The 60,948-nt window shown below is 37.0% G+C and overlaps 1 protein-coding gene across 1 annotated transcript; it reads right to left on the bottom strand.

Moving 5' to 3' along the window:
* Nucleotides 1-2,550: 2,550 nt before the first annotated feature.
* On the bottom strand, nt 2,551-49,578 carry AGTR1 (angiotensin II receptor type 1). Its single transcript, XM_025913297.2, has 3 exons — nt 49,326-49,578; nt 39,340-39,424; nt 2,551-4,560 (listed from the first exon to the last, which is right to left on the bottom strand). Exon 3 carries the CDS (start codon nt 4,512-4,514, stop codon nt 3,426-3,428), a length of 1,089 nt encoding a protein of 362 aa, XP_025769082.1. The 5' UTR covers nt 4,515-4,560; nt 39,340-39,424; nt 49,326-49,578; the 3' UTR covers nt 2,551-3,425.
* Between the last annotated feature and the right edge of the window lie 11,370 nt (nt 49,579-60,948).

Below are 60,948 nucleotides of genomic sequence, written 5' to 3'. Positions count from 1 at the left end.
CAGCGACTGGGACACCCAGGTACCCCATAATGTTTTTTTTAAACATCATTCCATTAGGTTGTAAGAAGGTGAAATTTGTGATGAAAATTATTTTAGGAATTTCCTTACCCCTCCCATTTAGGAAATGCTATCTAAAATCTTGGATACAGAGAGGACCAGAGAGCACTGAACGAATTACTGTGACGGTTAGCAGTCATAGCCTGCTTATTTGCTAGACCCAGGATAAGCTCATCCAAAATCAAATTACAATAAATGTAAAATCCAGTGTTATATTGTATAAGGTCAATTAGTACTTTCCATTAATGAGCCCAACTTTCAAGGACAAAGACTATTGAAATTCTAGCCTGAAACCCAGTAAGTATGGGTTTAAGACAAAGTAAAATATTACTTACATTGATTTTGAATAAGTAGATGTGGGCAATATTTTGGAAGGTACCTATATGATTTGTGTTTATGATGCCCCCCCCCTTTTTTTTGGAGGGATGCCACATAGTTTAGTAAATATGAGCATAGATGGTGAAGTCAAAATGACTGTCTTCAAATTTCAGCTCTAACAGTTAACAGTCATGTTATCTTGCACTGACCGATTATACAAAATCTCTAAGCCTCTTTTTGTCTCATTGGATAATGATAGAACTGATAAGATTGGTTGTTGTGAGGATTAAATAATATAATACATATAAGCAGAGATCTCTGACGGTCCTATGTAAGCATTTGATAAATGGTGGCTGTCATTTCGATTTTGGCCAAAAAATCACAATATAATTAGATGAAATTGAAGTGAATATGAGGCTTGGAACATGTTATTCATGCCAGTTAATAAATACGTGAGATAGAGGGTATCTAAATATAGTTATCTGCCAGAAATCTTATCAACTGTAATTTATCAAATGGTTCCGCAAGTTTGAAGTACTTGTAATCACTTAGTTTGGGATGACTATTGAATAAAAAAAATGAACAGTCATATGTTTGATTTGGAGGGAATTCAAATAGGATAAGTTTACACTATAATTTGGGATGAGCTAGAATTTATTTTTTAGAGGTAATACTTTGTGAAAATAGTAACAGAACTTTGGAGAGTTAGCGGCTGGTATTATATTAATGAAATTAAAAACAATGTAAAGGGAAAATAATATGAGACATATGTAACCACATTTATTCTCAAAATAAATTCTCTGTCCTTTGGAATGTGAATGTAATAGGCTGCTTTGTGGAGATTCTGGCCGGCCCACTAAGGGCTCTCTGAATGCCCCCCCCTTGCCTGTAGCTTCCATCAACTATTTCATACATCACCCAGTCTTTTGATCACTGTTCATTGAGTCAGATAATCACATCAGCCTGTTCCAGGTGGACTCTAAAGCCAATGATGCCTCCAGTGAGAAAAAGTAGGCAACTTCCCAAGGGGAGCAGAAATGTTACTGTAGTTTCTTTAGGGCAGGTGCATCCCTGTTTGTGTGTGTAGAATGTGGATCCTTACAGTAAATTTTACTTTTCTGTTTAAATCTAGTAAATATTTCATGCTGCTGGGACTGTGGTGAGATATGTTCACACATATAACAATTGTAAATTGTTATTAGGTTTCTGGAAAATATTTGATAAAACGTATTAAGAGTATTAAAAATGTTCATAAAGTTGTACCACATCTAGAACAATATGAGGAATGTATCACCTTCATTACTTGAACATTTACCACAGTGCAATTTATAATACCGAAAAATCAGAAAAAGCTAAATGTCCCAATTTGAGGACTAGCTAACTGTATCAGAATGTGTCTTTCTCTATTTTGTAATGTTATGCAATTATTAAAATATCTTAGGAAAATATTTACGGTGTAGCAAGCTACTATGCTATGACATTATGAGAAAAATCTGTATACAAAGTACATATTCTGACTCCAATATCACAATTTATGTATGGATGTGTGTATAATGAATACAAAAATGTAGAAGAAAATGCACCCAAATGTTAAAAATGGTAATTTTTAATAAGGAGAACTAAATATAACTTATTTTTTAATACTTTCCTTATAAATTCTACATTTTCTACAATGATCATTCATGTATGTAATCAGAAAAGTCCTACTATTAAAAATATTATGTGGGGGTGCCTGGGTGGCTCAGTGGTTAAGCGTCTGCCTTTGGCTCAGATCATGATCTGACAGTTCATGGGTTCGAGCCCTGTGTCAGGCTCTGTGCTGACAGCTTGAAGCCTGGAGCCTGCTTTGGATTGTTTCTCCCCTTCTCTCTGCCCCTCCCGCATTTGTGTTCTGTCTGTCCGTCTCTCTCAAAAATAAACATTAAAAAATTTAAAAATAATTATGTGTAAAATAATGTTTTATTTTAGTGTTATAAAAATTAATTTTTTCTTTGTTGTATGAAAAGCTTTGGAAAACTCAAAAGGGTGTATTTATTCCATGCTGTGGATATAAAACCTATAAGCAATAGTATTAAACTATCTGTTGTATTAAAAATTTGAATGGAATTGGGTTCATAATTACACTTGTTTGAAAAATAAATCAGCATATATTTTAAGCGTTGAAGATTAAACACATTACAATAACAGTATTTTAATGTAAATATAACTTTGCCAGATTTTAATCAAGTGCAACAGTTTAGAGATATAGAATACATATACAAGTAGAACATACACTTTCTAAAACATAAGGCATACTTTATGGTATACAATCTTTTTTTTACCACAAAATATATATACTTCTCAGATATGAAAAAAAACTGATATGACTGGGAAGACACTACTTCCTGGGACCAGAGTAACACTTTTACAAGTAGTTTAATATATGACTTTAGTAATATCCGTATACAAATAGGCCAATTAGCTGGCATGTTTCGGCTGTGTGAATCTATAAGACACTAGCTGGATTTTGCAAAAGTGTCTGAAAGTTGACAAGTACTGCTTAGCAAGTCTCTGCACAAAAAGTGCAGTGGCAGGTCCAGGTGGGCCACAGCTGCTAGTAACTCCATAGGCACAAAAAAGCTTTACTGCCCCTTGGAAACTGGGCAGAGCAATCTTAAGTTCTGACCTCCTGTCGCTCCTCTCAAGGTTGAACACATTCCAAATACCTTCATGTGGAAGAGTCAAAAATAACAGAACAGGAGCCGGCTGCGGAGACGGCATTTCTGCCAGTAAAATTTTCCCAGTGAACACATTCATCTAGCTTCTGACATCGTTCTTGGAGTGGCCGTCGTCTGTCTGATGCAAAATGTGGCAAAATGTGGCTTCACTTTATGTTTTGTTGGACAGGGAAAGAAAAGGTTTTGTTCAGAGCTTTAGAAAGGTTTGTTGAGACCACATAACCTTTTTCTTATTAAATTCTGGAAAGTAGCTAATGTTCCTTTGGTAGTGAGGTGCTGTAGAGGAATGTGTTTCTTGCTTCTCCTTTCACAGGATTACTTCACAGATAGGCTTCAAGTGTGTGACTCAACCTCAATACATGAGGCAGGCTTCTTGGCGGATGTGTTTCCATTATCTGAGGGGCGGTAGGAAAGTGTGCTCATTTTTGTTGATAGGTTTGAGTGGGATTTGGCCTTTGGAGGGATGTATTTCAGAAGCTGGAGAAAATATTTTTTAAATTTTTTCCCCAGAAAGCCATAAAAGAGAGGATTCAGGCAATTGTTAAAATAAGCTATGCAAATAGTGATGGGCATGGCGGTGTCCACAATATCTGCAATTTTACAGTCATGTATGATGCCCAGCTGAATCAGTACATCCAGAAAAGTGAATATTTGGTGGGGAACCCAGGAAAAGAAAAAGAAAAGCACAATTGCCATAATTATCTTGAAAATATCATCATTTCTTGGCTTGTTCTTTTGAATCTCATAAGCCCTCTTCAGAGTCTTCCAAATAAGAGTGTAACTTGTAAGAATGATCAGAAAAGGAAACAAGAAACCCAGTATATTCTTAGTTAAGCCCAGCCCAATGGGGAGGGTTGAATTTTGGGATTCATAATGGAAAGCACAAACCGTGATATTGGTGTTCTCAATGAAAAACACGTTTCGGTGGATTATAGTTGGCAAACTGGCCAAGCCAGCCAATAGCCAAATAATGATGCAGGTGACTTTGGCCATAAGCATTGTACGCCGAAGGCGGGCTTTCATTGGATGAACAATAGCCAGGTAACGGTCGATGCTTAGACATGTGAGTAGAAACACACTGGCATAGAGGTTGAAACTGACACTGGCTGAAGCGATCTTACACAGGTAATTGCCAAAGGGCCAGCGATATTCCATGGCAGTGTAGACAGCCCACAGTGGTAAGGTCAGTAAAAAGCATAAGTCAGCCAGTGCTAAATTCAAAAGAAAAACACTGGCCACAGTCTTCAGTTTCATGTAAAAGTAAATGACAATCACTACCAAGCTGTTTCCAAATATTCCCACCACAAAAATGATACTGTATAAAGTAGGGATCATGACAAATATGTAATTGTGCCTTCCAGCTTTGGGACAGTCATCTTGGATTCTTTTAATACCATCTTCAGTGGAAGAGTTGAGGATCATTTTGATCTCCTGGGTTAATTAGTCTTAGACACTATGCCAGATGCACCTGGAGAAAATAAAAATGAAAAGGTAAAAAAAAAAAAAAGAACGTTCAGTTATAAACAGTTTTATTTTTCAGTCATAAATACAGTAACTCCACTTTAGTCTTAGGAAAAAAAAATAGATCATATTTTCTGGAGAAAAACTGAACCGAGAAAGGGTAGGATTACACATTTAAATTAATTTTTAGAACATATTGCTTTTCTAGAAAGTAATAAATATCCTTCAGGTAAACAGAAATGGGGGTGCTATGTGAATAAACTTATCTAGGTTCTTTGCATTTTTTCTAGAAGTAAATCCTAGCTTCCACATTGATTAAAAAAGCATAGTCTAAATCTCAGAAAATGCTACTGAATTAAATTAGTTATTCAGGAAGACTTGAGTTTTTCCAGAAGCTTCTGCAAATATTTGCTTCAATATTTTACATAGTCAGTAAACAAGCTATTCACTTACATGAGTTAGAAAATCAACATACTCTTCCCTAGCAGAGTCCATCAGAAAACCCTTGGGAGGGAGGCTGAGGATGCTGTGGGGGTAACATCACAGGATGAGGTACAGGCATACTCTGAGGTAAAAAGCTCAGCGTATGGCATAGGCAAGTCTGTCTGGGCAGGGCACGGGTGCTGGGTAAAGATCCTCTTGCTACCCCAGGAGCAGGTCCCTAGATGAGCATGGCTGTGCATTCTTTTTTTTTTTTATTTATTTATTTTTTTTCAACGTTTATTTATTTTTGGGACAGAGAGAGACAGAGCATGAACAGGGGAGGGGCAGAGAGAGGGAGACACAGAATCGGAAACAGGCTCCAGGCTCTGAGCCATCAGCCCAGAGCCTGACGCGGGGCTCGAACTCCCGGACCGCGAGATCGTGACCTGGCTGAAGTCGGACGCTCAACCGACTGCGCCACCCAGGCGCCCCCTGTGCATTCTTTTTGTAGCAAAGTGTCCTGGGCAAGATGAGGAACAGGAATAAGACTTCCCAGGATAGCTATGCTTGGCATCCAGGAGAGCTGTATGAACACATACACCTAAGGTAGTGTCCATCTTGGTGTAAAGTGGTGCCGTGAGAGGGATGAGAGTCAGGTAGCCAGGTTTTAAGAGAGAACACTAGAAAGAAAAAGTTTCTTAAGTGGCCTCTTTGCCTTCCCCAAGGAGGTAGTTATTCTCCTCATCCAAGATTTTTTTTAATATAATTTATTGTCAAATTGGCTTCCATACAACACCCAGTGCTCCTCCCAACAAGTGCCCTCCTCAGTGCCCATCACCCACTTTCCCTTCTCCCCCACCCCTCATAAACCCTCAGTTTGTTCTCTGTATTTAAGAGTCTTATGGTTTGCCTCCCTCTGTCTCTGTTTGTAACTTTCCACCACCACCCCGCCCCCCATGTTCTTCTGTTAAGTTTCTCAAGATCCACATATGAGTGAAAACATATGGTATCTGTCTTTCTCTGACTGACTTATTTCAAGGTTCTGGCTTCAAGTCCCCATTATCTTCTCCTTTTGTACTCAGCCTTATATAATTTAATTTTTCCCCTCTCTTTTTGTTCATGGGGACATTAGCATCCACAAACAAGCAAATGTCACATTCTCTGTGGAGCCTTCCTGACTTATCTGGGCCATTGACTGTTCCATTTGGCAAGCCACTTCAGCACTTTGGATGTAGCTTTTGACACTATATCATAGTGGTGTTGACCTGTCTTCTCTATTGGTATGTTAGCTACTTGAAGGTAGGGCCTGTTTCGAATAATCTCGTTTACTAATGTAGGCCCCAGCCAATTCCAGGGGACAGATGATACATGTCTGATGAATAAGACAGCCAATGGATGAATGAATGAGTAAATAGCATATAACTTAAAAGCTAGGAGTATAGCATAATGAGACTAGTTTCTGTGGGGCTAATAACACAATTTACATTTTGCTCCTGAGAGGATCAAGATAGAAAATAGTCATTGTTAACCTAGGCTTCACCTTGGATTAAAAAATCGAAACCAAAACTAAACAAAACAGACAGAAAAATCTTTGGTACTTTTAGAAATATGTGGTTTCTAAAACAGAAGATGAAAAGAGGGAATAATATAATGGAAACTAGGGCTAGGCTCTCAGGGAGATATGACCTATTTCTTTCTCACCCAGAAGGATTTCCCTACGTTTTGCTGATTTTTCAGTTTATTTTATTATAGTTATTGAAATTATGCCAGTTTAGAAGTATAAATTCCTTTAGGTAAACAAATATTCTCTATTAAAAATTAAATACTTCATGAAAGGTTTATGTGCTAGCAGTCATTTACACCTTAATGTGTATTAATTTACTTATTCTTCTAACATCTGGTTGATTTCAGTTGGATTTTGCCTAGGAAAAAAGTGGAAATGTCAAGGTTAAAGAATCTCAAAGATTAAAAAGCAGCCTGGGTGAACTCCATAACTGAAAACCAGGGCAGAGGTAAATATTTGTTTCAGCTTGGGCACAAGGACACTACTAACAGATAGGAAGGGATAAACTTAATGCATTGGAATCCCTTTGGTGCCCTGAGCTTGAGTGCTTGAAAGCAGGGACGAAATTCTCCTCTTTTTCTTCTTTTCTCTATTGAGCCTAACTCTAAGACTATATATCTCAGGCTGGTTCCACTAATACTGTATCTGGAATGAGTAGAATTTTATTGACAAGGCGAGAATTGTAACCATCATTTATTAAAAAAAAAAAAATCTATGGGAAAAAGTTTGCATTTGAAAGGACCAAGTTTTAAACATAGTTTTGGACTCCAATTCCATCACAATCTGAAGTCAGTTTCTTCTTCAGTTCCCATTGATCCATATCGACTAATATGTAATACATAAAAGGTTGCTCTGAACATCCTGGAAATTTTAGTAAGGAATTTATTATTTAAATGACAATATCACTGGAGAAACTCTGGACGTCACATTAAATATACTAATAATACTTTACATAAATGTTTATATAAGTAATGACTAAGACTTCCTGCCAGGAAAGGAAACAAATTCTCACATACTGGAGGGTAGAAGAAAGGGGAGAGGAATTTTAGGTTATAGGACCAGTGGGAACAAGCACAGGGAAGCATATAAATGAAAATAGTGCATCCAGGGCTGTCATCCATTTATCCCATATTCATTGAACATCTACTAGGTGCTGGAGTTAGGGATGCAAAGTGAAAAAGTTCACAGTCCTTCTCCTCCTTTGAGGCATTTGAGTCTAGTTGTGGGGGGACAAGAGCTTTAAAGACAGAATTACCTCCAGTGTTGAATACTATACCATAACAGGGTCATGTGGAATGTTCTGTATTTATCATTGACCCAGTTTGTTGGTGGGGGACTTGGGTAATGATCAGGGGCACTTCCCAAAGAAGATGGCATTTGGACTTTGGAGGATACATGGAAAACAAAGTGGTTAGAACTTAAAGGCAACAGCTGGCCAGCCGAGGTAGAGTAGAAATTGTCATCACTTGAACTTCTCTCTCCTTACAGATGTCTGCATCATCAGCTATGGGAGGCTGCTCTTACAAATTTACAGATATCGCACAACCCTCTTGGCAGTGGTGTGGGGAAAATGGAACCCTTGTGACTGGTTAGGCACCTGTGATTGATGCTAAGTGAGTGGGAAAGAGTAGGGCTCTTTTCCCTTTGAAGCTGAAAGGATGCTGTTTTGATGAGGAGCTGAAGGAAAGAGATGTGATCTATTAGGAACAGCAAGCTTATGAGTCCCAGAAAGCAGCTACATTTCATTCTTCTCCCAGTAGAGTTTTAGGCAGGGAGGATATACTGATCAAAAACACAGGAGGATCCACCACTCCCTATTTTTGGGTCTCACCATAGCTTTTACATAAACTCTGTGGCTTATATGAATTCCATAGCACCATTTCTTCTTGGGGGAAAGAAGATGGGATTTGGACTCAAAATACTTATAACAGACTCTTTGCCAATTACAAATATGTATGGCTCTGGGTAAATCACCCCATTTCTCTGAACATGAGCCTCAGTTTCCTTATCTGTAAGAAATGGGAACAGTGATTTTTGTTGCACAAGATTGTTGTAGGAATTAAATGAGATAGTATGAAAGTATTGGGCATATCTTTCAAAAAGTAAGTGTTTAATTAGATGTGTTTTTAAAAAATCTCTACTATTATTTTTTGAATGCAAGTTAAACATTGACTTAGCCATGGCTTAAAAAAACATGAAAGATTTTTTTTTTTAAGGTTTATCATTGGTAAGCTCCTTCTTGTGCCATTAAAAGGCTAAAAATACCAGGATGTTGTTCTTTCAAACTGTGAGTAAAAAAATCATCTTAAGCAGCTGAATACATTGGCCATGAGTCAGGTGGGAACTTTCAGTCTGCTGTAAACACAAGGTTGGCTCCTGGTGGCTGCACTATTTATCCACAGATTGCTTTCATACCAGATACCTTGTATTTCTTGACAGCTTCCCTCATTCTTAAAAACAAGCCTAAGAAAGAAGATTCCTCCCTCCCTCCCTCCCTTCCTCCCTTCTTTCTTTCTTTCCTTCCTTCCTTCCTTCCTTCCTTCCTTCCTTCCATCCTTCCAAGAATATTTTGCCAAGACTTTTGATTAGAATATTAATACCTTCTTAAGCTTTTAGGCAAGCCAAAACCAATCTAATTAAATTGTTCATTACATGCTCCTTTTTTAATGAGTTTGCAATCTAAGGAAAAAAATACCACATAGTTTCCTATGATAATAAAGAGAGAACTAAAAGACAAAGTAATTATATTTTAGAATAATCTTCTATAAAAGTATCTTTCTCAAATATCTAAAAGAGTAGACTAGTGTTTGTAGGTCATTTGCTTGTAGTGCTGGGCAGCGCAATAAACCATCCTGTTCAAAAGTCATTGTCTTTATTGCTTTTATTTTATAATTCAGACTTTAGAAAGCAAGTGTTTCTGTTCCTGTGTGTTTTTCCCCCTCAGTAATGAATGAAGCATTCTACAGGGAGCAACTGTTAGTATCCATTTGTGAATTCATTGAATCATAGAAGTTGGCAGTAAAATTTTTATGGTTTCTACTTGTTTCTTTTTCAAATTCACTTGTTCTTATTTCTTAACCTTCTGTTCTTATTTTATGGGGTCTATTTGTACCCTTTTCTCTTTAAACATGTTGAACATCTGTATGTTAAGAGCCCCTATCAATTGCTTTACTATTTGTAGGTTGTAGTTCTTGTATGAATTCTATTTGTTTCATCTGTGGACACTCCTTCTTGGCATTTGCTTTCATCTTGGGTTTTATAATCTTTGACTACAAGTTAATCTGTAGTGGGAATTAACTTCTTTAGGAGGCCTGGCATCTGGATGGTGGTGGCCTGTGAAATTTCTGCTTGGGCATACAACACTCACTTGATCTGGAAGTCTTTAATGCTAGTTCTCAGCCTAGTTTCCAATGCTGTATTTTTTCTTCAGATACTGCAAATGAGGCCCCCACCCATTCTCAAATTTTTGTTGGTCTGCAGAAATTATCTAGTCTTTGGTCACAATAGGCAGTGATTTTCCAGTTTCTGGCTTTAACCAAGAAAGCCAGTTTCATTTGTCTTCAGTATGTGCGTCTAATGATCTTGACTTCCATCCTGGTAGACTTGTTGAAACTTTATCTTGGCTGTGTAACTGGTATTGGTCCTTTTCTGGCCCATGTGGTCTCAATTCTTATTCAGAGCTGTGATTTTCTATTTTATGTGTTTTGAGAAAGAAGGGTAGTGTTCATTATGCTTACGTTCATTGTCTTCATCTTGACTGGAATTTGTCCTACACATTATTTGGAGATAATGGTTAAATTGCTTGGACCCCCAAATCTTTAGATTATAATCTTGCCCCTATTCATGCCCACCCCAACCCCCATCATGCCTTTCAATGAATAATCCAAGGCCTTCTGGTGGTACTCTCCTCCATGGTGGTAATCCTGGCAGCCATGAAGAAGAGAGCATGGCAGAGAGCTTGGCACCATGGGGTAAATGACCAGAACTGCTTTTAAATCAGATGCATGAGAAAATGGCTGGCAATCCTAACCTAACTTCTCTATGTTGTTTTATTTTTAATTATTTTTTCATGTTTACTTATTTTGAGAGAGACAGGCAGAGAGTCAGAGAGAGGGAGAGGGAGAGGGAGGGAGGGAGGGAGGGAGGGAGGAAGGGAGGGGCAGAACGAGAGGGAGAGAGAGAATCCCAAGCAAGCTCCACACTGTCAGCACAGAGCCCAATGAGGGGCTGGATCCCATGAACCTGAGCCGAAATCAAGAGTTGGACGCTTAACCAATTGAGCCACCCAGGCGCCCCTAATCTCTCTATGTTGAATACTTTTCTTGGAGCTGATTTTGCTCACCTGTGCAATTCCTAGGTGAATGTTTCTCTTAGCACACACAATATGTTTGATTACAATTACTAATGCTATACTAAATAAGTACTCAAGATTCAGTGTCCTTAATGAATGGCTACATGATATGTGTAAGTGGTAAACGGTGGTTTCTGGCCCTCTTCCCAAGTCGACAGCATCCACTATGGCCTGCTCTCACAGGAAATGAAAACAGCACAAGCTGCCATCTTATTTCTACACACACCAATTGTAACCACCTGTGGTGATGGTGGTTAAATGTCCTGTCATCCTCCCCTTTGCTTTCCAAAATATCCCCCAAGAATAGGAAGAACTTAGCTTTATGAAAGGAAATTCAGTAGTTCCTTCCAAGTTAGGGTATACATTTCAAGGAAAGTAAATTGTGATCCTAAATTTTTGCTTGTTAGAAATTATTCAATACTTTAATATCTAGTAATGTAACACTAAATTGCAATTAAATTTCTCTCTGCTTCAGAAGCTTCTACTTATCATAAGTTATAGTTTAAGCAACCTACTTGTCATGAATATCCCAAGCCCCCAAAGAGCTCCTTTCATTCCTATGATATTTCTTCCCATTCTTTTCTGTTCTAAACTCTTGGCTGTTTTTGTTGCATGCTTTTTTTTTTTTTTTTTTTTTTTTTCCCAAAAAGAAAAGAGAAGCAGGCAGGGATGAGATATATGTCATTAACTCTAATCATATGCTAGAAATCTTCCTCTGACATATTGGTGTTAGTAGAAAATATTGTTATGTTCAATATAGAGGCCCATTGAAGGCTTTAGTGAGCCTCAAAAGAGCTGTGCTCTGCAGACTAGGAGAAAAATAAAATAAATATAACTTGGAAAAAAGCTTGTATATAAATAAACTCTTGTCCTCTTATACTCCCAAATTCCTCAAACTTAGGGACTTGGAGAATTTCCTCAAGGGAATTATAACCACATTTTAAAGAATCAGCATCTCAGCCATTCATCAAAGGGGAGGAAACATAATTTTTAATAATATGGCTCTTGGAGACTGTTCACAAGCTTTTCTTTTTCAACAGATGAAAAAGGCAGCTCCTATGTGGGCATCTCAGTCAACAGCTGTTTTATCTGACTTGTGAGCATAACCCACAATTTCATATGTTAAGCCACTGCATATTTGCTTCTGTGAGACTCTAGATCAGCAGCATAAACTGCTTATCTCATTTCAGATTCCACTTTAAGGGGTATGAGGGAAGTTACTGGGAAGGAGAGGAAGCACCAATTAATTTATATTTTTAAGAAATTATGAAATTTTTATAGAATTTCTATGTGCTATCAGCTTTATGTTAGAAATTACTGGCCACATGACAATTCATTTCAGATTAAAGTTTTTAACATTTTGGAGCCCCTGGGTGGCTCAGTCAGGTACGTGTCCGACTGTAGCTCAGGTCATGATCTCGTGGTTCATGAGTTCGAGCCTTGCATCAGGCTCTGCTGACAGCTCAGAGCCTGGAGCCTGCTTCAGATTCTGTGTGTCTCTCTCTCTGCCCCTCCCCTGCTCATGCTCTCTCTCTCTCTCTCTGTCTCTCTCTCTCTCTCAAAAATAAACATTGAAAGAGTTTTAAAAAATAAAGTTTTTAACATAGAAATCACATAATCATAAATTTTAAGTGAAGCTAGGAGGATCAAATATTCCCTGTATTATACATGTTTCCCCCAATTGCCCAACGTTCAAATTGGTCCTACGCAATGTATAAGGAGACTAGGGTTCTAATTTTGGTTTTCTTATTCACTAGCAAGGTGACCTTGAACCAGTCACTTAGCTTTTCTACACCTCTGCATTCTCAGGGAGCTGACACATGGCTAAAGAAATCTCCTGAAACACTGAAATTTTATAATCTTTTTTTTTTGGAATAGGTATTTATCTTTTGAAGATAAAGGCAATGATGGCTTGACAAGTAGAAATGACCTGATAAATCATTAAATCAGCCAAAATCTATCAATTGATATAGATATTATTAATGCCACAATGATTTAATAACAGTCTCTAGTTAGATACAAGAAGTCTTTTTCTTAAAAACAAAATGAATTTTACCTTTTACTGGGGATAAATAAACTCCACATAAGAGTATTATATTACAGTGATATTCCCACCCCCCCCCATTTTTTAGAGTATCTACTTAAAGAAATGTTTTCCCAGCACAGCATTTGGATAGCTGGTTGTGACCCTAGGTTATCGAGGTCAAGGTTATAGAGGTCAACTATCTAGACTAGCTAGATTAGTTTCTAGACAGTGAGTCTCTCAGGCATCCCCTGTGTTATTCATTGGCAATTCCACATGAAAAGGTAGAGACAGATTGTTTCATGGCTGCAAATAAAATTAGAAGCAGGCCCTGCAGTTAGGGAGTCAGGATTATGTTATTTTATGAAGAAGGTGGCAGAATGTGTTATCGTTAAAATAACTCCTACAAAACAAACCTACTTTCAGGTAATTTTTTTTTTTTTTTTTTTTTTGGTGGGGAAAATACAACTTTTTAAAGTTTAGTAAATAGTTAATGTGATTCATTTGCCCAAATAAAAACACACAGATGAGGACAGAGAATTATAAAAGAACCCACAGTAATATATTATTTAGAATAACATTTTCAAGTATTTTATTAGTTAATATTTTGAAGTGCTAGGTGGACTTTTGTCCTAAGAAAATGAATTCTGTAAGGTAATGTTTGATTTTATCATAGAGTTACTTTTTGTTTTTTGAAACACAGTTTCATATGCTTCATTTTTTTTTAAACATTAAAATGCTATAAAAACTGAGAGCAGAATAGTCTGGCAGAGAAAGCACTGGACTAGAGTCCAGTCAAAGAGCCTGCTCTGTCACTAACCAGTGACACAATCAGACACAGGTAATTTAATCTCTTACTTTGTTATCTCTTAAATATTACAAAATACTTAGAATGGAAATACTAACACTTGTTCTCACCTCTATTTCATAGGTTGTTAAAGGTAAACAGTGAGGTCTTAGGAAAAGATGAAAGCACTTTGAAAATATAAATTTTATAATATCATTTATGTAATGCAAGGGTAAGTAAAATTTAATGAAAGAGAGCTCAGAACTTCAAAAATAAATAGAATTATTTTCATTCAAAAATTCAGCAGAAGTATTTTTCATTATTTTCATCTAATGCATTTATTTCAAGCATTATAATGAGGCACTTGATGAATGTGGAAAGAAAGGTAAAATGGTAGATCTTGCATGGCTTCCACAGTTAATACTTGTGGCAACAAATGTTTAGGTACAAAGTGGAGCCCTAAGGTTAAATCTGACCAACACATATACTTTCCTTGGCCCCCAAAAACTCTATAATGTATCTTCTGGAATTTGAATTTTCTGTAGTTTACTAACCGCTGCCACTCTCTATTTTCTGATTCTGTTGGTCAGTGCTTCTAAAAGAAACTTAATGTGAACCACATACGTAATTAAAAATTTCCTAGTAGCCACACTAAAAAAGTCAAATTAAACTCCTAAATAGTAGACTCCTGAAATACAGCTTGGGAATTATTCATTAGACTGTGTATTTCTTTCAAACATTCAGGACTGGTATAGTTAAAGGGTGCCCAACAGGATGTTATCTAGTAAAATACTGCTTGCGCTCATTCATAAATGTCTAGAATTTCTTTAACTGGGATTGGGTTGGCAATACCCACTTCCATGCCTCCAAGATCTACCTGAGGAAGGAGATACACTGACTCAGATGAAAGCCAGACTAGCAGTAGAAGGGCATGGTGATGGTAACCAAAAAATCTGAGGCAGTATGTGATTTACCTCTTCTGACCTATGGGGTCTTTTGCTTTTCTCTTAACCTGTGACTCATTTTCTTCATCTGGAAAATTATAATAATAATAATGAAGTTAATGATAATGATGAAGTAAAAAAATATGTCTTGTCAGGCTCACAACGTTGTTGGGAACATCATGAGGTGATACATGTGGAGATATCATAAGATCCTGTAGATTTGAGACTTTTGTTAGTGTTCTTAACTTCATACTATGGTATAAATGACTAACTTCCCCTGTACCAGCAAATCTGGATAAGGAGAATTGGGAAATTGCACTCAGTGCTGGAAGTGGAAGAAGAGGCTAATGTACCAGAAAGAGGTAGAGAGGCTCAGAGAGGGAGGCTGATGCACTGACAAGCTACTTGGATTGGACACCTCTGCTAGCTCTAATCGTTCTCTTCAATACCTATATGATTTTTAAGTATAAATTACAATGATACTACACCACTGATTATAATGAAAAGTTTAGACCATTCTGTCTGCTGTTATATTACCACTCCATTCATTTCTATGTGGGACTACTTGTGTTTTCTAACGAAACAGCCTGTGATGAGCGGCACAAATGCTGGGCCAATAAAAGGTAACAACGTTTTGCCAATGGAAAACTACGATGAGATACTGGTGACTGCTGTTTCCTGTGAAAACTTCATTAGCAATAAATGGGTTACCAGATGTCACATGTCAGATTTGAAATTAAAATATATTCCCAGTATTTGTGTGCAGTCTGAGCGGCGGGAAAAAAACGAACTCTTTCCAAGAGAGCTGCATAAGATACTGTACCACTTTTGCCTTTGATTGTTTGTTTCTCCTCTAAATGTAAAACGAAAACATCCCTTGGTTTGTAAAGTGGAAAGATAGCATTTCTGCATAGAGGGGCTATGTACTGAAGTGGCACATTACCCGTGCAGCAATAACTCTTTAAGGACAAGGAGAGTATTTTTGAATATTCTCTGCCACACCAAGACCACCATCTCCTCTTGTTTTGCCATAGCAATTTCTCCTTTTCCTGGCTTCCCTTTCATCAAGCCATTTCTGCTTTTAGTACTGACAACAAAACTGTTTAAGTCAGCAGTTGTCAACGTTGACTCCACTCTTCCTGAACCTGCTGTAACAACAATGCTTCCCCGCTTGCTGTAACAACAATGCTTCCCCGCTTCGTGATAGTAAAACTCTCTTCTTGTTCTTTGAGCTAGCTAAGTCACTCTGTTCTGGTCCTCAAAGTTGCAAGCCTCCAATCAGAAATCAACTGTGGTTAGGGAGGGAACCCCACAATTGGAAATAGGACAGCACAATTGCGCTTGAACCAGCAGAAATTTCAAATGCTAAGCCGGTGTGACAGAAGTATCTAACACCCTCTAGTTTTTATAAAAACAAGTATTTTTGGCTAAAGAGGGTCCATGTTCCTTTGCAATTTCAAAATCTCCAGTTATTCAGTTCCAGCTGAAGACCATGGATGTTTGAAACTATTTATTGTTTTTTTTCCCCAATTTATTTTTGTTCTGTCTTCTGTAAGATAGATGAAGCTTATAAATCAAATTAAGAGGGTAAAAGTGAATTATCACTCTTAAGCATCTTCTTGGAGAAATATTTACAGTACTCCTCCCTTATTTTTTGGGATACATTCCAAGACCCCCAGTAGATTCCTGAAACCACAGATGTATCAAACCCTATATATAGTGTGTTTTTTCCTCTACAAAATTACTTATGTTTCCTCTAAAAAATTATATATATATATATTTATATATAAATATATATAAATAAAATAAAATATATATTTTATATATATTTTAATTATAATTATATATAAATAATTATATATATATAAATATATATATATATAAATTATATATAAATAAATAAAATATATATTATATGCCTATAAATTAGGCATAGTGAGAGATTTACAATAACTAAAAATAAAATAGAACAATGATAACAATATACTGTAATAAAAGTTATGTGAATGTGGTCTCTCTCTAAAATATCTTGTACTCTATTGACTTTTCTTCTAATGATGGGAGATGATAAAGTACCCATGTGGTAAGATGAAATGACGTGAATGACATAGGCATTGTGACCTAGCATCAGGCCACTCTTGACCTTCTGATGGTATGTCAGGAGGAAGATCACTTGCTTCTGAACCACGGCTGACTGCAGGTAACTGAACTGCAGAAAGCGAATCCACATGTAAAGGGGGAACTACTGTACCTAGAATTTCTTTACACACAGAAATTCCCCAAAGTACTTACAAGTTTGTTTCTGGAACATTAATTACTCATCAGATGCTGGGGATGCAAGAGCTACTGCCCTTTGACCTTCGCATAAAGGAAGACAGAGCACCCATTAAGTGATTAGCTATGTCGGTGGGGAAAATGTCAGTTTCAACTTTTCAGTTACATAACTTCAGCACAAAGTGACACACAAGAATTCAAATAAGCTTATTTAACGTACAGTTGTTTTATGCTCCTCTAGGATTTTACGGGTATCTGTTTCACAAAGAGGACTTATAAAAGTGGCTTAGTATTAACATTAGTAATATTTATGAGTTGTGATTAATTGAATGTTTATTATGTGCCAAGCATTGTGATAATTGCTTTCATATCTGCAAGAACCCTGTTATGAACTGGATTGTGTCCTTTCAAAAGCCATAGTACCCAATGCGACTGTAATAGATATAGATGTAATTATGGGTAAATGAGGTCATGAGGTTGGGGCCCTAATCCAATGTGACAGGTGTCTTCATAAGAGGAAGAACACATCAGGAATGTGCTTGTACAGAGCAGAAGCTATGTGAGGTTAATGAGAAGGTGGCTATCTGCAAGGGAGGGAGAGAGGTCTCACCAGAAACCAACCCTGCCAGCACCTTGATCTCGAACTTTTAGCTTCCAGAACCATGAGAAAGTAAATTTCTGTAGTTGAAGCCACCCAATCTGTGGTATTTTATTAAGGTAAATATAACAAACTACCACAAGGCCTATGAGGATAAGCACAATTATTCCCATTCTTCAGATGAGGAAACTGAGGCTTAGAGAACAGGTCTTTTTTATCAAAAATAGAATCTGTATTTTTGAGATTTTAAAGTTTCAAGGTTCAGTTATTTTTTTGAGGGGTAAGGTCATCATTTCATATTCTGGTTCAATGCTTCTCAATGGGGGATAATTTTTCCCTCCAGGGACATTTGGCAATGTCTGGAGACACTTTTGGTTCTTTCAACAGGGGGGAGTTGGGAGAGGACAACGTTACTTGCATTTAGTAACTGCTTAGATGAGATACTGCTACTCATCTTACAAGGCACAACGCATGACCCCACAACAAAAAATTATCTGGTCTAAGATGTTAATTGTGCTGCTTGAGAAACCTTATTCTAGTCCCTACTTTTTTTTTTTTTTTTTTAATTCTTGATAATCTGTAGTTCTTGTCTTTTATGGCATAAGTTAACTGTATACTATATTGGTAGTGCTTTTTTCGTGTAGTATATTCATATCATCCCAGGGAAACTACAGATCAAAAGATAAAATCCTGTTGAGTAACCTTCAGATATCCAAAACCATGTTGAGTACTTAGTAGGAGCTCTGAAACTGCGAGTTGACTAAATATTTGTTGTGTCAGATCATTCTAGAAATTACCCTCTCTAAGCATTTTCCAGAACTCTAGGATTCTGCACCAGAAAAGAGAATTTGAGCTGGGATTCGTTATAAGGTCTTTAACGGGTTTGATGGCTATTGTAGCGGCCCCAAAGTTGCTTCTAGAAATAGGAAGCCACCATGTCCGGAAGTCAAACCCTGCCCTCTGGTGGCATCACTGCCATAGACACTGCTGGGAATCTGACAGGGCCAGAGTCAATCTGCAGTGTTAGGTTCTAAACTGACTGCAATATTTAAGTGGAAATTTAACTTTATATTCACATGAGGGCTTTTCTCCCCCCTGCAGAATAACATATTAAGTGTAGTCTGTCATCGAGGCTCTCATTAGAATAAAACAAGTACGCTCATTTTTGTGAGAGAGGATGAACATACCATTAGTTACAAGCCATAGTGTGCAAGTTTGGCAACCTGAGAGTTTCAGTTACTTAGTTTGTCTCTCTTACTTGCCTCCTCTACCCAACTGCTTTTCTGATCCATAAAGGCACTAAGTAATTGTTTTTGTAGCCAAAGAAGAACATTTCTGGAAAAAGGATTTCTAAAGGAGTAATATCGATAGAGTCCCATGACCAGAATTTTAAGTATTGGGTCATGTGGTATTGTCTCTACAAACTCCTTATAGGCTAGTTCTAGAAGACAAGTACCATTGTGTTTGAAATACCAGCTAAATCTGAGGAAATTATATTGCCCCCTTTTCCCATGAAGAACTCTATTCTCTCACTAGGAAAACACCACTGTACTTCTTATCACAGAGTGCAGCCTTTTCTGTATACTGATGCCAAACGGGTAACATTTTAGTGAGGCATTTGAAGTTGTGATATGCAACTCCATGGGAGACAAACAAGGTCATTTAGAAGGTCTTTTCATTGAGAACATCAGAGCTTTAAAAAGATGTAGGCAGCCTTTCCTGGATAATTGGGGTAAAGTAAATAAAAAAACCCAACAAAGTACAAAAATAAACAATCAGATGGAAACATTCAGAATTAAGAGTGAAATGATAGCAAATGCTAATGTCAGATCTTAATAATACATATAACCAAAAGCCATAAGTGAAAAAGCAACATAATTTAAGAAGTTGAAGAGTAGAAATCAGATGATTGCAGGATTTAGCAAGGGTAAAAAAAGACTTAGTACAAACACTAATCTAGAACTGGGGGTAGGGGATTTGGAGGCTTTTTCTTTGTCTCTCTAGAAATTGAGACCTCAGGCAAATTATTAAACCTTCATTCAACGTTGATCTGACAAATGGGAATGAGACCATAAAGCCTCTACCTTGCCCTCGGAAGAATGTTGTTAAGATGATATGTTTAACATAATTTCCTCAAAACACAGTATATCATACCCATTCATTATGAATAGACCAGATACAGTAAAAACAAGTTTAACACATGACTGAAGTGGAAAGCTAATGGTTATATCAAGAGGCATATATTCAACATTTAGAATTTTAAAAGGAAGCATTAACTTTAGCAGAGTCTGTTGGCTATCAAGCACCATAGAAAATAACCCAGAAGCTTTGCAGTCACAAAGTCAGTTAAGATCCTGGCTTCACCTCTGACTAATCATGTAAATGGTTAAAATACTTACCCTCTTTGAGCCTTAGTCTTCTCATCTTTAAAATGGGATAAAAACTTAGTATATACTGTTATTGGGAGGATTAAATAAAACATGGTGGGGTGGGGTGGGGTGGAAGATTCCCATATAGTAAACAGTAAATGTTATCTGTTGTTACCATTATTTATATTCTCAATATATATTCATATGTCCCCACACTAAGGAAATTACCCCATAAAATTCTACTTTACATATGTGTAATTTGTCACATAACCTATGGTTATTACACATAGCCAAGAAGCAGATTGGAATGATGTGAGGAGCCCTGTCCATACAATACAATATGGTGATACAATCTGTTATTAATACCATAAAGCAATATAAAGGACCCAGGAAGGACCCAGTTTTTAAAAGAAGTGAAAGTATGAACATCTGAAGGGCAGATGATTTTAACATTACTTTAAGTTGGAGGAGGAAAAAATATCACACTATAGACCTTTGGTTGGTGAATCAAACCTCAACTAATTAAATGGGAAAATTTTTCCTCAAAATGAAGAATTCAGAGAAAAAAATTTCTTTGCCAGCAACTCCCCTAGTATTCATATAAGTCTCTTCCTTGAATTATCTGACTTAACATGTGGTAATTGTTGTTCTTTAATATGATTTCATGAGATTCACTTTCTAATAATTATACAACACTATTGTTTCTGGTAATAACATTTTTGGTATTACTTTATTACTATATAAAATAATGGAAAAACAAATTAGGCTAAATATTTTGTACTCAGAATAGAGCAGGCAGATTTGTGAAGTTCATTAGAACTTTGTGAGAATAACGTAATGTGCTAATAATTTTGGTTATATTGATATGAAGACATCTAATTCAAAGGAAGTGTTTAGAAATCAGTCTGTTTCAGTAGGCATAGTTGTACACAGGTCAGTGATCAGTTTAAAGCCATTGTCTAGATAAACTACACGATTTATGTTATACCAACAAATTAAAATGTTCTCTTTACATAAAAAGTCATTCTGCTGTGGTCTTTCAGCAGCTTTATCTCAATGTGGATCAGAAAGTCACAGAAATTTCTGCTATAGAAGGAAATTGATAAGTCATATTTATTCCTTTTCTTCTTCAGAAAAATACAGAAAATACAGAAAAATATATATGTATGCCCTTTGTCCCTGTAAAAATGCACAATTACTATACTCTAAATGGTGTTTTTGTTGCCAGGTTCTTCAAGCCAAGTCTATTTTCACCTATAATGTAGTTGAACTGTTATTATCTACCGTCTTGCTTTTATTGAAACAACTTAAGTCAGAGATTCATAACATTTTATTGCTGGAATAGTCTCTAGAAATTACATGCTCCAAGGTTCACATATGCAAATACTTACAGGGGCTGGGAATAACAGAGTTGAGTGAAGCAGTCATGTTGGTGAATGGAGGATCCTTCCTTTTTCTCAGAGGAGGTGGGGGTTGGGGAGCCTCACTTCTCAGGTGTAGCCACTTATGCTAATTATGATATGGGGAGACGCAAGCCGATTTTTTAAAAAGATGAAGCTGGAAATTTCAAATTTTATTTGAAATCTCCTATTTTGAAATGTTTTCAGTTAATGCAAATAATGATAATTAGTAGTAGTAGTAGTAATAATAATAATAATAATAATAGCAGCACTGTAGAACTAAATAGAACTCTTTTGCAGATCAAGTTGGGTCCAAGGCCTGTCAATTTATAACCTAGGATCCAGGCCAACTACTTAATTTTACAACTGAGTAAACAGACTCCAACCACCAGCAAGATTCTGCAGACCCCCATATTTCAGTGTTTTTATATTACACTAAGTATTTGAAGCATACCTCTTTTAGAAATCTCCCTTTCCATTTCCACATTCAACAACAATCTGTGATGGAGGAATGAGAGATAGTGGGAAAACAGAGATGCGATGGGCTGAGGTTATTGTTCATCCTTGCTCTCTTGCAGCCAGGCTGCCCCACCTGGGTGTGCAGAAGGGTAGTCCAGCTCAGAGTATGAGAGCTGTCTTGGAATGTCTAGATGTCACTACCTGCTACACTGTTCCAGACAGAAACTTATTTTTCCCTTTTAATCGTTCCATATTGTTTAAGGTACCATTAGCCTTTTAGAGCTGTTGGTGCATTTCGCCAAAGTGATGTCTCCAGATGGGTGAATACAACATTGAATCTGTGCTATTTGGGTATTCTTGCATATTACTTTAACATTTATTCAAAAAAATATCATCTAGTACCAAAAGGATGATCAATAATGAAAGGGACTGATGTTATTTCATAGAGCCATATTGACCTAATGACCCTGGTTACATAACTAGTAATGAGGTTAGATTTTAAAATATTTGTAATAAGTGCTGAAAAATATTTATCTTCATTGTCAAGTAAAGTGTTTCTAAAGTGAACTGTGATGCTCCAAGCATGGAATTATCTACACACTGGGTGTATGTGTGGTTTTAATGTTTATTTATTTTTTGAGAGAGAGAGCATGAACAGAGGAGGGGGAGAGAGAGAGGGAGACAGAATCCGAAGCAGGCTCCGGGCTCTGAGGTGTCAGCACAGAGCCCTAGCAGGGCTTGAACTCACGAACTGTGAGATCATGACCTGAGCTGAAGTCAGACGCTTAACCAACCGAGCCACCCAGGCGCCCCTACACATTTATGTTTTTGATACTAATATATTTTCTAAATTAATTCAATACAGGTTTAAAAATACATACAAAAAGTACATAAAAAGAATATATCCGGCATTGACTGAGGGAGTTATACAGGATTAATAATGAACATGGAGTATTTCTGGTGAATGGTAACACTTGGCTAGCAGATACATTTCTTTGGCTTCTAGCCCTAATATAACTTCCTGGACAAGCTGATTTTTCACTTTTGTTGGAAAAGTAGTTTAGTTCTCGTGAGCATGTTTTGCATTCTGTAATAAAAGGACAGCATGTGCATTTTGGGTAATTGCTTGGTTAGCTGGAAGAACACAGTTTGTGATTTTATACATAAGACCTTAGATGGGTAGAGTGAGAAGTTGGAAAAATACTAACCTGTGTTTTCATTTTATTTTGTGTGAAAAGATCAAACTTCATGCTTTTTCAAACTATATAGTTTTCAAGGTAAGACAGAAAACAAATATAGAAAATGTTGGTCTGATAATGTAAACTTCCTTATAACTCAGGAGATGTCATGCTAAGGACTGTTAGCAGTTATTTTTTTGATAAATCTCTTTGCTAGAATGAAGGAGTAGCAGTCCCTGGAAGGTAGTGGAATTTGCTCCACAGGCAGAGACAGGCAGGGAGGTAGGGGGATCAAAGTGAGGCGGGAAAGGGCCACATGGCCCATGAAGGCTCTATGCCTTCAGGAATGCTGCTGTCTTTAGCTGGTAATCACTTCTTAAAGGAAACATTCACCTAAGAATTTTAGTAAATAAGCAAGCATTCAGTATTAGGCTGTTGGGATCAAACTCAGGGTCCAGGAAAGAGTATTGTGGGTACAGTGGAAGGAACATCTTAGTATCTTGAGTCTTGATGTGTGTTTTCGTCTGAGATACTGTACTTTTCATCTCCAGAAATGCAATTGCTGTCTTTTTTATATCTTCCATGTCTCTACCTTTGGTGTTCAAACTTTCCTCTAGCTTCTTGAACATATGAAGTTACAGTTATAATAACCACTTACTATCCTTGTGCACTAATTCTATCATCTGTATCATTACTGAGTCTGTTTCCATGGATTGATTTTTTTCTCTTTATGGATTGTACTTTCCTGCTTCTTTGCTTGCCTGGTAATTTTTGAATGGGATGCTAAACACTGTGAATTTTGCCTTGTTGGTTATTGGACATTTTGTATCTTATTAAAATTTTCCATCTTTGTTCTGGGAAGTAGTTAAATTACTCGCAAACAGCCTGATCCCCTCAGATCTGGCTTTTATGCTTTGTCAGGTGGCACCAGAGCAGCATCTAGTCTAGGGCCATTTTTTTTTTTCTTATTCTGGAGGCAAAAAACCCTTCTGAGTATGCTACCCGATGCCCCATGAATTATACATATGCGCTGGAATGCAAGGGGGATACTTTGCAGATTATCGGGCTCTTCCTTTGCAAAGCTCTCTACTCTCTGGTGCTCTGCCCTGTGAACTCTAGCTCCTTACCTCTCTGGACTCCTAGTTCCATCTCCTCAACTCAGGGAGACCTGGGAGCTCCTTCTTAATTCTTTGTGCCATGGCTGGAAACTACCTCCAGGTAGTGAGCTCGGACAATCATAGGTTTTATTTCATTTGTTTCTCATCCCGCAGAGATTACTGCCCTTTGTTGCCTGATGTATACTGTCTTGGAAACCATTGTTTCTCATATATTGTTTCATATATATATATATATATATATATATATATATGTATATATATATATATACAAACACATATATATGTATACATATATACACACATATATACATATATATATACACACACACATATATGTAATATGCAATGTATATACATATATAATATATGTATACATATATTACATATAATATATATACCCATATATTACATATATGTATGCATATATTACATATAATATATATACACACACACATATACACACACATACCATTGTTTCATATATATGTGTGTCTGTTAGACTCTATCATCTATCTATCTATCTATCTATCTATCTATCTATCTATCTATCTAGTTGTAGTTTTAGGTAAGAAGATAAGTCTCTGTTACTCTACTTGATTGGAAGCAGAAGTTTCTGGGTTTGAGTTTTGACCCTACATCTTGTATGCTATTTGATTTTGGAAGAATGCTCAACCTCTTCCTCTTCTTTGTCTATTTATGACATGACGATAATAATATAATGATTAACCAATGGAATTCTATAGGGGAGAATATGTCATAGTCTATGAGATTAGGCAAAGGAGTATCTATCCATACACTGAAAGTGAACTTAAAAAACAAAACAAAGCAAAAAAAACCTCAGTGGGATGAACTTTCTCTCTAGCACAAATCACCTGAACCTTTTTCTCTTGCCCAAACACTTGCCTTATTTTTTGCCCTCACTCCAACTTAATGACCCTGCCCTTTATCTTGCAGACCTACTGGTAAGGGGTCTAAAGGCCAAAAGGCAACATGTCTCCTCTGAGAACCCATGGGTCAAAAAACAGGTTTATCTGAAACATTTTGCCAAAAATACACCACCATATAATTATAGTACCATTAAGACAGTCTGTGTAATTTGTGGTTAAAAAATTGATTTTTTTTCTTATTTCACATTAAAGTAATCACCAAATTCCTGTGAAGTAAAATGCATAACTTTAAATTGAGAACATCTGCCCACAATTATAAATATGTAGAACTCATTCAGCTTATGATCAGTACGTTGACATTTGAAAAGAAAGTGATTTTTTTAAAAGAAAAGATATCTTTTTCTGACATATTAAAATTCCAACTCAGTAAAGTAATGTGAGGAAATAATAAAATTGTATGGTTTTCTTTATTGCATGTTTATTTAGGCCAAACCAGTATGAGGCAGCTAGATTAATTACTTTTTTTACCGTTAAGTACTGTACATAGTTAATTATTTCATCTAAGTCATGTCTGAGCCAAACCTGTGAATTACTGTTCATGCAGGGCAATGATGATAATTTATGTACTCCCTCCATGCTATGGCTTGTTAGTATGTTATTTTTGATTTGAAACTAGATGTTAAAAGTTTGCAAGAGGCTTTTAAAGATTGCTCTGTGACATAAGTTCTAAAATTATGGATTTCAAAATTAAGGTTGACAACATGCTATAATAGGAAGTTATTTAGATGATGGAATTATAATACATTCTGTCTGAAAAATATATTTTCCTGTTTTCTGCTCTGATCTGTTGACTCTTATGGTTTCAGCTTGTGCTTTTTTTTCTGCCTGATTTTATGATCTAGATATTACGTTGGGCCCTTAGTAGTTTTTCAACATGCACAAAACCTGATCTCACCCACTGTCCCAATATAGCTAATCAGATATTTAACTGTGGCTACATGTGCCCAGTGACTACCAGTGCTTAGAAAGGTGCCCATAACCACCACGAACCGACTGAGCTAAACAGATGACACGGAATCCATTTTTAAAATGTATGATCATCTTTATGAAACCTGAGTAACAAGTTCCCAGTGATAATTGTACATAGTCAAGTGAAAGAGAATTTTAAAAAGTTTTATAAATTCAAAAATTAATTTTTAACAGATGCCATTAAAGTAAAAAAAGAGATAAAGCATCAGTAAAAATAAAAAGTAATTAAAAAAAAATAAAGAGAGATGTTATAAAGTCTCCTTGCTACTCCCAGAATAGTTCTGGATGAGCCACATTAGCACCACTGGAAGTTCACTAGGAAAGCAATCTCAGGTTCCATCCACCCCTACTGAGCCAGAATCTGCATTTCAACAAGATTCTGCAGGTGATTTGTGCATTTATTCAAGTTTGAGAAACCTAGTCTAGAGGGACATTTAATAATCCTTTAAGCTTGTGCATGGGTCCAGTACTTTGCCCTTCACGTAGACTGGAGAGCACCCCAGTCAGTGAGCCCATTCCAGTGGAGTGTGGCTGCCCTTGAAGAGACCTGGGAACATCAAGGTAAGTTTCAGCTGTATGAAGGTTTCTTGCATTTTCATGGGAACTTTAGAGGAAGAAGAGTCCCAGTGAGCAAAACTGTGTACCAAGGAAAAGAAATCTTTTTCACATGACACAAATATCTGTCAGGGCCATTCATATAAGAAATGAATTGTATGTTAATCTTTTAGAGGAAAATCAATACCAATCCAGACTTCTTGCTGGGACTTTGGTGGGAAGGTCCTTGCTTATTTTAGGAAAACCAAGGAGCACCGATAAGGATGGAAGGTGCCTCACGTTTCCTTGGAGCTATGCTTACCTTTTTATTGTTTGTGTGAAATATATGAATTTCATGAGTAATTTTACCTACCAGCTGTTTGTTTTCTCCTCAAAATGCCTGCACTTGCCGTGCAATTTCCTTTCCTTGCAGAGGCTTTCAAACTATTCAACCACTAGAGGTCTGTATTACCTATTTAAAAAATCATACCCAACTGGCTGAACAGTTCAGTTCTCAATTTCAGTATATGTTTCTATTTTTTAAACTTTAAAATCTTTTTAAGACATAACACCTGGGAATTAAAAAATCACAACATTTTAGGAAATGAAGGGGAAAACCTAATAGGAACCCTTCCATTTGGAAGGGTATTGAGTCTCCCCCGCTATTTCTAATAGACAGCTGAGCACACCTTCATACTCTGAAACTCAGAACTCCATGGCCAGTCACAAATCAGAGGAACACCATTTATTTTCTGCAAAATAGTTTCCCTGATTTATTTGAAGATGTCTGTGTTTTGTAACTTTAAATTTTAAAGCATTTATTTTTCTCTTTCAACAAAAGTTATTCTCAGATTTAAGACACTGATTTTGCATCTTTTATGAAGGTTTTGAAAATAAGATTTTCTTTTATTGGTCACCCGAGATTAGATGAAGAATTAATGTTCTTTCAGACTTACTTGATAAAGTTCTGCTGCAATCTTCTAAACTAACACATCAGCCTGGGTTTGCATGGTTCAAACTGTAATAGAGGTGATGACTGTTAGTGGTACCTAGTGCAGATTGGGTCCCCCAGGTTTTCACTGTGTTCCATGTTTACCCAGGGATTTTCACTAGAATAGCCCATTTGGGTCTGCCCTCTGCCAGTAGCAGTACAGGCTCTGAACCTTCCAGAAATCTAAAAATGAGGTGTCCTGTTTACAAGACACCTGATTAATAATAGTAAAACCTTTCCATAGCCTCATAGAACAGGCCTCCTGAAACAGAGCGCATTCATATATTCACATATTTAAATGGAGTGGTTGAAAATATTACAGACATAAAAGCTGTAATTTACAGTGTATTGCACCAGGGGTTTGGGATTCTGATGCTAGATTTTCATAGCTTCTAATTATGTCTACATTTGGAGTAAGTGGCTACATTTGTTGCCAGGCAAGGTGTAATGCTAAGAGGCTCCCTTCTTTTAAAAGGCATTATTGCATAATGTTCCTGGCCTGCACTGCTTCCAGAAGTATAAGCAGGTCTAGTGTGTCTTCTCTCTCAGTCTGTCACTTTATTAAAACACAACAATTTGCAAGTGTTATTTAGCAGATCAGCTGGGTTCATTTCAAAGGCTAATATTTAACAGAGAGGGAAATAACCCATCCCAATCCTTTTAAAAAGTATTTTCTGTGTATTCTTAGGCAAATTGCCTAGTGTCTTACATAGATCTCAAAGCTAGGATTCAAGGATAATTTTAGTAATGTCTTACCCTGCTTGCCAACATAATTCAAATGATCGATTCTATAGCAGAAGGAATCTAATTCACAGAGCACTCATTTGTACTACAGACCACATTATTTAAAGTAGTTAAATTTTTCTTCATTTCCTGTTGCATTTCTGTGTATGGCTGGTGGCATGTGAATTCACAATTAATTTCCTCACTGAAATGTGACAGAAAAATATCTGCTTTACCTTGTCTTAAGCATTCCTGTCAGAGCTTTGGACTCTCCTATTCAATATGATGCTAGCTTAAACAGGCACCTGGTATCACTATAAACAAATATTGACACGGTGTTCACTTATATACATATATGTAAAAAAAGTGCTGATGGTGTAGCAGTTAATTAAAAGCAACAGCAGGAAGAACTCAGCCTCTGGAGAATTTGATGAGTTACATCTGGAAAAAAAATGGTCAGAACCAGGGTGTTGGAGTCAGTCCCAAATTCCAGTTCTGTTCCTGACATTGGTTAGCAAAGCGGGCCCCTTAGGCTCAGTGTCTGTGAAGAAATGAAGCCAATAAGACCACCTGGCCTATGGGGTTTGTTTGTTGGCGGATTAAGTAACAAAATGCGGATGAAGTGCGTGACCCAGTGCCTGATCCAGTAAGTGTCCAGTTAATGGATGTTAACTATTATTTTCTCTGCTTCTTTGGGTCCACATTTATAAAATAGCAATATAATACTATGGCAACAATCATAGTTATCTCTTAAGTGTTGCTCTGAGAAGTAAGATTATGTACATGAAATAGTACCTGGCATGGTTGCTTCCCCAAACTGGTCTCCCAAAGTTTTCACCCATAAAACTAAATTGCAAGTTGGGAGAATTTCAAGGATGATTCATTCCTGAATTTGAGACTTTTTATTTATTTATTTATTTATTTTTTTAATTTTTACTTTTTTGAGTGAGAAGATTTGTCATTTAGATTCTTTAAGTTTTACTTACTTTTTCTGATCTGGATGATGACTTAAATTTGTGAGCCTACCAGCTTAGAAGATAAAATATTGCATTGGAACAATAGTTAACTAGAGGCAGAAATTATTTTCAGGGAAGTTAAAAAACTGAAATTAAGAATCTGTTCAACCTCAGGGAATGGAAAGCAAAAACATGATGGTGCTTAAAATACTGTTTTCAAACCTTTCATTATTCTGGCCCTAGCAAATGAGGAAACTTTGTTTTCCCCTAAATGCTGTATAGTAAGTATCTCCTTTCAGGAGAGAAATCTGTGGGAGAGGGATTTGATGGAAGCTGTGACTAACTAGCTTTTTATTAGGGACCGAATACTGATTAAATTATAGGCATTATTTTAACTCAACTTGTCTTCCCAATACTATTGGGATTTAGAATTAGAATTGCTGTATTTTGCAATGAGTGCTGAAGAGAACAAAGACCAGCTACTGACATATAACTGAAAAGGTTTTTCTCAGCAAAGGACTAGACTTGGCAGTGGCAGTTTGGCCTTTATGCAGCGATTTCCAAGGACACACTGGAGTTACAAAAGAGGTACATGCTTTCTGAAATCAGAGGCACTCACCTGGGCAGAAGTCCACATCAGTTCAAACTGACTTTCATGTTTTTGTGTGAGAAAAGGAAAACCTCTCATTTAAAGTTATGTATTGGATATTCTTAAAATGTTCTAGTTCCTTGCCAGGCTGATTTTATGGGATGTCATTGACACGAGGGGTACTGGGAAATAAATTCCTGTACTGTTATAAATAAATAACTATTTGTACTATTAACTAGCCTTAGGACCTGAAATTATACCAGAAGTTCTTTTTGGATCATATTTCAGTTTAGAGAGCCAGCCACACATCAGCAGTTAAGGGCTGAACCCCCATATCTTTCTGTCAACTCAGCACCACCCCATTTCCAGGAATCTCCTGAAATTACCGCCACTTTGGAAATCAAATCATCATTTCCACTTCTGAGTACATTAAAACTCTCCACATGTGCAGGAGAATATACAAAAACATTCACTGTAGCGTTGTTAACCAGCCATTGAGTACTGCTTTTCTAGAATAAAGGAAGTTGCATTTTTTTTTTTTTTTCTCATTCTGGTCATGATCACTTTAATTTATTACTCTTGGGGAAGTCTCTAATGGAGACCTATAGAGCAGCTGGCCCATTTGGGAGAAGCGTGACATCAGAGATGCTTGTCTCTTCCTTGGCTTCATCTGCTAGAAATAGTAACTAAGTCCTTTGCCTATGCTGGTAGGAGAGGAGCTGTAGAAAATCAAATTAGCAGGAAAGAAACTATTAGTCTTCATTTTCTTGTTTCCAACCTGCAAATACAGATTGTTAAATACACTTGTTCCCTAATGCTCATTAGGAAATCTTGAAGAATAGCCGGACAGGAAAAAAGCATGGGGATTATGAGCAAACAATACCACTAAAATATAATGCAAAGTCAGGATCGTTGCTTCTCATTCAGACGATCTTACAAGTTTAAGGTTGGTTGAATTAGAAATTTTTCCATTAAATAATTTCATACCTAGTTATATGTAGACTAATGTCACATTTACAATCCCAAATGTATCTTTTTATTTAGAGTTTTCTTTTTGTTGGACTTGAAGATAAAATAGCTGAAACGGGATAATCAATATATGAAATCATTTTACATTTAGTAGTATCCCTAGGACTTGTTAAGTTCACTGGTGTTAAGTTCACTGGAATATTTGTTTGTCTAAGAATGCAGAGCTTTTACTAAAAATAATCTAATGGCAATGTTGTGTAGCCCCAACTCTTTATTGCTTGAGGAGTTTTACTTTCAGAGACAATGGATTACAGGTTAGTGATAGGCAAAGCATTTTTGGAGTATACCAAAGGCCCCAAACATATCATTTGGATGTCCAGGAGGAAGTGACATTAAATACAGGATTTTAATATTTAGAGTTTTATAGCCATAGAACCATCCACTGGGGATTGAATCATAGACCTGACTTCTTTTAAGATTAAAATCTTCAATTTTGGAAACATTTTACTACATTTCAAAGTATGTTAAGTCTTTAAACCATTTAGGTTTAATCATTTGTTTCTTCTCTTGTAGCATCCATTCTTAATGTCTCCAGTTTTTATCTATTAGTCCTACTAGCCTTTGATAACTTGATCTCCCTTTTGTTATCCATTCTTCTTTTGTGGTTTCTAAGAATATTGGCGTATTTGCTGTGCCTTGAATTTGCTGGTGTCGTACTGCCAAGGGCCTTTGCTTTTGCTTTATGCTTTGCTTCTGCGTAGAAGAGCCCTTCCCCAGATGTCCATAGAGTTCCTTCCTTCTTACTAAGGAGGCTTTCTCTAAATACCCTTTTAAAACTGCACTTTCCCCTCTCATTTCTAGTTCTAGTCTCCATTTTATGCAACATATTGCATATTTTACTTGATTGTTTTTCTGTGTACATGCACTAGAATGTAAGTTCTGTGAGGCCAGGGGTTTTTGTCTGCTGTTCACACTTTGTCCTCAGGGCTGAGAACAGGGACTGGCACGTGGGTATCCAACAAAACTACTTATTAAATGAATCACAGCAGATTATGTTGCAAACTGCAACCCTAAATAGGAATAACTTATATTTAATTAATTCTCATTCAGAAGGATTCTTATGGTCATGACATTTGATATTTCTATGTTATTTAAATTTTTTTTTTAATTTTTTTTTTTTTTTTTTTTTAGAGAGAGAGAGACAGAGACGGAGCACTAGCAGGGGAGGGGCAGAGAGAGGGAGACACAGAATCCAAGGCAGGCTCCAGGCTCTGAGCTGTCAGCACAGAGCCCAACACAGGGCTCAAACCCACAAACTGTAAGATCATGACCTGAGCCAAAATAGGATGCTTAACCGACTGAGCCCCTGATATTTTTATTTTAGAGTCAGAGGAAAGAAACTTTACGATTAACCAATACCCATTCAATAACATGTAAGATCACAATAGTTGTAAACTGAAATGTCATCAGGATTTGGGCAGTTAAATAAATGTGTGAAGCACCCTATCGGGGAATGATGGGGTCTGTGATAAACAAGAGAGTTTATATACTGTCCTACTTAAAGGCATTTGGATTTGAAAGAGAAATTTAAAACACAGCACTGCCTGAAGGAAACGTATCTACCTGTGGTTTCAAAGGCCCACTTCAGCTGTCAGTATGTGGCTGACAGGACCATGAAGACATTTTCTAAGTCACACTGTTTTTGAACTGCGTTTTAACTATATATTCAGGTTTGGGTATGTGCCTGACTCCACATCAGGACAGAAATACTCAACTGATCAAATCTAATTACATTTGCTTCCCAACTAAATTGTGTATCACCTTCCCCTCTTGTGAGAGATATGGCCCCTCTTGGGTCCTCAGCATCTGATTATTGCAAACCTAATTGATTTGCGACATTTCATTAATAAAGTTAACTAAAACTAATTATACATATTGAATAAAAGTTTCCTGTGAAATGAATTATTCTATTTAGCTTAAGGGTTCTTAATTGGCAGAATGAATTGCTGAGGAGGACTGCAGAATTAGTTTCTCTTGGGATCTTTATATCTATCTATCTATATCTAAAAATATATATATATATATATGTATATGTATATTTATATAAACTTAACCAATATGGGTTGATGGATAGTGACACCATAGAAAATAAAAACAGAAAAAAAAAATTGATAAAATGTGAAAATTAAAGATGTCAGACATATTCCTAAGAAGATAAAAATCATCAAATAGGTTACATAGATCTCTTCCTTTTAAGATGTTAAATTAGGTCTGTTAAACTTGTCATATATCTTAAAGAAGCTAAAATAAATTTTTAAAAAATATTTATTTATTTTTGAGAGTGTGAGAGACAGAGAGTGTATGAGTGGGGGAGGAGCAGAGAGAGGGAGACCCAGAATCTGAAGCAGGCTCCAGGCTCTGAGCTGTCAGTACAGATCCCAATGTGGGGTTCAAACTCGGGAAGAGCGAGATCATGACCTGAGCCAAAGTAGGACGCTTAACTGACTGAGCCACCCAGGCGCCCCTAAAATAAAAATTTTTAAGTTATTGACATTTATTGTTTTATTCATAATTATGAATCTTCCTTCACTTATTTGGTACATATTCTATTTCTTACTCTTTAATTCAGATGGCATGTTCTGTCTAACTCACCCATCTAATTAAGTCTACATTCTAGCAGAAATCCAGGGGTTGCTTACTACTACTTCAGTTATCCCAAATCAAGCTGATGTGCTGTGGGCAGTACTTCTCACAAATAGGGCCGTTTCCAAAGCTCCTTAATTGTTCAGCTGTATACAGATAAACATGTTCTATGTAAAATGAAGACTAGCATTCATTGGTTTAGAGATGAATAAAGTACGTCTGGTCCATTAGTGTTATATGTATCACATAAGAAGCTGTTGTCATTACTGACTTGAATTTGCATTGCTTTCACATTGCCAAAACGGGTTGGACTTCTGGCTTTACATCGCTGAGACAATTGTTTTATCCTCCTGCTCTGGACACTGACCATACTAGAGGGACCAGAAGCAGTGAAATGCCTATCTTGTTCTTCCTCTTTGACTTGGGAGCATCGCTGAGGAGCCAAGGTTCAGGGTCTATGTCAAGAGACAGCCTTTATCCACTGCATGGTTTTATCTACAGCAGCTCTGTTTGCTTTCTGTAGTGACCCATACTGTGTATAGAAGTATTTTGGCCTTGCCTGGATGAGAGGAGGAGGAAGGCTGCTCCTGATTGGATTTTGGGCTTGAAATATGACATTGTTCCTGTTGTCCCAGGGCCCCCAGCATATGTTTGAATTCTGGAAAGGTGCCAAAGACATAGTCCCAGATAACTGGTTACATTCTACCAGGTCTGTGCTGTATTATTACATTTCTAAGATATCCCACACCTTCTGAAATTAAAAAAAAAAAAAAAAAAAAATTCCTATATGTATAAATCTTGTTAAAAGCCTTTTTTAAAAAAATGTTTATTTATTTTGAGAGAGAGAGAGAGAATGAGTGAGGGAGGCAGGAGCACAGAGGGAGGGAGAGAGAGAATCCCAAACAGGCTCCATGCTCACAGCACAGAGCCTGACATGGGGCTAAATCTCACAAACCCATGAGATCATGACCTGAGCCGAAATCAAGAGTTGGACAGTGACTGAACCATCCAGGTGCCTCTAAATCTTAAAAGTCTTAAAAGGAATGACTAGTTGAAGGGGAAGGATGACAATTTTTTTGGTACTAATCCAAAGTTCTCCCTGCCAGCAAAACAGCCTCTACATTTACATGCTAATTCTCTGAGTTCTTTTAATTATTATTATCTACAAAAAAACCTTTTTTAATGTTTGTTTATTTTTCAAGGAGAGAGAGACAGAGCGTGAGTGGGGGAGGGGCAGAAAGAGAGCGAGACACAGAATCTGAAGCAGGCTCCAGGCTCTGGGCTGTCAGACAAAGCCCAATGTGGGGCTCGAACTCACGGGCTGTGAGATCATGACCTGAGCTGAAGTTGGACGCTTAACCGACTGAGCCACCCAGGCACCCCTGAGCTCTTTTAATTATTAAAAATAGTAACAGTAATCCAAATGTGAGTCTCCTACCTTGTCAGTTAGGTGCTAAGCATATCTAGTTCTATTTTTTTTTCAAGCCTAGGAACAGTGTTTCTATACATATATTGTGAATAATAGGTTATTTGGAGTAAACCTGTTACTCTATAAAGAAAGCTTTTTTTGTTTGTTTATTGAAAGAACCACCCCTCAAATGGCTACCCTTTACTTTGCCTTTTTTCATTGCTAAGACTCTAGGATTCATACTTGATAATTCCAAACTGGGTGCAAATTTCTATTATATATGCTTTTATTGAAAAATAATATTAAATGTGTAAAGGGAATATAGTGTGGACATTTAAATGCTTTTCTCACAGTTAGTTATATAGCTGTTTCAAATCCTTGATGCTTCGATGACTCAAAGACAAAGTTGTTTTTAATTTTTTGCCTTGTGTAACACACAATCATTAGTCCAGGAGCCAAATGTAATTGAGCTACTAGGTATAAGTTTCTTTTTTTTTTTTTTTTTTTTTTTTTTTTTTTTTTTTTTTTTTTTTTCAACATTTATTTATTTTTGGGACAGAGAGAGACAGAGCATGAACGGGGGAGGGGCAGAGAGAGAGGGAGACACAGAATCGGAAACAGGCTCCAGGCTCCGAGCCATCAGCCCGGAGCCTGACGCGGGGCTCGAACTCACAGAGCGCGAGATCGTGACCTGGCTGAAGTCGGACGCTTAACCGACTGCGCCACCCAGGCGCCCCGAGTTTCTAGAAAGTAATTGAGATTGATATTTTAATAATGGGATCATATTAGTGGAAATGGTGACTAAGAACTTTAAGAATATACTATAATGGGATGGTTACATTAATTAAAATGAAAACAAACTACTCTTCTCTGTGGTACATATAATTTGGAAAGAGAAATAGGGACTTCTAGTATCTTGTACATTTCTATAAAAAGAGAAGAAAAGAAATGTGGTCTAATACTTATTTTTCTTGTCTCTCCAATTTTTTTTTTTTAATTTTTTTTCAACGTTTTTTATTTATTTTTGGGACAGAGAGAGACAGAGCATGAATGGGGGAGGGGCAGAGAGAGAGGGAGACACAGAATCAGAAACAGGCTCCAGGCCCTGAGCCATCAGCCCAGAGCCCGATGTGGGGCTCGAACTCACGGACCGCAAGATCGTGACCTGGCTGAAGTCGGACGCTTAACCGACTGCGCCACCCAGGCGCCCCTCTCCAATTTCTTAAAATATGTGAAGTCAGCTGTAGTTAGGTCAGTACAATTGAGACATATCTATTGCTGCAGGAAAAACAAACCTCACAGAATATACAGAATAAAAAAAATATGGGTCATTAAGATGACCCTACGTCTTTTCTAGTTTTGTTTTACTTGGAGTTGTCAATGATGCGGGTAAAGAACCCAACAGCTGTATATTATTAGTTCAGTATAATTACATGTACCTCTTCTCACGATTTTTAAGAAAACCAAGAACTTCTAACTTTAGAACAGTACATAAGATACTTAATCCCATGTATCTTAATACGCAAATAAATAAGAAAAAGAGAAAGTTACTGCGAGAACTATAGATACCCTGCAACTGAGAAAATTAGAATTTAAAAAATACTTTAAAATTTCCAAATAAGTTTAAAAGAGCATAACAATTGCTTACCAAGTAGCAGTGGAAGAGTCCACTCTGTTGTTAGTACTATCAAAGGAATACTATCCAATAGAAGTTTCTATGATGATAGAAATGTTGTAAATCTGTGCTGTCCACTAGAGGAGCCACTGGCTACATGTATCTACTGGAATTCTTGAAATATGCCTAGGACAACTGAGGAACTGAATTTTTAGTTTCATTGTATTATAGTTAATTTACATTTACACTTGAGTAGCCACACATGACACATGAATGCCACACTGGATAGTGCCGGCCTACAGATTTTAAGTCACGGAATATGGTCTTTATTGATTCTTTTAAATGTCCTGGTTTTCCCCATCTGTCCTAAGTAGATTTCAACTTAAATTCTTTTGGTCCTATAAAACAAGCCCTGAAATGCTGTTTACACATTACTGGTTTAAATCAATAAGAGATCAGAGTTCTCTGGTCGTAAGTTGGTAAAAGAGACATTGCAATGTTCAGAAGGTCCTTCTGAACACACCTTTTGTATTTCAGTATAGTGCCCATGGATGGCATGGGGCCTTGGAGATTGTTTTATAGGAAACCCAAGGCAAAGTTTTGGCAGTTAGTGGCCAAATTGGTATAGCATCAGTTCTTTAGCAAACAAAAAATAACTTAGAATTAAGCATGTTTTGCTTATTCATCTGAAACTGAAAGTTTGAAAAAGTTAATTTTATGGAGGGTTTTTTTCCCCCACTGTTTTGTTATTTGTAAGCAAAAAAATCATATTTATTTTGCTATAAATGTGTGAATGTTAGAAAGCGGGGGCTTCCAAAACACAGGAGAAGGGAGGCTGTTATATAGAAATTTCTATCAGGAACTCCCCTGGATTACTGTCTTGCTTCTTCCGTTACAAGGTTGATGGCATATTATGGACAAAGAGTTTCTTCTGTTCAGTACTCTTAGGATGTAAAATAAAGCTTCCTATCTTAGTGCCTTTCTAATTAGGACAAACATTTCAGTGTGCTTTTCCCAGAGCTGGATTTTTATTGAAAACATGTACAGCCCAGCTTTCTAAGCTTATCTGTACCTCAAAAACAAAAACAGAACAAAACAAAACAAAAAATCCCCAAAACCTAAAGATTTCTAGTGGCAGAACTCTGTAGAATGTACCCATTTTTGTCGCCAAGATTTTTTTTTCAATATATGAAATTTATTGCCAAAATGGTTTCCATACAACACCCAGTGCTCATCCCAAAAGGTACCCTCCTCAATGCCCATCACCCACCCTCCCCTCCCTCCCACCCCCCCTCCCTCCCACCCCCCATCAACCCTCAGTTTGTTCTCAGTTTTTAAGAGTCTCTTATGCTTTGGCTCTCTCCCACTCTAACCTCTTTTTTTTTTTTTTCCTTCCCCTCCCCCATGGGTTTCTGTTAAGTTTCTCAGGATCCACATAAGAGTGAAACCATATGGTATCTGTCTTTCTCTGTGTGGCTTATTTCACTTAGCATCACACTCTCCAGTTCCATCCACGTTGATACAAAGGGCCATATTTCGTTCTTTCTCATTGCCCTGTAGTACTCCATTGTGTATATAAACCACAATTTCTTTATCCATTCATCAGTTGATGGACATTTAGGCTCTTTCCATAATTTGGCTATTGTTGAGAGTGCTGCTATAAACATTGGGGTACAAGTGCCCCTATGCATCAGTACTCCTGTACCCCTTGGGTAAATTCCTAGCAGTGCTATTGCTGGGTCATAGGGTAGGTCTATTTTTAATTTTCTGAGGAACCTCCACACTGTTTTCCAGAGCGGCTGCACCAATTTGCATTCCCACCAACAGTGCAAGAGTGTTCCCGTTTCTCCACATCCTCGCCAGCATCTATAGTCTCCTGATTTGTTCATTTTGGTTGTGGCCAAGATTAAAGCAGTCCTCAATAGTTTCCTAACTCTACCATGGAGTGCCTTCTGGCAACTGTTTCCTCCTTGCCAATGAAACAGAGAAGAATAAAATCAACATTTGTCTACCCACCCACCACTTATCCTATCTATCTTCTGCTTTGATAAAATATAATCCCAAGATATTCAGAAGGAGATAAGCTACTCTTTTCATTCTCCCTGGAGGGACTAGGGGATGTCCTCCCTGTTAATTTAGGAAGTTGAGGGTTTGTTCCTTGAGCTGAGTTTTTGTCAGGAGAAAAAAGTCTTTTGATCTGGAAAATGCAGGAGTCTTTTTATGAAAAATATCAGGCAGGGCCATGTGAGAGGAAATGGATGGAGAGAGCAGTCCCTGATTACTTATGCTGCCCTCTCAGGTTCTGACCGTAATGCCCAGCTGCATGATTCATACCTACCAGAGGGCTAGGCTATGTGGGGATTAAAGGGTACCTTGTCTCCAACTCCACATTGCCCTTTTCCCTATATCTTACTGGAGTAAGGGGAACTTTCATGAAAATAAGACTGAGAGACATCTGGATTTTCTGAAGGTGAGCAGATCAAGTTTTAAGGTTTTAGGACATATGGTCTTTTAAGACATATGTTTTAAGACATATGGTCTTTGGACATGGCTTTTGGAAGTGAGTGCTTCACAGAGCCCCATTGGGTGGCTGAGGAGAGAACACAATCTCCCGTTTCTCTTAAAGCCCTACATAGTGTGAAGAGTAACGTTCAGAGCAATCCATCCGTGGCCACAAGGAGATCCTTGACGAGGGGTTGCACATCTCTCATATGGTTTATATTAATACATGAATATCTTGGTAATATTCTAACATGGTTTACCTTTAAAATCATATAAATATATGCTCTTAGGCTGCATATAAGGAATGAGATAAGAGTGGAATTTCATTTTTTTCTGCATCCTCTGTTTCTGTCACTAGACAATGATATATGTGACTTGTTGTGCTGCTTCCACTATTGACACATTAGAGAAAACAACTGCCCAGTACCATGCTATAAGTGTAAGACATTTACCTGGATGCAGAACTTCTAGGATGGCTTCAGTGTCTTATTCAGATGAAAACTCGGCCATTTTAGACCAATTTATCATGTATTAAATCTGGAAAGACAAAAAGATTAGTGTGATTCACTGAATATGACCACATTTTCATTTTTTAATTGACAGAGTAAGTATTAACACTACATCTTAAAAATGTTTTTGAAGGGAATGAAACCATCTGGTCCACATCAAGAATATATTTTTCCTTATGTAGAGTTAGGCCGTACTAAGTGGCAGTCTGTCGTGGGGTTACGTCCTCTTCCTGGTTGTAGTCGACATCTTCCCTCATACCCTTGTAGATACTCACCGGAGAAGGATAAAAAGTGTTTTTGGGTAAAATAGTGCAATCTTATTCTAAGACACTTCTGTAGACATAGCTCCTAGTATAAGAAGTATCATAATAGATTAGATTTTTAGTTGTGAAGCTACAGGTAAACTTTGATAAATGATCCTTTTTAATATAAACCTATATGAGTGTTATTTTACCATAATTTAAAAAATCTTCTTAAAAAGAGATCTTTTTTCTGTATTTCTGTTTTTATTTTTTCTTTGTAGTAATACATACATGTGGTTTAAATGTCAAGTTACAAAGGAGTGTAAAATAAAAGTACATGTCTCCTAGCTCTCTGTAATGGTCTCTCTAGATCCACTTCCTAGAGATACTTACTACTAATAGTTTCTCGTGTATCCTTTTAAGACTTTTAAAAATGTATACACATGCATACAGATGTGTATATCCACGGTTTTTCATTTTACGCCTCCTACTATTCTGTTGTGTGTTTTTTTTTTTAACTTAACATGGCTAGATCTATAATATATGCATAAATCTACCTCGTTTATTTTGATGACTATACAGTATTCATTGCACTGATTCATGATAATTTATTTAACCAGCCCCCTGTTAATGGATCTTAAGGTTTTCTTTTTTTAGTTTCTCATTTTGGCTGCTTAAAAACATGCGTCAATGATTCTATTTATATGTGTGCATTTTTTAAGTGGTATATCAGTAGAAAAGTTTCAAATGTGATTGTTAAAGCAAACTGCATACTCCAAGTTTTTGAAAGATACTTAAAAATGTCCTCTACAAAGGCCATACCAATTTTTGATACCCCAAATCTGGCTTTTATCAAATCTTAAATTTTTTTTGTCAGTCTTATAAATGAAAAGTACATATTTGTCCTGATTTGCATTTCTGTAGTTATAAATGAGGTTGAGCTTTTTCTGTTGTTGTTGTTTCCTTATTGTATGTAGTTATTCTTCTACTAGTTTGCCCATTAATGGCCTTTGCTTATTTATTTTTTTTAAAGTTTATTTATTTTGAGAGATGGGAGAGCGGGGAGGAGCAAAGAGAAAGAGAGAGAGAGAAATCCAAGCGGCTGTGTGTGCAGTCAGCGTTCCTGAGTGGAAATCAAGGCTTAACTGACTGAGCCACCCACACACCTGGGGTTTTGCTTATTTTGTAGTTGGGTTGTTCATTGCTTCTCATGTTAAAGAGCTCATGTTCTATTCAGGAAACTGGCATTTTACATGTAATGTGTGGCAAGTAGCTTTCTCAAGTTCCTGTTTCTCTTTTGACTTTGTTTATGGGTCCTTCTTACCATATAATATTTTAATTTTCTTATGTAGCCAAATTAAGCAATATTTGTCATTATGGATTTGGGAGACACTTTTCAGCAAGAATATTATTAAAGCTGAAAAGTTATTCAAGAAGACTATAGGTGTGGTGTAGGTTACCTTTTAAACCACAATGTATACCAACTTTACTATAATGTTGTTATGTGGAAGGATTTTGGCCTTAGAGAATCTCTTTTTATCCCTATATTTCAGTGGTTTTGTTGTTATAGCAAAAGAAATTTCCCATAAGATTATTTCTCTCTTAAAAATACTACCATGATATTAATTTTCTAAACTCTTGTAGGGCACTAGTGTCCCTCAGGAAAAAAAAAAAATTAGAGAAAGTATCAGATTTACCAATTATCATTCTCTACACAGTTAATGGCAGTTGTCTAAAGATCTGAAATCTAGAGTGGGTTAGATTGAAAGTAATAGTAATTCCGAGACAAACAGAAAGTAAGAAGTATAAAAGTAATAGAGGTTCATTATAGGAACTTTTGAAAGCACATACAAAAAAAAAAAGGAAAGAAAAAAGTCACTTTTGATCTTAGCCTTGATCTTAATAACCCTCAAAAGCTTCTAAGATTTGTTATATATTTTTCCTAGTCTTATCTGGTTCACAGTGATGCAGACATTTAAAAAAATATATCGGTTATTTTAATCACAAATCAGTGCTAATAGAACTGTTTCCATTAGAATACCAATGGCCCAAGTAAGGCCTTAATGGCAACTTGACAGTAATCTAAACACCCACACGCACACACTGGACCACACTCATGATTTATGTTTATATATTGCTCTATAATGATTATCTTTCCTTGCCGTTAAATATTATTAAATATGTAAAAATGGCTATATAATGTCACATCATATGGCTTAACCTAACAGAAATGTAAAAGAATAGATTTTTGTTCCTCTCAAAAATGTATTCTGTTAACTCAGTAGACCAAATGCCACAACACATTCAAGAAATCATTACGTAGGAATCACATCAGATTCTTTTCCATTCCTGATAAAGTGGCAGCAATTAACTGTGTGAAGGTTAAGGGCTGGGATCCATCATGGTACAACATGTTTTATGTGAAGTGACATCATTTGAATGGAAAGATGACTAAAGCTGGGTTAATGGAACATTCTTGTTCTAGCAGCATACTACACAGATTTAGAAGCATGTAAAATACATTTGAATTGGATATCGAGAAGAGTTTGGGTCAAAAAGTCAAGGGAATAATAAAAGTATAAATGTATAAAGTTTACTAGAAGAAATGCTGTGAGGTCATTCATTCATTCATTCATTCAATTTGTTTAGGAAAAAACCTGGTGCAGATTCTATGCAGCCCCAGTCACAAATATTTGGGCTCATTGAGACCAGCAGGACTGTAAAAGGTCATAAGAGAGTCATTGCTGTATCATTTATCACTTATTAGCTTTAAGAAACTCTGCTGCTACATGCAGGATGTCTCCTGGGCACTACCGCCCCTCTAAGCCCCAGGTGCTTGGCATTATGGCAGCCCTGGGTTGGTTGTGTCCTAAGCCTTAAGTTACAAATTAGACACTGTACTGTTAGGGCTGCTTAAAGTTCTCGATCTAAGCAGCTGGTGAAGTTCCATCTCCCAAGGATGTCCCTTTATCACTGAGAAAATTATAGCTGCTCAGTCCTGTTGACACACCTCTCCTCTCAAACGTGATCACAGGGAACCCAGACTCACTTCAGTCTTTTGACCAACATCAATGAGCCCCTGTCAGAACAACAGGCTTTTGGCCAAATCCAACTGACAGCTCTCAGAAAATCTACATGCACTGGGAGAAATCGTTCAGAGACTGAATCATCTGGGGAGTCACTGGCTTAACATAAGTCACCATTTGCTTGCAAACTGACTAGTAAGTAACTATATTCGACTAGTTTTGTGAACCATGCTTGTAGATAAGTGTTTATATTAAAAGCTGAAAGAGTGATATATAATTTGAGTTGGAAGGCTGAATAGTTTGTATACGTAGGGAATGACTTGTTTAAGAGAAAACATTTTTATAGCATCAGAATACCCAAAGATAAAATGAGTAAATTATAGGTAAGTTATGAGAAAAACAGAGATATTGAATCTTAAGTTTTAAATAATGAGCTTTCATAATTTTAGTATTTATTTCCCAACTAAAGAAAGCATTTTTAGAATTCTCCATTATTTCACTTAAAGGTGAATATGACAGGCAAATGTTGCAACTAAAATAGAATAGATCTTATTTTTTCTATGAGGGAAACAGAACTTGATTTCAAATGATAATGTGAAATAAATTCTCAAATAATTAGTTGGCCTTAAAAAGCAGGCAGTGTAGTGTAGAGCAGACAGTGCGGCGTGGCAGGTAAGAGGACAGGAATCAAAATTCCTGTGTTTCAATCTTGACTCTACCAGTTACTACATTTGGGTGAGTTTCTTATCTTGTTATTACTCAGTATCCCAGCCTATAAAATGAGGATAAAGCAGTGATTATTTCATAGGGATGTTGTGAGGATTATATAAAAACAATATTAAAAGCTGAACATTGTGTCTGGCATATTATTATATGTGCTCAATAAATGTTAGCTTTATGTAAAAATGTTAATTTATTAAAAAGCCAGTATAACCTCTAGGCAATTATTCCTAACAAGTCCTGGGTGCTGTATGCACACTTGGACTTCTCTAACTTCATTTTGCATTTGAATCACCTGGGGTTTTTGTTAAAAATGCAGATTTCGGGGCGCCTGGGTGGCGCAGTCGGTTAAGCGTCCGGCTTCAGCCAGGTCACGATCTCGCGGTCTGTGAGTTCGAGCCCCGGGTCGGGCTCTGGGCTGATGGCTCGGAGCCTGGAGCCTGTTTCCGATTCTGTGTCTCCTTCTCTCTCTCTGCCCCTCCCCCGTTCATGCTCTGTCTCTCTCTGTCCCAAAAATAAATAAACGTTGAAAAAAAAATTAAAAAAAAAATGCAGATTTCAATGGGTCTGGGTGGAGTCAGAAAGTCTGCATTTCTCACAAGTTCCCACATGTTGCCCACAAGGCTGGTCTTTGCCTTAACACCTGAGACAATGGTGGATGGTTGCTCCTAATTTATAATACAGTGGTTCTCAGTAGGGAAAATGGGAATAAGGGAAGTGTAGACAATATGTACAGATTTAAAATCCCAAGTGATTGTAATATGCTTGCTTGCCTTTTCCCTAATGCCTGAAGAACCACTGATTTGCTATTTCAACTTCTATTTTGTTTCTCCATTTCTTACTCTATTCTCTACTTTCCCCCTTGCCATTACTGTTTTAGACTAAAAAAACAGTATTAATAGTTCCCCAGTTACTAAGAATAAAGCATCAATTTCAAGCCATTTTATTGTGTATAATAGGATACTCTACTCAAATGAGGTTAGACCAATGGTTTCTCTCTAATATATCTCTTCTAAACTATAGGGATCTGAAAAATATATTTTCCATAGCTTTAGCTGAAAACAAACAAACAACAAACAGGCAAGAAAGTGATGTGTGGAGCATTCAGTAATAGAATACAAAGATGAATTGGATGTGGTTCATAGTATCAAAGGAGGTATACTCCCATAAGGAAGGGAAAGTTGTGGTAGATATTATGGAAGTGGCTGAAATCAAACAGTGTGACCCCAGCATACGTTCTACCTGCTCTGAAAGGTAGGACAGAAGGAGGCTTATTTTTAAATGGCTTTCCACCCCAGTGGCACTAAGATGTTTGGAGAGACTCATAGCCAAATATATACTCAGTTTGACCAACATCTCTCTAGGGCAAAGACCATTTTTATACTTTCATGTGTTCGTAAGGATCTAACATCACTCAGATGCATAGTATTCCCTCTGTAAGTATCTTCTACATACAATTCTTTATTTCCCAAGTTGGATAAGAGGAGCTTTGATTAATATTAATTGGTAAATAGCTAAAGACATCTTAGAGAGCAAATTAGCAATCATAAACTCTGTTTAATAGTACACAAACATGTATTTGACTCCAACATTCTTACTCTGAAGTTAACCAAAGTATTAAATCCACTGATCTAAATAAGTTTTAACATAATTTGGTGAAGAATAAAACAGCTTATATGTGTATAAAAGGAACAAGAATTCACATAAAATTTCACCCCAACTGAAGGATTATTAATCTATAATTTTAAATTTTAAGGACATTTAGACCTAGGACTTTGAATATGAAGGCTCAATGTGATTAGGAAAAACAAAGCATACCCATTTCTTCATCCATTTTCTAAACTAGTAAATGTTAGAAAAATAATTAAATGTGATACTAGCAACACAATTTAAAATATTCTTAGATCTATGAAGGAAACTCTAATAATCATTTGCAAATTCTAGACATTTATTTCCACTTAAGACATTTGAATGATGCACCTATTTAGGAACCAGACAAATAAAATCTCTTTTTTTTTTTTTTTTTTTTTTTTTAAATTTTTTTTTTTTTCAACGTTTATTTATTTTTGGGACAGAGAGAGACAGAGCATGAACGAGGGAGGGGCAGAGAGAGGGAGACACAGAATCGGAAACAGGCTCCAGGCTCTGAGCCATCAGCCCAGATCCCGACGCGGGGCTCGAACTCACGGACCGCGAGATCGTGACCTGGCTGAAGTCGGACGCTCAACCGACTGCGCCACCCAGGCGCCCCAAATAAAATCTCTTTTAAACTGAGTTATAAGAATAATGTAAAATATAGCAATCATACAATATTTACAGCATGTAGTGAATTCTATGTTAGTAAAATATTTGAAAGATGATTTTGTTTTTAATACTCAATGGAATTTTCTTCCCTTGTGACCATATGCTATGAAGAGAAGGAATAAAAAAATCAACAAAACTTTTAATGTTAATACAACTACTAATATCAAGATTCACTTACTTCTGTTTCTATCACTGTTCTAGATATAAACTTTTGTTTTCTATTTCCACTTGTCAAATATCATTAAAATTATCACTGACTAATAAAACATTTGGCAAATTTATAGCTTTTTTTTCCTTTTTTTGCTGTCATTTATTTTGGATGTGTTTTAGAGCTTTAAGAGGATAATGGTGGTCATTTGCCAGTTCAGTTAAATAGTACCTTAAATCCCTAACGGACTACTTGATTTAAGATGGTTTTATATATTAAGCTATCAAAAAGTTGAATTTTGGTAGCTAAAATTCATATAATGAATAAAATATAAAATAATAGCTAAATTTAGGCTAGAAATGGAACAAAACTTACTTTTACTTATGGGAACTATGGCATACTATTTTAATAAGTACCTACATGACAAGATACACAAACCATGTAATCCAATGACTTTAGGCAGTTTTGTAAGGGAACTCTTAGACATATTTTGAAGAAAAATAATAGCACTTTCCAGTGGTAATGAATTTAATAGGTGATTTACCCAGTTTACTAGATAACCTGGGAGAAGAGCATTCCTATCCTGGCCTTGACTGCTTTGTCATAGTTTACTGGTCTGGCTCTATATTTGTTTATTGCCACCGTGTGTCTTCAGGACAGCTTTCTAACCCTCACAACACTTGGATTTACTTCCAACAGCTAAATAAAATTCTTAATTTGCCAGCTTACTTGGGAGACTGTCTGGCATAGCCCAGTCATGACCGAGTAAGGCAAAGCACTAGGTAAACTAATGAGAGTGGGGGGCCAGAGGCCAGGAGCCTGCATCAGGCAGCCAAAACATGCAAGTGTTATGGGACTGGTCTAGGTCCCTGTAACAAATTTGAAAACAAAACATAGCAAGTCCATTATCTGTTTGAAAAGGACATGGAGATATTCACCATATAATTAAACTCTTAGTTTTAAATGCCTCTCAGCTAAGTATTTTACCTGGGCTTTTGTTAAGTAGCAGATTAAATTTTCTTTCATTTATTTTCCCTCTCGAATTGGGCAAATAATTAGTGATAGTAACAACAACAGTAATAAGCAGCAGCAACAGACCAAAAAATGCACACACACACACACCCACACCCACACACTTCTTACCTCAAACTAGAACACACACACACACACACACACCCACACCCACACACTTCTTACCTCAAACTAGAACACACACACACACACACCCACACACACACACTTCTTACCTCAAACTAGAACACACACACACACACACACCCACACACTTCTTACCTCAAACTAGAACACACACACACACACACACCCACACCCACACACTTCTTACCTCAAACTAGAACACACACACACACACACACACACACACACACGCGCGGCAAGAAACCTTAACAATCCGTAAATTTGCTTTTTTTTTTTTTTTAACACAACCAGGGTTAGAGAATGACAGTAAAGATTTAAGCTCAGAACTCTTGAGATGGGGAGCATTGGCAAAGCGATGTAGTGACTGAAAGACATTTTATAAATCTCAAGGAAGGTAATTCTTTCTTTGGCATCAGTGGAACCAGTAGAAGAACACTAGGTTTCTTCTGAGTTGGATGATGGAGCAAGTGATTCAGTTTAAGGTCAAAGAAGAGCCGAACCAGGAATCGAGGCTTTGGGATGGCCACAAAGAACAATGAAGTCAGGAAAAAAAGGGAGAGACAGAGTAGATGACAGACTCAACACTCATAAATGTGAAACTTTAGCAAATGCTGAGACCTGGCAATTTAGGGTACACTCCCTGAGCTTTACACCACGATTATGGGAACTGCCAGCCATTATCAGGAGGGATGGACTTTCGGAGCCAGCGCTGGAAACCTAATGGTTTTCCAGAATAGGTAATATACCAGGAGAGTTATTTAGAGAGTTTTGAGGGTCCTAAGCATGGGCAAAAGGGTAATTATTTTAGACTATTATTTTTTAAGCAAATAAATAGGAAACAAAAGGAATCAAGGAATTTTATCACTGGAGGGAACCTTATGGTCAGGGACCGGAGGTTCAGGGTTGTGAAATAACTCTCCTGAAAGCAAGCAGCCAGTTAAGTGGGTCTCTCCATTCGCCGGCTTCCTATGCTTCTGCACTGCCCTGCACTGTCTGCCAGGAGGGTGGCAGAATCCACCACAGCCTGAGACAGATGACCTAGGTGGGGCCTTTAGAGCTAGGGAAACACTACAGGAGGCGGGGGAGCAGGCAGTTTCTTCGAGAAGACTTACAAAAGGGTTATAGCTAATGCTAAAGGAAATAAACACCCAGGGACCCAGGACACTCAGATGGTGTCTATCAAGAGAATCATGTTGGGGATGAGGTACCTAATAGGAGAAACAAGTTGCTCAACAAAGTTATAAAACAGAACAGTGTGTGCCAGATTTCTTGCATCCTTCACTGTTACTTTCTCTTCTCTGAATGACACTAGACATAAATATAGCCAACTCCCAAATTTGATCCCAGGGGAAAATGAGCACCCAAACTTTTACTGAGAAGAGGATGCTTGGAGGGCTCCAGTAGTGGGATTCTGATACACCGCCAGAAAACAAAGGTTAGGTAAAGAAGCCCTAGATGGATACAATAACGGGGTTTCTACTGGGTGCCCAAAGACAATGGGGCAGGAGACACTTTGGGAAAGACTTGCTGAGGTCTTGGGGAGAAGTAGCAGGCTGGCGCTGTAGAGAGACTGGGCTGCACAGTTAAGAGAATTGGAGAATGGGGTGCTAGATAGGTGGTGTGGAGGGAAGGGGCCAACCAGAAGCTTCTCTTAAAATCGCACCTCAGTTACAAACGTGGACTGACCAGGGCTATGGAGATTGGGGTGTCGAGACACCCCAGCTTCTCCCCCTCACCAATCTGATGAATCAGAGGGCACCTGGGGACACCTGAAGGTGGGACAGTTTGTCCCTGGTGGGGGCGGCGCACAGTACCAAGGACACACAGGGTTTGTGGGGAGGGGTGAGGGGAAGAAGAGCCATGCTGGGCGTTTCCTGGGAAGCAGAGGGGGAGGGTGGGGACACTCTTAACTTCACCTTCGGAGTAGCGTAACTTTTAAATGGACGCCCCACGGAGTTCTACCGGCTTCTTGCTCCGGACGCGGTTAAAGGACAAGAGTTAGCTAAAAGCCTCGGGAAGAAAGTTTATTTGGTTGGATCCCATTTCTGCAGATTTCTGGCTTGTACTCGAAAGAGTCTGGTCAAATCAGAATGACCTTTTGGGGGCACGCAGCGAGCAATCTCAAATTGTTCCCTGCAACCCAGGCGCCCCTCACCTGATTTGGGGAAAGGCAGCCAGTTCCCGGTGGGCGCCGACCGGAACTGAGCTCTCTCTCTCCTTCGTCCCCGGAGCCCACCAGCACAGCACCCGCGGTGAGGACACCTTGACAGGAAACTGACCAGCCCCGCCCCGCGGCCCCCGAATCTGCTTGGGCAGTCCTGGTCGACTTACCCGCGCCCGGGTCCCTGAGCTCACGTCGGACAGCGAGTTGGCAGCGCTGGTGCTGGGCTTCCGCCCGCGTCTTCCGCGTCCCGGCGGTGCGCCCTCACTCCCGGGGTTCGCTCGGGCTGCTCCCCATCAGTCGCCGTCCCAGCCCGAAACAGATGTTCGCCGTGCCTGCCACCACTGCCTGGGGCCCTGGGCTGACGAGCGCGCTGGAATCGTCCGCGACGCGGCAGCTCTGAATTTATAGCGAGGGGCGTTGCTGCTCGGTAGGTTCCAGGGATGAGGCACTGTTTTGCATTCTCTCCTCCTCCGCCCCGCCCCTGGAGACCCTCTTGGCCCAACCCCCTCCCTCTCCAGATGCTGACGGAAGCGGGAGGATGCCACAGTCATCGCCAGTGTCACCTACCAGATCCCTGCGCACGAGGCTCGGAGCCCTGCGTTGGGGAGGGTCGCTAAATGGAAGAGAAGTGGGGGTACAGGAGAAACAGTTCATGCCCGGGATAAATGTTTCCCTACTCTCTCTCTCTCTCTCTCTCTCTCTTTTTAGCTTGGAAAACTTTTTAAGGACGAATTCGGGAACTTCTTTTTCCTGTGACTAACTCAAACTTTGACAATAGGGTTGTGGATCATAAATGCCATAGATTAATTTCAGGCTTACAGAGTGAAAGGGTGGACATTTATATCCTCCCATTGGGCATGCTATCAGAGTTGCATGTTTAAAACTGTAAAAATAGAAAAACTTGAAGAACAAAATATGACCAAATATTTAAGGAAGAATTAGTATAATTTCTTCACAAGCTATTCCAAAAAACAAGAGGATCATTTCCCAACTCATGCTATGAGGCCAGTATTGCCCTGATCCTAAAACCAGATAAGACATCAGGAAAAAAGAAAACCCAAACAATTATCTTTTATGAATGTAGATACAAATCCTCAATAAAATCAACAAATCAAATCTAGTAACATATAAAAATACCCATGATCAGGTGAGATTTATCCCAGGACTGCAAGATGAGTTTACTGAAAATCAATTGAGGGACTGCATCATATCAGTAGAATAAAGGACAAAAACCACGGGATCATCTTAATAAATCAGAAGAAGCATTTGACAAAACTCATCACCCTTTCATGATAAAAATACTCAACAAACTAGGACTGGAAAGGAACTTTCTCAGTCTGTAAAGTCCACCTGTGAAAAACTAACATGATACTTAGTGGTGAAAACTGAATGTTTTTGTATCTAAGATCAAGAACAAGACAAGGATGTTGGTTCTCCTCACTTCTATTCAACATTGTGCTAGAGGTTCTAGCCAGGGCAATTGGGCAAGAAAAATAAATAAAAGCCATCTATGTGAGAGTGGAAGTAAAAGTATTTTTATGTGCAAATGACATGATATTATATTTAGAAAATCCTAAGGAATCAGAAAAAAAAAAACTAGTAGAGCTAATAAATAAGTTCAGCAAGGCTTCCAGATATAAGATCAATATACAAAATCAGTTGTGTTTCTGTGCACCAACAATGAACAATCCAAAAGTGAAATTAAGAAAAATTGCATTTACCACAGATCAGAAAAAATAAAATACTTAGGAATAATTTAACAAAAAAGGTAGAAAACTTATATTATAAAGACCGTAAGACATTGAAAAACATTAAATTAGACCTAAACAAATGGAGTGACATTCTATGTTCATGAATTGGAAGATTTCATATTGTTAAAATGGTAATACTCTCTAAATAATATACAGATTAAACAGAATTTGTATAAAAATCCCAACAAGCTGTTTTTGAAGAAATTAACAAGATGATCCTAAAATTCGCATGGAAGTGCAAGGGACCCAGAATCGCCAAAACAATCCTGAAGAAGAAGAGCAAATTTGGAGGACTCATTTTCCTGATTTCCAAATTTACTATGAAGCTGTAATAATGAAAACAGTGTTTTACTGACATAAAGATTGATACACAGATCAATAGAATAAGAATTGAGTCCAGAAATTCTAGGATATTAATGGTCAATTTTTGACAAAGGTACCAAGACAATTCAATGGGGAATGAATAGTCTTTTCAACAGTGTGACGACCAGTGCCAGTCTGTGAGTGAAATTTGGAAATGCTCCTGTAATTATTGTGTGAGATTCAGGACTACTTTATATCTTTATATCTAAATTTAGTGCTATAAATAATTAACCATAGTCAGATCTGTACTAAATTCCAGCTTAGTTTTAGAAATGATGACATTTTTGAGGACCAGAAGTCTCTTAGAGAGTCAGCTGTTTTGGGTGCAACCTCTTCAAAGGGTGGGCTTTGCTCTTAGGAATATTATATTATCGGAAACAAGCAGATGAGAAGGAAAAGTTCCCAAGAAATTAATGGCATCGTTATTACTGTGATCAATCAGCTGAGTAAATGGTATGGTTTAAGAACTGGCTTTTCTGGATATAATAACACATTAATACTATTCAAAAAGATGGACATTAGAGTTGACTAGAGATAAGGATTTGAAGCCCAGCTGCAAATATATACATGCATGCATATGCATAGAAAAAAATGAATGTACTTTCAGTAAAATGCATGCAGTGGTTGTTCTGAAGTTAGTACTTATGGAAAATTTTGGATTATATTTGCTTTTTATGCTTGTGTTTATTACCCAAATTTTTTATAACAATTATACCAGTATATCAGGTAAACTAGAAGGCAGGGAGCTTAGCATAGGAACTATTTGGAGAGCAAGGAATGTCTACGTGGACACGTTTTGCTCCCACTAAACTTGAAGGTCTGATGGCTGCAACCACATGAGTATGCCTATACCTGAACTTCAGGGTATTCCTGTAGTTTAGAATATGCAATTGGTTCTCTCACTTATGACAATTCAGTACTTAGCATTTATATAAGGAGGAAGTGTTATAAACATATGTAAATATTCACAGTGTTCAGGTTTGTTTCCAAATAGAGGTCCATCCTTGTGACTGTAGTCTATTCTAAGAGAATAGAGCCAGGCTTTTGAGATGGATACCATGGCAGACATTAACCTAGTCTGCTATTGCATGTGCTTCAGCTTATTGTCTCAGAGAGAATATTGGGTAAGACTGATGACATTATATACTCTTACCCTATGTGTACTTTCAAATGAATTCATAGTGTATACCTGCTGGTGATTGTAAATTGGAACTCATACATATGGCCACTTACATTACTCAAAATGGAAAAAAAGAACATTTTCTGTATTTCTCTTGTTCTAAAATTTAATATATCATTAAGCCTCATCAACTTTAAACTTACCGAAGGAACTTCATTCCAATTTCTCTCTCTCCACTTTTTAAAATTTTTATCTCTATGCCTAGATTCTCTCAGATGCCTTTCACATCTCTTTAGGTTTTTTATTTCCATCATTTTGCCCATGATGATCCATTTCTAGACTACCTTCCAATCTTTGCCACTTGAAAACTTGCCTATCCTCAAAGACTCAGATCACATGCCAGTTTTTAATTTTCCCACTCACATCTGCCAGAAGTTACCACTTTCTCCTTTGAACTTTGTGTGACTGTTTCTGAAAATATAAAGTAGCATGAATTTATGGAAAGAGATGTTCACTAGATGTTTAGAGACCTGGAGTCCATTTTCTATTCTCTCAAGAGGTATCAGTGAAGGTTGGCCAAGCCAATGGATATCTAGATCTTTCCTTAGATTTAGTTTTTCTGATACCAGTTTACAAGTTATGTGAACTTGGGCAACAATATTTAACCTTTTTATGCTTCAGTTTAATTATTAGTAAAATGTGAGTACCAATAGACCTAATTCATTGTGAATGAGGATCAAATGAATTAATACATGTAAAGTAAATAGAACGATGCCTGTTCTATATTAGTGCTTAAAAAAATGTTAGCTTTAAAAGAGAATAACCCCAATAATTCTAAACAGGTGTGTTGTCCAATTATCCAAATATAGTCCCTACTCTAAGAAATATTTTTGATAAGATAGGGATCTTACTCAATGTACTTTATCAAAATTGATACCCCTGCTTTTTAAAAAGTTTTATAGGAATATAGAGAAAGAGAAGACTATGACAACAAAAGAACATTGTTGAGTATTTTTTTTTTTCATTGTTGAATATTCTCGATTGGGGCACGTAGATAGCCTCATTAAGTATAACTAAGTTTTACAATGCTGTGTATTATAATGAGGATCTATGTCTCAGGAAGTTTATTTAAATTGTCCATATGGTGTTTTCACTCTTATATGGATCCTGAGAAACTTAACAGAAACGCACGGGGGAGGGAAAGGAAAAAAAAAAGACGTTAGAGTAGGAGAGAGCCAAAGCATACGAGACTCTTCAAACTGAGGGTTGATGGGGGGTGGGAGGGCGGGGAGGGTGGGTGATGGGTATTGAAGAGGGCATCTTTTGAGGTGAGCACTGGGTGTTGTATGGAAACCAACTTGACAGTAAATTTCATATATTGAAAAAAAATTGTCCATATGGTATACTGTAAGGAACTAATATGTAGAGTGAGTAAACAACTGTTTTACCCCTCTTATTTTCTATGTTTTACTTATGTAACTTCTTAAAAAAACAAATTATAAATATCACATCTCATTAACTAGACAACTATTCTACTATTTCTTATCACCTTCATTTATAAAGAGAGAATGGACATTTGCAAGGTTCTGTAACTCACTAGAATATAAGGGTATTCCAGTAATTGTTATTCCGTAAGCTGGCGAGTGTGATATAATCTGTAGAGGCTTGGAACAATCTAAAAGAGTAAAATATTTTATTCTAAGTTATATTTGGCTTCATGAGTAAGACATTTAGCAATTATTTAAATATCCACAAGGAATGAGGGAACAACTCATAGGAATAAAACTATTCTTAACTTTAGAGATAAACTCAGGTGTAGTAAATGAAGATGGATCAATTTAGTACTGAATTAATTTCACTTTCTAAAAAAAAAAAGACAAGGTTAGTAAACTCACCAATAAAAGTGTTGATAGATGATAGGAAAGAATGAAAAAATACTACGCAAAGTTCCCAACAAGAGAGTTGTAATATGTGTTTTAAATCTATGAACATCATTATTAATAATCATCGAATAAATACATCATGCTCGGAATAAATGAACTGACATACATAAGAATTATATCAAGTTATTAAATATTTAATTGAAAAGAAGGAAGTTTTATATAATTGCTAAAAAGATGGAGGTGCTGAGAAATGAAGCATCTGGGAAGAACAAGGTAAGTGTTTTAGGGTGGCAAACAGGCTATATTTTGACCCATATAAAGAATTCAACAGACTTTCAGATTAAAAACTATAGAAAAATGAATGACATTTGTAGAATTGTGTTTGAATTTAACTGGTTGAGGACAGATAAGGAGATTAGGCTATCTCAATTTTATTTAAATTCTCATTGTCTTCAGAATAGTATAATCTAAATATTTCCCACCATATTTCTTATTTTGGTTCAATTTTGGTGGTTGGCCCCTTATTTACTGTCAGATTGTTCACTCACACAATCCTGCTGGCTGTCCTTTACTCACCACAGAGGTCATGATATCAGGCTGCCCACTTGGCTGCTGCTTCTTTGGCATCCAGCCACCGTGACAACACCCATGTTGGCCCAGGATATGCTCCCACCCTGCTGATTGAGCTGCAGGATTCCTGGTCCAAGCAGGAGGCTCCTCCCTGACCAGTGAAGGGCATGTCTTTGACAAGGGAGATGCTTATAGCTGATCTGAGCTCCACTGGGTTAGAGACAATTCCTAATGTATGAAGCTTCCTCTGGCCCATTTAGAATTTTTAACTTGACCATGCAGTCCAAAAATACTTCCCTATACATAAGCCAGTTATCCTTAAAAGAGTAAAACTTGACGCACTCACCTGCCACCCCTGTGTTGTTAACAGCTGTCATTTGTCAGGATTTCATCTATACTAGGTTTCATGCTGGAGGCATTCACAAAGACAGCCTATATAAAAAGTCCACATTTGGAGGGCTTGAAAACCACTTGTTAGCAAAGTTTGAGCAATTGTTTGTTGGGAGATGGAGTAAGAGTTTTGAAGTAATACCATCAGCAGTCATATGTACCACTTGGAGTCCAGTGGTGGAAATGTGGTTGGTGGAAGGTATCTTCTGGCTAGCAGGTTTTTTGTTTTTTTTTGTTTTTTGTTTTTTGAATTAAGTCCTTTCTTTTCTAGTATATCAGCCAAAAGTTAATTTTATATTCATCCTTGTAGGATTATTTTAAGACACTTTTTCAATGGCTATTGTATAATTTTAAAGGGACAAATTCAGGTTCCTTTGGCTGACTCTGCTTGTACTCACACTTTCTGTCTGGTTAATATTCCACAATCTTTCTACATGAACTCATGCTGCTAGTTGTTCATTAAATTGTTCTTGCCTAAGTACTTCTTGATCAATTCTATTATTATTTGTTCTTATTCTTTCCTAGTATTGATGTTAACCTCTCAGTAATTTCCTGGATCTCCCCTTTGGCACATCTTAAAGATTAGAATAGTTATTATTATAATTATTTTCTTGAATCTTTCTGCAGCCCATCCATCATTTTCTTATTTTCTTCATTGTTTATGACTTGAAGATATACAGGATGTAAATATATTATTCATGTAAAACAAATATCTTACTGTGAGGATAATATTCTCAAATATTTCTTATCAAAGAGATGTATACTTTATTAAAATATACTTTGAACATATTAGAATAAGAAATAAAGTTAGCAGATAAAAATTAAGGATTAACAGCTAAAATATACTATTATAGGCAAATTATTTGGCTTTTCCTGAATGAACAAAATGTAAAAGTAAAATTCTTGAAATTAATTACTTAAAAATGTAAATAAAGTACTATTTTATTCATATCAATTATCCTTGAGCAACATATGTTGTCTCTTTAAATATTTTCTTACTATTTGATTTTTTTTTCATATACAGCCTATTATAGTATAGACATAAACCAGTTTGGGGTCTTTAGTCACAGAAGAGACATAATTAATTAATCAGAGTACCTATAATAACTGCTGGATTAGGCATGAGGACATCAGTAAGACACAGCTATTGAATGTAAAGTGTTAATAGTGCAGGGAGGTAGAGTTAGCAGGGATATATAACACTATGTTTAAATATTAAAGATATGTTCAGAGAATGCAAAGAAGTCTAGAATTAACTCTGATAGCCACAAGCTAGAGAAAGTTACCATACCAATGGAGATGTTTGAGCTATGCTTTGGTGAGGGTGTTCTAGACAGAGGTCACTACATGTGCAGATGACACTATGACCGTTGTGTCTTTTCCATTATGGGTAGAAGGGAAATGGTTCTTTTTCTAAATCTTGATCTCTTCTTCTGGGTCAGAATCCCCCAGCAAGTGAAGATTGTGGTGACTTTATTTACTCCTGTACCCATAGTCTGGCATAGCAGTTGGCACATAGTACTTGCTTAGTAAATGTTTGTTGAAGAGATGAATGGATGAGGTGAGGGTAAGATTTTGAAAGGCCAGGTTCAAGTATTTGGACTTACCCTATGGGTAATGAGAGTCATGGGGGTCATTGGGGAGTGAGTCCTATGATCTCATTGGTTATGTCAGAAGGTAAAAAGTAATTCTAGTGGAAAGAGAAAGGATACACCCAAATGGGACCAGATTGTGGGCCCATTGAGTTAGAAATTCCAGGAGATGAATTAAAACTATTAGAAGAAAAACGAAGAGGACTTAAACTAACGTGGTAGCTCTATGGATGGGGGAAAAAGCTTCTGAAATGCAGTGGAAATAATTCATTGACTGACTAGTTGGATATGAAGGGTGAGAAAGAGGCAGAAAGGAAACAATGAAATTTCTAGGTTGGAAGGTTGGGTGGATGGCATTGCTATTAACTGAGATCAGGAATACCAAAAGGGAACATATTTTAGAGAAAGGATGAATTTAATTTTGGATATGTGCAGCTTGTTTTCTTGAAGGGCATCCAAATAAAGCAGAATCTGGGCTGAGATATGTAGTTTGGGGACTCAGGAGTGTGGAAATGATGCTTGAGGTTATGGGAGAAAATGAGGTATATAGAAGAGAGTGAAGACAAAAGGGAGGATAAAAATGAAGATGAAATCCAGGAACACACATCTAAATGATAGACAGAGGGGGGAAGATCGGCAGACAAGAGAGCTAACATTGATTTGAACACAAACTGTGAGACAGATGCTGTCTTAGTTACTTTGCATATGTTGTCTAGTTTAATCTTCACAACAACACTGGGAGAGCTTATCAGAAGAGTAGGAGCTTTTCCAGGAAAGGCATCCAGAAACCTTGGTTGGAGTAAATTTTAAGTAGGTATTGGCAAACTTCTCCAAAGGACCAGATAGTAAATATTTTAAGCTTATTAGACAAACTCTGAGGTGCCTGGGAAGCCATAGATAAGCAAGTAGGTATGACTGTGTTCCAATAAAACTTTATTTATGGACACTGACATTCAAATTTCTTATAATTTTCATATGTCAAAATGTTATTCTTTTGATTTCTTAGAACCATTTTAAAATGTGAAAACTATTCTAGGCTCATGGGTCCTATAAAAACAAGGAGCAGGCTGCGGTTTACTAAACCTTGGTTTAAAGAAAAAGCGGTGTTAAGTGTGGGATGCAAACATGTGAGCCCAAGAAATATCACTGAATTTTGCAAATAGGAGGTAGTTGGTGACCCAGAAAAAATGGTTTCGGTAGAAGGAAGGGGCAAAACACCATTGTAACAGGTTGGGGAATAACCAGGAGGTTGACAGAATAAGTATAAACTTTCTTAAAAAGTTTGTCATGAAAGGAAAAGACAGTGTTAAGGTGATACTTAAAAGAAAAATATGATTTTTGTAAAAATACGAAAAAATTTGGGACTACATCAAAATAAAAAGCTTCTGCACAGCAAAGGAAACGGTCAATAAAACTAAAAGACAGCCTACTGAATGGGAAATGATATTTGCAAATTATATATCTGATAAAGGCTTAGTATCCAAAATATGTAAAAGATAAAACTCAACACCCCAAAACAAATAATCCCATTAAAAATGGGCAGAAGACATGAACAGACATTTCTCCAAAGAAGACATACAGGTGGACAACAGACACATGAAAAGATACTCAACATCTCTGATCATCAGGGAAATGCAAATCAAAACTACAATGAAATATCACCTCACATCTGTCAGAATATATAAAATAAAAAAAAAAAAAACACAAGAAAAAACAAGTGTTGGTGAGGATGTAGAAAAAAAGGAACCCTCTTGTAGTTGGTGGGAATGCAAACTGGTGCAGCCACTGTGGAAAACAACTTGGAGATTCTTCAAAAAGTTAAAAATAGAACTACCCTATGATTCAGGAATCACACTACTGGCTATTTACCCACAAAATACAAAAACACTAAATCAAAGGGATACATGCTCCCATATGTTTATTGCAGCATTATTTATAGATTATGAAAGCAGCCCAAGTGTCCATTGATAGATGAATGGATAAAGAAGATGTGGTGTATATATACAATAGCATATTATTCAGCCATAAAAAAGAATGAAATCTTGCCATTTACAACAACATGGATAGAGTTAGAGAGTATCATGCTAAGCAACATAAGTCAGAGAAAGACAAATGCTCTTTGGTCGTACTCACATGTAGAGTTTAACAAACAAAACAAATGAACAAAGGGGAAAAAAAGAGAAGGACAAACCAAGAAACAAATTATTTTTTAAGTTTTATTTATTTTGAGAGAGGAAGAGAGAGTGCAGCCATGGGCACAAGGTCCTCAAGTGGGTGAGGGGCAGAGAGAGAAGGAGAGACAAAATCCCAAGTGACTCTGGGCTTAATCTCATGAATCCGTGAACTTGATCTCAGGAACCTGTGAGATATCATGACCTGAGCAGAAATCAGGAGTTGGTTGCTTAACTGACTGAGCCACCAGGTGCCCCAGAAAGATTCTTAACTATAGAGAACAAACTGGTGGTTACTTGAGTGAAATAGGTGGTGGTGATTAAGGAGTGCACTTACCATGATGAGCACTGAGTAATATATAGAATTATTGAATGATTATATTGTACACCTGAAACTAATATTACACTGTATGTTAACTATGCTGGAATTAAAATTAAAAGTGCAAAAAAAAAGTTAAAGAAAATTGACAGAAAAGGTTAATACTCAAGCCCCCTAAATTATTACTTCAGTATTTCTTATTACCTATAATATATGACATCTCCAACATGCTTGCATATGAAAGGAAAATAATGTCAAGGTGGATTAGAACTTTTCTAAATTTCAAGGAATAGAAATCAAATATGTCATATTAAGCCTAGATTATTCTTTGAATAAATTATTTCACAGCTCTAATTAAGACTAAGTTACATTTAATTTCAGAAGTCCTTTTCCTCCTGCCCTAGAGTTGCTTTCTCTCCGCTTCTCTGTCCCTGAGGACATCACCCTCTCATCAGTAAGCTTGCCCCTCACTGTGATAAATCCCAGTCCAAAGTCACCCAAAACCAACTTTTATATATATTTGGCACATTGGTATTATTTTAATTATTGTTTATGATGTTTTTATACTATAATTCTTCCCTTCTGAGATTAAACCATGCAGTTATATTTTCTATGCTGTATCTCCTTCCAAAAACAGCTGTTTTGCACACGTGTTCTGGGACAGTCTTCATCGATAAGGATACACCTATGATGTCTTTCCCAAAGAGGTTTCAGAAACAAAATGTTTTGGATTTTTCCTTCTAATTTATTACATCTGGCGAGTGCTCTAATTAAAGATTAGGAACCAAAGAAAATTATTTCAAAGCATAAAATTTCCTGGAAAGGAATTATCTAATTAAGAAGAAATCTCTTTATTGTAAAACTCAAAATATTTAAGTAAAAGAAACTCAGGTAATAATTTAAAAAACAATTTTGTTGTGAAATGTTACACACGTATAGAAGAATACATAAAATAAACATACACTGTAGTGAATAAATAGAAAGCAAACATCCATGTAAGGACCATCAGTTATGACACTGAACTTTGTTCTCCCAAAATTCGCATGTTGACCCCCTTACCCCAGTGTGACGGTATTTGGAGATAGAGCTAACAAGTAGGTGATAAAAGTGAGGTCATAAGGGTGGGGCCTTAATCCAATATGACTGGTGTCCTTACAAGAAGGAGGAAAGGCACAAGAGAGCTCTGTCCCCCTCCATGAGTACACAGAGGAAAGGCCATGTGAGGACGCAGTGAGAAGGCAGACCTATAAAAGCCAGGAAGAGAGAGGCCTTAATCAATTCTGACGGCACCTTAATCTTGGACTTTCAGCCTCCAGAATTATGAGACAATAAATGTCTGTTATTTAAGCCACCAAGTCTGTGGTATTTTGTTAAGGCATCCCTAGCTAACCAATACACCAAGCAAGCAAAAACATAGTACATTGCCAAAATGTCAGAAGCCCTCAGTGTGTCTCCTTTTTATCAGATTCCCTTTAGAGGTCACCAGCATGCTGATCTTGATGGTAATTATTACCTTGTGTTACTTTATACTTTTTCCACATATGAATGTATCTTTAAACAATTTAGATTTTAAACTTGATATAGATAGAACCATATGTATTTGCCTACATCTTTCTACTTTTGCTCACATA

Source organism: Puma concolor, chromosome C2, assembly GCF_028749965.1.
Source record: "Puma concolor isolate L17-30 chromosome C2, mPumCon1.1.hap2, whole genome shotgun sequence".
Classification (NCBI taxonomy): domain Eukaryota; kingdom Metazoa; phylum Chordata; class Mammalia; order Carnivora; family Felidae; genus Puma; species Puma concolor.
This window is presented reverse-complemented; position numbering and strand designations above follow the sequence as displayed.

Coding starts and splice junctions, on each gene's coding strand:
- AGTR1 (XM_025913297.2), bottom strand. CDS start 4,514: ATGATCCTCAACTCTTCCACTGAAGATGGTATTAAAAGAATCCAAGAT.